At 41.4% G+C, this 72,089-nt stretch overlaps 5 protein-coding genes across 5 annotated transcripts; 4 read left to right on the forward strand and 1 right to left on the reverse strand.

Annotated features, from left to right (window-relative positions):
- Positions 1-1,086: 1,086 nt before the first annotated feature.
- Positions 1,087-8,176, forward strand: LOC308299715 (bile salt-activated lipase-like; the record flags this gene model as incomplete). The annotated part of the gene is made up of 11 exons (XM_080743505.1): positions 1,087-1,149; positions 1,671-1,818; positions 2,130-2,249; positions 2,493-2,690; positions 3,411-3,541; positions 4,432-4,539; positions 4,648-4,762; positions 5,069-5,255; positions 6,579-6,782; positions 7,517-7,726; positions 7,975-8,176. The coding sequence occupies 11 exons, from the start codon at positions 1,087-1,089 to the stop codon at positions 8,174-8,176; spliced, it is 1,686 nt and encodes a 561-aa protein (XP_080599631.1).
- A 3,371-nt stretch (positions 8,177-11,547) lies between these two features.
- LOC308299716 (bile salt-activated lipase-like) lies at positions 11,548-19,393 on the forward strand (the record flags this gene model as incomplete). The annotated part of the gene is made up of 11 exons (XM_080743506.1): positions 11,548-11,626; positions 12,402-12,518; positions 12,985-13,182; positions 13,534-13,664; positions 15,310-15,417; positions 15,600-15,717; positions 15,971-16,157; positions 16,618-16,821; positions 17,119-17,328; positions 17,933-18,078; positions 19,308-19,393. 11 exons carry the CDS (start codon positions 11,548-11,550, stop codon positions 19,391-19,393), a joined length of 1,584 nt encoding a protein of 527 aa, XP_080599632.1.
- Positions 19,390-28,345, forward strand: LOC308299717 (bile salt-activated lipase-like; the record flags this gene model as incomplete). The annotated part of the gene is made up of 12 exons (XM_080743507.1): positions 19,390-19,455; positions 20,187-20,334; positions 20,470-20,586; positions 21,057-21,254; positions 21,520-21,650; positions 23,448-23,555; positions 23,738-23,855; positions 24,237-24,420; positions 24,942-25,145; positions 25,738-25,947; positions 26,421-26,528; positions 28,312-28,345. The coding sequence occupies 12 exons, from the start codon at positions 19,390-19,392 to the stop codon at positions 28,343-28,345; spliced, it is 1,626 nt and encodes a 541-aa protein (XP_080599633.1).
- A 15-nt stretch (positions 28,346-28,360) lies between these two features.
- On the forward strand, positions 28,361-29,825 carry b3galt9 (beta-1,3-galactosyltransferase 9; the record flags this gene model as incomplete). Its single annotated transcript, XM_080743508.1, has 2 exons — positions 28,361-28,366; positions 28,722-29,825. The coding sequence occupies 2 exons, from the start codon at positions 28,361-28,363 to the stop codon at positions 29,823-29,825; spliced, it is 1,110 nt and encodes a 369-aa protein (XP_080599634.1).
- Positions 29,826-33,930: 4,105 nt separating this feature from the next.
- LOC308299719 (proteinase-activated receptor 3-like) lies at positions 33,931-34,911 on the reverse strand (the record flags this gene model as incomplete). The annotated part of the gene is made up of 1 exon (XM_080743509.1): positions 33,931-34,911. The coding sequence occupies one exon, from the start codon at positions 34,909-34,911 to the stop codon at positions 33,931-33,933; it is 981 nt and encodes a 326-aa protein (XP_080599635.1).
- Between the last annotated feature and the right edge of the window lie 37,178 nt (positions 34,912-72,089).

Here is a 72,089-nt window from a genome sequence, read left to right on the forward strand (position 1 = left end):
AGGATAATAATAATTCCTGGACTTGTAAACATACATCTTCTGTGAGAAGCTTTCAAAGTTGACTAAAACAAAGAAATGCAGCAATTTGCTTATTTTCACCTCGTTTTTGTGTAATTTATGCTAATTATGCTAATTAGGAAAGGTTGTATGACTTCACAATGGTAACAGATGAGTTTCTGGACCTCACAAACATGGACTTAGACTCTTAGATCACCTTTATAAGTTACCCAGAAGCAAAGTTATTGCCATTTACTGTTTTTGGCAATTAATTGGCTAATTATGCTAATTACACATGCTAAACACAAAAAGAAAAATTGAAGACATGTTTTTTTGGCATTGTGAGAACCCCAAGAATGAAGATATACATGTCTCCAAAAATTATCATTCCAAAATTACAAAAATTGATAGGCTCCTCTACTATAATTGAGGAAGGTTACTTGTTTATCCATCCACCCTACTACTACAGAGGAAGGCTTGAGACGGCCCCCAAATCGTCCAGTGCATGCAAGCCAAGGACACTAACTGTCTGGGACATCTTTGGAAAAGTTGATTAAGCAGTCTCCTCATAGAGGTTTGCAGTTCAAGGGGTAACTTTGAACATACAGTACATGTTTCCATCTTTCGGATTAACGTTGTCTTTCACCTGCATGCGACGTGACCTTGCAGTCAAAGTATAGCTGTTGTGAATCCGTGCTGGATTTTTTTCATCTTCAAATGCAGGTGCATTGTTGTTTATCTGTGGTAGGAGTAGGACAACTTGCCACCTTTACTCCATCTTGCTTGTATATCATTCCCTCTCGTCAGCTATGACTAAGAAGCTCATCCGAGCCCCGGGACCAGGTAAAACCCTGGTGACCCCGGGCAACTAAACATTTGTGTCGCACCAACTGATAAAGGTCCTTATTATCAGGTACAGTCTGTCCATTTACCATAGATAGACCTTATAGGGAGGGCTCTCTAACAACCAATCGCACATATGGTAGGAGGAGGAGGTCTATCGGTTACTGTATATAAGGCCTGTGATGAAACATATAGAGTGTACAGGTTAAACCGTATAGTCCGCACAGGTTGTCTGGACCAGCCAACATGGAGACATTGGGGCGTCTGATTGTTCTTGCCCTGTTTGTGGGCACAGCCTCTGCAACATCTGTGAGTCTACAGTAATATGTCCTACTACCTTTAATTAATACATGCCGCACACTACCTTTACCTTTACATTAATGAACACACATGCTCACACAGTGCTTTTGATAACAGTAGTGGGATGGAATTAGTCAAAAAATGTCATTAGTAAACTTTCATATTTATGTATTTAAAATAAAGGCATACCATTAAGATAATGGTATGCCTATAAAGACTCGTGTATATAATTCTCTTTTAATATGAAACACATGGAGTTAGCTTTGTATGAAATGAGCTAAAGTCAATAAAAATGGATGGATTTGACTGTGTGACAGTTGACAGCTGTGTAAGCGTGGAAGATGATGACTGTCCTCCTGAAGATACCACCTAGTATAAACATACATCAGTGAGAGTGGACAATTTACAAAGCAATGCTATTATAGACATAAATCTAAAACATAAAAATAAATAAATAACATAATTGAAGACATTTCACATAATTGAGTTGTAGAAAGGTTTTTATATTAACAAGTTAATTTAATGTGTAGCTAGGAGTGGTGCACACAGAATCAGGCCACGTGAAAGGAGACAACAAAATCCTTGGCATTGGTCGTCGTATGGACGTCTTCAAGGGAATTCCCTTCGCTGACGTCCCTGGGAGGTTTGAGAAGCCTAGGCCTCACCCTGGCTGGGACGGTGAGAAACTAACATGAATGTCATGTCATTCGTTTTGACGCCATTTAATATATGTCTGCACTTTTTATTTATTTGTTTTATTGATAATCTTTTGATGATATATAGCCTCCTATACTCTCAAAGGGAAATCTCATATAGAGGATCTGAAGTGTCAGAATTCACTTTTGAAAGATTGTATGATTTTGTATGATTCTGGCAGACTTAAAGATTGTATGATTCTGTGGCAGACTTAAAGATTGAGATAAAGTTTTTTGCTGTCAGAGTATTAGATTTACTTCAGCTGCTAAAACACTTTTATCTCCTGAACTCAGGCGTGCTGAGGGCCATGGACTACAGGCGGAGATGTACGCAGTTGAATATGCTGCAGAATGATGTCCGTGGCAGCGAAGATTGTCTTTACCTGAACATCTGGGTTCCTCATGGCCGTCAAGGTAGAATCTCTGTGGTTTTAATGAGATGAAAATAACAGTTAAAAAAAATGATTTTCAGTTCAACATCCGTTATTTTCAAAGTAAGTTCGGTTTTAACAGTGAACTTGTGAGTTCCCCTGCATAACTCCAACACACGTTCTCCTTCAGTTAGAACGTGTCCATTTGAATTGAATCAAATGTCACTCAATGTGGAAATAATGTATTCTGTCTCCATTTTATTGTTCAAATGCTTTATCTTCATAGTATCCACTAACCTGCCAGTCATGATCTGGATCTTTGGAGGAGGTTTTCTGGCTGGAGGCTCCATGGGGGCCAACTTCATGGACAACTATCTGTATGATGGACAGGAGATTGCAGACAGGGGAGATGTTATCGTTGTGACCCTGGGCTACCGTGTCGGAACCCTAGGTTTTCTCAGTACTGGAGATGAAAGCATGCCTGGCAAGTATTAATGACATTATTGTCTGTAAATGGTAAATGGACTGCATTTTTTATATAAATTAGAAAGCCCGTTTCTTGTCTTTCTGAACATTCAAAGCACTTTGCAATGTATTTCACATTAACCCTTTCACACACTTGCTGGAGGTAACCAAGCAAGGCAACATCCTGCTCATCCGGAGTCATTACTGGTTAAAGTGCCGTGTTTTTAATGTGCTCTGCGATTTTTACCTAAATTTTTACCATATGTACACCAGATGTAGGCCAAGCTTCACAGGAAGTGAAGCAACAATGTGACCCTGGACTGGAGGCCTGGACGTAAAACTAACTTTGAGCGCTGTGCAAAGATGATGGCCAGATGTAGACCAAGCTTCGTGTCCCGGACAAAGCCAGATGTAGGAGCTTAGTTTAGAGACCTCCTCCATATATGGGCATACAATGGACACAGGTACAGATGCCGGTAGATACAGAGATCTCCATATGGGCACGAAAGACACAAACAGTTGGGTACAATGGGTACTCTGACAAAGCCCCTATGACACTATATACACTTATACAGACATATCGCATATCGTCGGATCTGTAGTGTGACATAGTTGTGAGGACCACTTAGTCGCCTGAACTCTAGATGTTCTGTAGTCACTTTTACTTACACTACAGTGTAGTGTATGTAAACGTAATTGGAATGGTTATTGGTAATTAATTAGGTTGGTTTCTTGACAGGAAACTATGGTATGTGGGACCAGCAGGCTGCCATTGCCTGGGTACACAGGAACATCCGCAACTTTGGTGGAGACCCTGACAACATCACCCTTTTTGGAGAGTCTGCTGGTGGAGCGAGTGTGAACTTCCAGGTAAGTGGCTGGTGATGTTGGATTAACTACATGAACCCTAGCCAGTGGTGGAAAAGGACTCTACCCAGTACTTGAGTCACAGTAATATATACTCCTGGTCAAAAAAATAAAAGTCTCAGTCAGTGTGTGTGTGTGTGTGTGTGTGTGTGTGTGTGTGTGTGTGTGTGTGTGTGTGTGTGTGTGTGTGTGTGTCTGTGTGTCTGTGTGTCGTGTGTGTGCGCCGTTTGGCCCGGTCGTGGTCAAACTGCCCACACACTCACTGGATGCCAATTCAGAACCTCTGCCCCACATTTTTCACATGGCCTTGTTCTAGCGCCACCATGAGGCCGATGTTTGCAAAACACATTTTTGGACATATACATTTATACAACTTATACATTGTATCCACAAATCATGCAAATCTGTAGACAGTATCTCTACAGTCATGTCATCAACATCGATCCAGAATCCAAAAGTTCAATACAGTCCGTACAGTCCGTATTCTGGGAATTTGTCACAATAGGACAACAATCGGTGGAAAACGGTTGAACTTGGTTGAACGGTTGAACAGCTCACGTGTCCCACCGTGACACGCTGTGAGCTTGTACAGTATGTATCCCTTTTCCATTCAGCAAAAGGATTTGGTATAGATGAATAAAAGATTTGGTGTAGATGAATAAAAGGAGGAGCCCATCAGTGAAGTACAGTACTCCGGTTTAAGTGTAATTTGCTATTTAGGTGGTAGCTGATCTGTGTGTGTGTGTGTGTGTGTGTGTGTGTGTGTGTGTGTGTGTGTGTGTGTGTGTGTGTGTGTGTGTGTGTGTGTGTGTGTGTGTGTGTGTGTGTGTGTGTGTGTGTGTGTGTGTGTGTGTGTGTGTGTGTGTGCGTGTGTGCGTGCGTGTGTAAATCAGACTCTCACTCCCCACAACAAAGGTTTAATCAAGAGAGCCATCTCCCAGAGTGGAGTTGCTCTCTGCCCCTGGGCGGTCAACAGAAACCCTCGGAAAGTAGCAGAGGAGGTAACGTGTTCAAATGATGAAATTATATTAAAGAAATATATGACTATACAAGCTTTAAGTAGTTAAGAAAATGTCCACACTCCTTTTACCTTCAACTTCACTCTCCAGGTTGCTATGAAGGTCAACTGCCCCACTGATGATAAAATGGTAGAGTGTCTGAAACAGACAGACCCTGTGCTGCTTACAATGGCCGGTAACATAGAGATGACTGGATCTCCTCAGAGTGAGTACTCCATCAATAGCATCACATCTGACCACCACGGTGAAATTGTGCAGAAAGACAGTATCCTATGTGTTGGATTACTTGATCTGGTTCAGTGTGGAGAAACCAATGTTTCATGTTATCTTAGTTCATCCCAAGAACTAAAAAGTTAAGTTTACGCCAAACAACATTCAATGTAACGATATAACAAAGAGATGATAACATTGTGGGTCAAAAAGGACAATTGTTGAGGATAAGTTTGAGGATGAGGATGTAACATATTGTGTAACAAGACTGTGGATCATAGTTGTAGTTATACTCCTCCAGGACCCATGGTTCAGAATCTGAAATTCGCTCCTGTCATTGATGGGGACTTTCTTCCTGATGAGCCTGCAAACCTTTTCGCCAACGCTGCTGACATCGACTACATGGCTGGTGTCAATGACATGGACGGACACATCTTTACTAGCAATGACGTCCCCAACATTAACAATCCCTTGGATGAGGTCACAGTGTGAGTATCATTGGCCGTATCAAAGACAGTTGGACTTAAAGCTGCAATCCATACATTCATTTCCATAGCTGGAACTAAAACCATGGTCCTCCTTGCAAATGCCACCATTTCTAACACTGAGACAATTTCTGAGCCAGTCTGACCTTCAGGCAGTACCACTTGTTAACCAGCAGTGGTGCTACCTGACTACAATATCTAAATGTCTCAAAAGAATTGTGATCTAAAGGATGGATGGATGTCATTGCACATTTTGGGAAACAGGGATGAGAAATGTCTAGGCTGGTTGGAGTGGAGGTCAACTTGTCATTGAGAAGATATAGTAGCCAATGACAGTGTGCGGAATTGGGTCGGATCATATTCTGCAGAGCCAGAGCTGTGGAAGAATCACGCCTTGATCTCGCCGCTCTTTCTATCTCAATTCGATTGGAATATTGGAACATGGAACTATCGCATTGTGATAGAACGAGCATTTCCGCATCCCATTCTTACAATGGGAGATAGTGTTGTCACTCTCATACTCGATCACGCTGGGGTGTGCCATGGCCATTGAAGGACATTCAAGTAAGTGGATGCAAGCAGCAACCCATAGTCAACGAGCACAGGTCTCCACCAGGCCACACAAATCGGCCTGTTATAGCGCCACCATGAGGCTGATTTAAAAAATGTGGGGCAGAGGTTCTGAATTAGCATCCAGGGAGTGTGTGTGCTCAGTTTGGCAGCGATCGGGCCAACGGCGCCAGAGATTAGCTGGTAACAACCAGGCCACACAAATCGGCCTGTTATAGCGCCACCATGAGGCTGATTTGAAAAATGTGGGGCAGAGGTTCTAGATTGGCATCCAGGGAGTGTGTGTGCTCAGTTTGGCAGCGATCGGGCCAACGGTGACTGAGATTAGCTGCTCACAAACTGCGAGGACGCACGCACGCACGGACGGACGGACGCACGCACGCACGGACGGACGGACGGACGGACGGACGGACGGAGGGGAAAACATACTCTCCCTCAGCCTTCGGCTGGTGGAGACAATTATGTGAGCAAAGAAGTGGGCCATAACATGGCATTCTGGATCAGTTGATGGGGTATGATGAGAGCACATGCAGGCAGACCAGCAAGGGGGAGTTGCAGTTGTCAAACCTGGAGATAACTGTGGCCTGTATAAGAAGCTGAGCAGACTCCTCCTTGGCGGAGAAGAGACTGATCGTTCAGATTTTGTATGATGCAAACCTAAGATGGAGTTTATACTGTAGATGCCCTGTGTAGGACAACTTCTTTATCTTTTGAAATCTGTTTTCTTTCTTTCTTTCTTTTTTTGTCATATTGCAGGCAGGATATGAAAGATCTCCTTGGTGCTTATACCAAAGAAAAGGGTGTTGCGGCGCAAGAAGCAGCTTTTAATCTCTATTCTTCCTCCTGGGAACCAACTCCTACCAAGGATTCAATCAAGATGACTGTAGTGGCCATTGGAACTGACTACATCTTCCTGGTTCCTACCCAGGCTGCACTCTACCTGCATGCTGCGAACGCCACGTGAGAATTTTATTGTATAGCTCATGACTACACAGTAAAGTGTGTGTTCATTTAACTCAAATGTACAAATGCAAGGTATTTTTGATTGCATTTGTACACTCTTTAAGTTACAACTGGATGAATTAACACTGAGAAATGTACTGTGTAGTTAAGACGTATGTGTATGTCTAACTTTTTTGGTATATTGTGGATACTAAAATATTGGTTAATTACCATACCAAATACAAACATAATATGTCAGGTCCTCCAATATTATATTCTAACCTGAGGGTGCGCTGTACCGATTGAGCTGTAGGCCTACAGATATTATGATCTCATCTGTCAGGGAAGTCTTTTAAATCTCATAAACATGGAGCATTTCATTTTTACAGGCCTGGAAAAAGTAAGACATGAATAGAAATACATTACCGGTCATTTCAGAAATCTCATGGAAATCGGTAGTTTTTTCAAATGTCAAATAGAAAACATGGTGGCCCTTCCAATAAACAACTTAAATGTCTCATTACATTTTAGCAATCAATGAGAAAAGTGACACCTAGGGAACCAAAACATTTTAACAATAGGCTCTGTGCATAACTGTAGTACCAGGTTTGCAGAAGGTGGCATACGCATTTCCTGGTAGTATGAAGTGTAAACTATATCTTCCTCTAGAACTTGCCTAACCACATTTCTTTTTTTAGCATGTTTTGGTAAAGTGATAACTATATCCTTATTTCCTTCTTGTCCCATCAAAGAACCGGTCGTACCTACTCCTACCTGTTCAATGAGCCTAACCGCCTAGGTGGTGTGACAAAGCCCTACCCACGCTGGATGGGTGCTGACCATATGGATGACCTGCAGTATGTGTTTGGAAAGCCTTTCACTTCACCCCTGGGCTACTGGCCCAGCCACCGTGATGTTGCCAGATACATGATCGCCTACTGGACCAACTTCGCCAAGACTGGGTATATCTACAACTACAGACAATCACACTTATGATCATCATTATGAAAGACTTGGTAATGACAGATAAACTACAATGACATTAACATTTACCCCAGGGATCAATAAATGTTATTTAAACCAGGTATCATCATTAAGGTAAATTAGATAACACAATTAAGATAGATATTCTTAGATCATGATATGGCATGTAATGGCAATAAAAGAGAATGACAGTTATTCTCATGGGGGTATTTCTTCTCTGTTGTAGGGACCCCAACTATGGAGGGAGCCCAACTCCTGCCGACTGGCCGGCATTCACCAGCGTTGGCCCTCAGTATCTGGAAATGAATGCCAAAACGAACAGTAACTCAGTGCAACAGCAGCTGAGACTTCGTTATGTGCAATTCTGGACCAATGAATTCCCCAACATGGAGTCAGCCTCTGAAAAAGGAACTAATCTGGCTCATTAAGTTTCTACTATACTGAACTATGACGGTGTTGCTTACAAAAGAAGACGATTTCTTGTCAACAAAATTAAGATTGACAACAAATCCTTTTTTTTACTGGAGAGCATAAATAACTGTACTCTGAACTGTATCACTGAAACAATAAACCCGAACAAATAAGTCACCCGCCTGCTTTGTTATTATCTGATAGCCTTGTAGCTCTATGCTTAATGCAATACTCCATAATCTCATCACATCTATGTTCTGGTTCAGTACAAAGATCTGATTGAGGATACCCAGTTTGGAATGACATCATTTTTTGTCTTTAGCTGTGTCTCAATTTTGAAAATTGAGGCTTCACCACGTCGCCAAACTATAAATTAAAACAGTGGCAACACGGCAAAACAGTTATCTTCTGGGTATTTTTATTATTTAATGATTTACTATTATTATATGACATATTTGGACCTATTGGACCTTGCGATGCAAGGCGTTGTGTGCTTGTAGATCATTTATTTTCACTAGTTTAAATCATTTCTAAAATGATAAATGCAAACAAACAGTTTTGGACATACCCAAGGTTTCCACCCGACAACAACAATATACCAGTGATTCTCAAGCTTTTGAATATCAAGGACCCCCAGTTTGATATACATTAGGCCATGGACCTCCCCATCTCTGGGACCCCAATCTACACTGTACTATCTGTGTTAATTTTGAGTGGCTGTACACTCAGAGTAAGAGACCCGCAAGGGTCCATTGATGGTCCCCGGACCTGTCAATGCCAAGATGAACAATAACTCTGCAAAGCAGCAACTGAGGCTGCGCTATGTCCATTTCTGGGTTAAATAATTGTTAATAAACAAGGTTGTGGCATCTCTTGTAGTCAAACTGCACAACTACCAAACAACAAAATCATCATGTCAAATTGTGTAACAAAAATAAACTGATGAATATTGTTTTCTTGTTTTAATTTAATTTCAAATACAGAAATGAATAGAATTAAATGGATAGACAGTAATAAGTAATAAAGCACTCCCTTTCTACACAGTGTAAAGTCTTAATGCTTATTGACGGTATCAGCAGGGTGTGGGAGTCTATCCCCGTTTCACAATGTGCTAGACCTATACCTAAAAATACCTAATGAAAAATTATGTTTTTATTTGTTTCTGGGCCTTTATCTTATCTCTAACTTCATGTTTTCGTTAGTTCTTTTGAGAATCAGACCACCTGTTTCCAGGTGGACAGAGTCAAGGTCAGTGTGCTCTGAGTGTTGGAGTGACAAAACAGTGACATACCGTATATACATAGTATAGCTGCTCATACATAAAATCTGCAACTTTAGCCAAATCCTTTAGCCATAAGATCTCAAATGAGGAACTTTATAAAGACATGCAGCTTGCATATTACCGTTGTCGGATGAAAACCTTGTATGTCCAAAACAGTTTTATATCATTTTAAAAATTATTTAAACTAGTGAAAGTGTACTTGTAGATCGTCTATTTTCACTAACATTCAGTGTGATGAACCGGGGCTTTACTTTACGAAAAAACATATACATTTGAAACTTGGAGATGGAGGTACTTGGAGGTTTCTGCCTGACAGTGCCAATACCGGTATGTCCCTTGAGTTAAAGAAAAGGAGGCAAAGATGGACCCCGATTGGGAAAAGAAAGAGAAGCAGACCAAAGAACACCTGGCGAAGGACAGTGGTGACGGAGCTGAAGGAGATTCCGACAAAGCACGTGACAGGGTTCAGTGGCAGTGTGTGATTGTGGCCTTATGTCCCAACCGGGACGAAGATAAGTAAAGGAAGTAACTTACAGTAATTTACCTCCAAAGAGAGTAGGCTACAAACGTTAGTAAATGGACACTTTATCCAGTCACAGCTCTTGTTAATACTTTTCATTGGTTAAATATGTACTGTATACAGAACCATAGACAGACTCAACCACTTTCAATTGCTAATTTGGGAATGTCATAATAAGTGAGTTTCTTCTGTTTTTTATATAAAGAGTAGATAAATATTTGTTATTTAATTTATCAAAAATAGCATATCTATTCTATGTCACTTTTGTTTATGAAAAGGGAAAAAGGGTGAAATAGACACAAGCAGGCCTGGAATCTCGTCATTTTAGGTGCTGTCTATTTTTTAGGGCACAAAGGCCAAATGCCAGGGCAGGAAGGCCATCAAATAAAACAAGATTTTAGTCCATTGAAAGAAATTGATGAATTTAAGGGTTAGGGATGATAACCTAATCTGCAGTGAAATAGATAAATGATGGTATTTACAATCTGATCCATGCTCAGCCCTGCACCAATCAAAGTCAATGGATTGGTTTAAAGATGGGGACTCGGGAGAGTAAAAAAAAAAAAAAAACACTTGTCTACATGACAAGAAAGAGACACCAGTGTCTACTGTCTACATACTGACAAGAAAGAGACAGAGGAGAAAGTGGTACAGTCAGCTATGGCATTAAGGCCACTATGTGGTCTCAGGTCATGCCATATTGGTTTGAGGGGCACAAGGCCAAACTGAGGGGCAACGGTGGCCATGGCCTTCATGGCCTCCAAGAAATTACTTTCCTGGACACAAGGTTTCTGCCCAGCAGCAACAATACACATTCCATGATTAACCCCTGGGGGTCTCGAGACCTCACTTTGAGATAGACTGTGTCCACAGTGTTGTGGGACAGGTCACAGATATATAGAACGGACTTGGAAGAGTGGTAACAGATGTTTGTGCGGAGCCATCATGAGAACATTATGGATTTTGATCGTTATTGTCCTCTTTGTGGAGACAACCTCAGCTGCCTCTGTGAGTGTTTACATTATAGATTATTTATTTTACATTGGGACAATGAAGAGTATGTATATGTATAATATATATTGCTTTGTTAAACTTTTAAAATCTATGGCTGATTTATGTTGATCCGATTTTTTGTTTATATATCAAACAAATGTTTAGATATTGGTAATAGACCTACTCATTTATACCATTTTGAACAATTGGTATAAATAGGTAAAATTACGACTTAAAAATTGTCAGTTATTATTTCTACAATATTGAAGATTTGATCTATCAAAGTGTAAAGTTACTTTTTGTTTAAATTTATATTCATATTTCTATTCACATTTAATATTATTTATGTTATGGATACCTCACTTTGATATACGACTAATGACTTTTGTTTTTGCCCGCAGAGTAAAATCCTCAATGTTAATCTACCGATTTGTAACTCAGAGTATACAACTGTGCATTTGTTTACATGTATTATTTCTATACTGTCCGAGTTCCATTAACACTGATGGTTTGACTGTGTGTAGCTGGGGAGAGTGGAGACTGAGGGGGGATGGGTTCAGGGTCAGAGTATTGGCCTTGGACTCCTCCGTTCCATGGATGTCTTCAAGGGAATTCCCTTCGCTGCTCCACCCAAGAAATTTGAAAAACCCAAACGCCACTCTGGATGGAATGGTGAGTTCAAAAAGGTTTTCATTAATATCCTTGACAGTACTGACAAATTCGTAAAACTAATAAATCAGCTGTTTTCAAGACTGGTCAGCTTTTTTCAACTCCGCCTCCTCGCCTTTTATCTTCACCAGAGACCGCAATCCACACCTTCATTTAATCGAGACTTGACTACTGGAATTCCATATACCATATACCAGCATTAAACAGTTGTCATTTAGACTACTGTAATTGGCTCAAAATGCTGCTGCTATAGTGGCACAAAAAAAATATATACTAAACCCCCGTCTTGGCCTCACTTCACTGGCTCCCTGTTAATTTTAGGATAGATTTTAAGGTTGTCTTATTTTGTGAATATGTGTTTTTGTGTTGTTTTAAATGTGCTCTATAAATAAAGTTTGATTTGATAATACAGAACAGTTTGCCAAGATGTCATCTCATAAAAAATGTAGTTTCTATTTTACATTGTTGTATACCTGCAAGCAGTGCAATAAAAAAAATTATTTCAATAACTGTTTCACCCTTACATGCATCAAATTGAGCCCATACTTGCATGAAGTGTACAGTAATGGACAGAGAATAAGCAACAGTTGACATGGTTGCATGACTGTATTAACAACATTTAACAAGAAGAGTGTTAAGGTTTTCATCACTGCTCTCTGTTTTTGTATTTTAAGAGTCAAAATGCTATATATCCATTTAACACAAAAACGGCACGTGGAGTTTATTATTCAATCTCTAAAGCATGTTTCATTACATTTCATTTAAAATTTCTCCTTAGGCACTCTGAAAGCTACCAAGTTTGCAAAGAGGTGTCTCCAGAGTATAATTGGAAGTCCAGCCTTTGGTAGTGAGGACTGTCTTCACCTCAACATATGGGTGCCTCATGGCCTATATGGTACGTTTACACATTTATTATATAGTGTATATTTAATATACTGTATGGTCACTGTCGGGCAGAAACCTTGTATCTCCATATTTGATCATCTTTTTTTCCCCTCATAATAATGCACTATTTTATACTGATGTGATTAAACTCTCGGGCAGAAACCTAGTAGCTCCAAGTTTCAAATGTTTTTTTTTTCTTTTTTTCGTAAATTAAAGCCCTTACTTCTTATTGCAAAAGTGTTGCACTACTTTAACTCGTTTTTAAAATAATAATTATAAAAAGGAACGGTTTTGGACTTACAAGGTTTCCACCCGACAGCGACGATAGTCTAATTATGTTCACTGTCGGGCAAAAACCTTGTATCTCCATATTTGATATTTTTTCCTCATGAGATAATGCACTATTTTATACTGATGTGATTAATTGAAAGATATGATTAATTGAGAAATGACAATTCTTTCTTTTTCTCTTTGAGTGTCTACCAATCTCCCGGTCATGGTGTGGTTTTATGGAGGAGGTTTCCAAGCTGGTGGTTCCATGGGGCCCAACTTCCTGGACAACTACATGTACAGTGGACAGGAGATTGCAGACAGGGGAGATGTCATTGTGGTGACAGTGGGCTATCGTGTGGGAACCCTTGGTTTCCTCAGTACTGGAGATTCTAGTTTACCTGGTAGGTTTAAAACTACAACCGATTAAAAACACGGCAGGCTAGTAAGCAACGCAGCTCCAGTTAATCAACTTAATTATGGATGTGCTAGATTTAGGAACGCTCAGAGTCATGGGTGTACCATGAGGCAACAATATTGCATATGCAGATTATGCACGTTGCCACACCTAAATCGAACTGATTTTCTGCTGTTTCCGGAGAGTGACATATCACTTCCATGCTATAGTGGTTGAATTTTGAATGGGAGAAAACATTTGCTTCGTCATTGTTTCTTGTTTTATCTGATATTATCCAGTCACAATGGAATATAGTAAAATAATGTTTGTGACTCCCCATGGTCTTTATTTATGACAGGAAACTATGGTCTGTGGGACCAGCATGCTGCCATCGCCTGGGTACACAGGAACATCCGCAACTTTGGTGGAGACCCTGAAAACATTACTCTCTTTGGCGAGTCTGCTGGTGGAGCAAGTGTGAGCTACCAGGTGAGGTGCTGTAATACTTATATGTAATATACAGATCTACAGATCAGTGTGAACGCCAACAACAACAACAACTAAGTGTTAACATAGAATAATCTTTCAGTTCTTCACCTATACTAGATTACAAGCAGCTACTGGTGACACAATTTATTTATCAGCAAGTGCAGTGGAATGTATGTTCTTTCATGTCACCCAGATCTTTTTCTCTTGCCATCATCACAATCGAGGTCCACGGGTCACAGAGCCAGATGAGATGTTATCTTTCGGCGCTATTAAAACATGTTGTAGTAGGAATAAACATAGAAGCACCCGGGAGGAAGCAGACTGAAAGGGGGAGGAGACAAATCCAAGTTCTGGTTCGAAAATGGAGGTTGTGCTCCAGGAGGCAAAAGCAATTAGTTTTTTTTACTGAATGGTTTCCTATATTGCTTGCATGATGTACTGTAGTCCAGCCATATGGAACGACCACAGGCAATAATTGAACCGTAATGCAAATGAACACACTCTAAACTAGAAGCAGTGCTCTTCCGAGCACAGGTCTCCACCAGACCGTGCGTCCTGGTGAACTGATCGGTGGAGTTATAGGTAAAACCACAAATCAGCCTGTTATAGCGCCACCATGAGGCTGATTTAAAAAAAAAATACGTGGCATTTCTTCCTCGGCCTAGTGGGAACGTGTGTGCGCGATTTCATGATAATTGCACTTTGCGTTTGTGATTTGAGGCATTTTGTTCAAAACGGCTCAATCCTACAAACTTTGGAAGCCAATCTTAGCCAATCAGGATGGAATATGCCAAATCGGACAGATCTGTGTCGATCACATGACTGTCGAGATACTGCCTACCGATTTGTAGGATTTTTGGACAAAATCTGTAAGAATAGTGCACAGAAATGTGTTTTGCAAACATCGGCCACTAGGTGGCGCTAGAAAAGGCCCATTTGAAAGATTTAGGGCAGAGGTTCTAGATTGGCATCCAGGGAATGTGTGTGCTCACTTTGGCAGCGACCGGGCCAACGGCGACTGAGATTAGCTGCTCACAAACTGCGAGGACGCACGCAATCCTACAAACTTTGGAAGCCAATCTTAGCCAATCAGGATGGAATATGCAAAATCGGTTAGATCCGTGTCGATCACATGACTGTCGAGATACTGCCTACCGATTTGTAGGATTTTTGGACAACATCTGTAAGAATAGTGCACAGAAATGTGTTTTGCAAACATCGGCCACTAGGTGGCGCTAGAAAAGGCCCATTTGAAAAATTTTGGGCAGAGGTTCTAGATTGGCATCCAGGGAATGTGTGTGCTCACTTTGGCAGCGACCGGGCCAACGGCGACTGAGATTAGCTGCTCACAAACTGCGAGGACGCACAGAGGCGAAACATCGGCCACTAGGTGGCGCTAGAAAAGGCCCATTTGAAAAACTTAGGGCAGAGGTTCTAGATTGGCATCCAGGGAATGTGTGTGCTCACTTTGGCAGCGACCGGGCCAACGGCGACTGAGATTTGGCGCTCACAAACTGCGAGGACGCACGGACGCACGGACGGACGCACGGACGGACACACGGACGGAGGGGAAAACATACTCTCCCTCAGCCTTCGGCTGGTGGAGAGACTGGAGACAACTATGACATATTATACTTCTCCACAGACTCTGACTCCCTACAACAAGGGACTGGTGAAGAGAGCGATATCCCAGAGCGGGGTTGCTTTCTGTCCCTGGGCTTTCAACAAGAACCCCCGTCAGCTGGCAGAGAAGGTACAGTATTGCATGCTTTACTGTACTGTGTAAACTTGGATTCAACCATTTACATGACCACATCCTTATGAAACATTTTTGAAAATGTATGCAATTTTTAAAATGTTTAAGTAGAATTAACTAACCATAAATGCGCACATCTCTGAGTCTGTGTGTCATAACTGTCCTTTGCGTATCCTCAGGTTGCCCAGAAGGTTGGTTGCCCGACCGATGACAAGATGGCAGACTGTTTGAAATCAACTAATGCTAAGACACTGGCCAGGGCTGCTCCTCTCTTCTCTGGCAACAACTCAGCAGAAAGTGAGTATATGCTTTTGTCTACTAATAAAAAAAAACACATGTACACGTGTGTGTGTGTGTGTGTGTGTGTGTGTGTGTGTGTGTGTGTGTGTGTGTGTGTGTGTGTGTGTGTGTGTGTGTGTGTGTGTGTGTGTGCGCGCGTGCGTGCGTGCAGTGTTATTATAATAACATTCATGTCAAGTCATTGCAGCTCTTTGGTACATGTATAACACACTTCTGAATGATAACACTTCATTATAACTCATGTTTACAGACCCTTCCATGTTGATTGACCCATTTATGGCTCCTGTCCTTGATGGAGACTTCCTTCCAGATGAACCTCAAAAGCTGTTCCATAACGCTGCTGATATTGACTATGTTGCTGGCATCAATAACATGGATGGTCACTTGTTCACTATTTCAGACATCCCTTCCATTGACAGCAGTGAGGAGACCCCAGTGTAAAGCTACTTTTTTTTACAGTGTTGCCACAAAGTTAAAAATTGTTAAATAGCTATATTCATAGTAATCATTGCTTTAAGAGTGTTTATTCAGTAACAGGGGTCACCCCAACTCCCCAACTCTTTAGTAAGCAGAATATATATTTTCAGGTCGGTAGGACTCATGCTAACAGGATATGGACTAAACAAGTTAAATTGCGAGTGGTGAAAGAAATCAGTTAACAGAGAAAATTGGAACACATGCTGATGTATTTTCTGTTTACTAAAGAGTTAGATAGATGTGGAAACCACTGTTACTGTACAAGTGCTCTCTATAACAATGTTTATTATTGGAATATAGAGCTTACATTTTTTAACAACAAACATTTTGTTGAAACAAATACATGTCACATATACACCACATTTCCTTGACCTTCTGTGTCATTTGTCACACATTGAAGATATTTGACTGTCATTCCAGAGAAGATGTGAAGAGCTTAATACGAGCTTACACAAAGGAGAAGGGCCAGGCTGCTTTTGATGTTGCATTTGCTGAGTACTCATCGAATTGGGGGCCAACACCCAGTCAGAATGCCATTAAGCATACTCTGGTGGACATCGGAACAGATTACCTTTTCCTGGTTGCTAACCAGGTTGCCCTCTACCTACATGCTGCCCATGCCAAGTGAGACATACAACTCTCAGTACACTGTAAAACCCATAGTGTCAAAATGTAGTTTGTGTGGGACAGACACTCGCGAATAAAGAAATATGTTTAATGTTGTTTAGAGAAGTTTATTTGAAATGGTTATTGTTAAAAAACATACCGTACCAGTGAAATATTATATCGAAAATAACCTTTGTTTAATTAAAGAAGTATGTATGAATTGAACTTTAAATGTTTAAACTTGAAATTGCTTTTATGGTACATGTACAACTCAGTTACTAAATGGCTCACAAATATGATGCTCTTCTTCCTAAGGTCTGGTCGTACCTATTCCTACCTGTTCACTGAGCCCAGCTTCATGGCCGGTCCAGGCAGACCTTACCCCCAATGGGTAGGAGCTGACCATGCAGATGAGATGCAGTATATGTTTGGCAAACCTTTCACTACACCTACGGCTTATGGGGACAGCCAGCGAGACCTGGCTGCATACATGATCGCCTACTGGACCAACTTTGCTAGGACTGGGTAAAAAAAAGAAAAGAAAAAGAAAACAGAGAACAGTTAAAGGTGTATTCATTGATAATGAAAGTGGCCGGGGGTCATCTTGTCCCTTACTGGCCTTACAGCGTGGAAATGTTTAGTTTTTTATAGATTTTTTACACCATTATATTGTTCTCGTTTTGATCATTGGACCCAATCACTGAATATCGGTAGGCCTACGTCTCCAGCTTCAGGATATCTATGATACTGATTTACGACAAGACTGTGGCATTTTATGAGTTCAGTAGTTTACAATCTAGGCATTTAGCAGACGTTCTTAATTCAGAGCGACTGTGGTTCTCAAAACTTGTATTTTGACCATCATAACTAAACATCATAACATAACTACGGCCTTACTCTACCCTGATTGGTCGAGGACTGGCTGGCCACCTCTGAAAACAGAATCTAGCTATGCTCGCAAAACACAGGCCATGGTGGAAGTCCTTATATAGTCAGCACACATTCTAGTGATGAGAATGAATGGAAAATGCACCAATTATATTTTTATTTGAATGAAATACAATCACTGAATATGCTTCTGATGTTACTGAAGCTACTGTAATGTGCATAAATGTATTTCCCCCCACAGAGATCCCAACAAAGGACCACATAGCGTTCCTACTACATGGCCTGACTTCACCAGCACTGGACACAGATTCCTGGAGATCAATGCCATGATGGATGAGACCTATGCCAGGCAGGGATTGAGGATGAGCTTTGTGCGTTTCTGGGCCAGTACTTTTCCTGGCCTCCAATTCCCTAGTGTTGACACGTCATCACAATGATGTTGAGAATAAATGAACAACTATAATAATCAGAAAATCTGACATTGTCTTGATCGCAATCCATTGTTCTGATATACAAATTGTTGAAAAGATTAATAAAATTATGTTTTGCATGTGTTTTATAGGCTGCCTTATCATTACTTTTTAAGTGAGAGGGTACATGGATGGAAACAAAGCTGACCCATGTAAAGTTTGTAATTACAGCCTGCTAGACGAAACAGAGAGTAGAAAAGAACACACATCAAGGAGACGGCTTCATTGTTCTGTTGTTGCTTGTTATAGAAATCCTCACAGCATTAATGTACATCATAACGTTACAATTTTTAGGTGACACAGTCCAGAATGTGAAATCGATCTTGTGCTGATTGAAGCATCCACTTTCACGTAGAGAGTATTTTCAGAGAATGTTAGAGAGACAGCGGCTGACATTTCTAAAAGGGCCTTTTGGTGAAAATATCACAACGTGTCGCAGACGAGCTTGGAGGTCAGCTATTTTTGGTGCTTGATGCCACACTGAACTATTAAAGCATAATTAAGTCAATACTGGAGGTGTGGTTTATGTCATGGATTTCTACACAGAGAGGGCAATTATTTCAACATAAGACACTGCATTCAAGTTCAGGAGAGTTTGGACAAGGCAATTCTCCTAAATGCTGCCTTCAGGTATGGCATGCTGCCATCATTCAGTTCTGGATCAGTTCACATTATAGGATCAAAGTTTAGCCAAAGGTTGGTCATTGCAGTGAACATGATCCTGGCTATTGTTTTTTTTTTTTTTTTTTTTGCATAAACAATGATGTCTTCGAGGTAGATGGCCAGGCCTGGAATGCCAACAAAGAAATTAGCTGATGGTTGAGCTGAGCCCAAAAGCCATGCAGTGGAACATGCCTTTGTGGGTGAAGAACACAGTGCGTATACAGCTGTCTGGAGATAGCCCTGTCCCTGTCACACACTGGTGAAACCCTGTCACTATTCCTCACAGGCAGTTGAAGCTGTCCTATGTGCATTGTTTATTAAGTAGAAGTAAAATAAAATGGATACATAATCATAAAAATCCATGTAGATATTAAAACCTGTGCTACTTAGCAAAATAATAATAATAACAAGCAAAACATTTGTTTGTTCATTTGTTTCTGGGCCTTTATCTTATCTCCAACTTTTTGTTAATCCTTTTGATAGGTTGTGTCCACAGTGTTGTGGGACAGGTCACAGATATATTGAACGGACTTGGAAGAGTGATGACAGATGTTTGTGCGGAGCCATGATGAGAACATTATGGATTTTGATCGTTATTGTCCTTTTCGTAGAGACAACCTCAGCTGCCTCTGTGAGTGTTTACATTATAGATTATTTTACATTGGGACAATGAAAAGTATGTATAATATATATTGCTTTGTTAAACTTTTAAAATCTATGGCTGTATTTAGATATTGGTAATAGACCTACTCATTTATAACAATTTACAAATGTGTCAGTTATTATTTCTACAATATTGAAGATTTGATCTATCAAAGTGTAAAGTTACTTTTTGTTTAAATCACTTTGAAAGTATATTTTATATTCATATTTCTATTCATATTTTATATTATTTATGTTATGGATACCTCACTTTGATATACAACTAATGACTTTTGTTTTTGCCCACAGAGTAAATTCCTCAGTGTTAATCTACCGATTTGTATAAAAATTTGCATTTATTATTTATATATTGCCAGAGTTCTATTAAAGGAGTAGTTCACCCCCAAAATGATTTTTTTTCTATTGATTAGTCACACCATGGAGAGTAGAGTTCAATAATATTTTGTTTTTTTTTGTCAAATTCCTAAGACAAAAATTTGATTCGAGTAAATTTACCCCCATTGATTCCGGATGGGGACCCGTTTCCCATCCGGAACGAATGGGGGTAAATTTATTGTTATCACATTTTTGTCTTAGGAATGCGACAAAAAACGAAAAATATTATTGAACTCTACTCTCTATGGCGTGACTAATCAATAGAAAAAAAGTCATTTTGGGGGTGAACTACTCCTTTAACACTGATGGTTTGACTGTGTGTAGCTGGGGAGAGTGGAGACTGAGGGGGGATGGGTTCAGGGTCAGAGTATTCGCCTTGGACTCCTCCGTTCCATGGATGTCTTCAAGGGAATTCCCTTCGCTGCTCCACCCAGGAAATTTGAAAAACCCAGACGCCACCCTGGATGGAATGGTGAGTTCAAAAAGGTTTTCATTAATATCCTGAAAAATTACAGAACATTTTGCCTCTCATAAAAAATAAACGTGGAGTTTATTATTCAATCTCTAAAGCATGTTTCATTACATTTCATTTAAAATGTCTCCTTAGGCACTCTGAAAGCTACCAAGTTTGCAAAGAGGTGTCTCCAGAGTAATATTGGAAGTCCAGCCTTTGGTAGTGAGGACTGTCTTCACCTCAACATATGGGTGCCTCATGGCCTATATGGTACGTTTACACATTTATTATATAGTGTATTATGTAATATACTGTATATGGTCACTGTCGGGCAGAAACCTTGTATCTCCATATTTGATCATCTTTTTTTCCCTCATAATATAATGCACTATTTTATACTGATGTGATTAAACTCTCGGGCAGAAACCTCATATCTCCAAGTTTCAAATGTTTTTTGTTTTTTTCCGTAAATTAAAGCCCTTCTTATTGCAAAAGTGTCACACTACTTTAACTCGTTTTTAAAATAATAATTATAAAAAGGAATGGTTTTGGACTTACAAGGTTTCCACCCGACAGCGACGATAGTCTAATTATGTTCACTGTCGGGCAGAAACCTTGTATCTCCATATTTGATCTTCTTCTTTTTTTCCTCATGAGATAATGCACTATTTTATACTGATGTGATTAATTGAAAGATATGATTGATTGAAAAATGACAATTCTTTCTTTTTCTCTTTGAGTGTCTACCAATCTCCCGGTCATGGTGTGGTTTTATGGAGGAGGTTTCCAAGTTGGAGGTTCCATGGGGCCCAACTTCCTGGACAACTACATGTACAGTGGACAGGAGATTGCAGACAGGGGAGATGTCATTGTGGTGACAGTGGGCTATCGTGTGGGAACCCTTGGTTTCCTCAGTACTGGAGATTCTAGTTTACCCGGTAGGTTTAAAACTACAGCAGATTAAAAACACGGCAGGCTAGTAAGAAACGCAGCTCCAGTTAATCAACTTAATTATGGATGTGCTAGATTTAGGAACGCTCAGAGTCATGGGTGTACCATGAGGCAACAATATTGCATATGCACGTTGCCACACCTAAATCGAACTGATTTTCTGCTGTTTCTTGTTTTATCTGATATTATCCAGTCACAATGGAATATAGTAAAATAATGTTTGTGACTCCCCATGGTCTTTATTTATGACAGGAAACTATGGTCTGTGGGACCAGCATGCTGCCATCGCCTGGGTACACAGGAACATCCGCAACTTTGGTGGAGACCCTGAAAACATCACTCTCTTTGGCGAGTCTGCTGGTGGAGCAAGTGTGAGCTACCAGGTGAGGTGCTGTAATACTTAGTAATATGTAATATACAGATCTACAGATCAGTGTGAACACCAACAACAACAACAACTAAGTGTTACCATAGAATAATCTTTCAGTTCTTCACCTATACTATAGACCAGTAAGACTCCCTAATCGGGAGATAAGCGACCGTTGGTCGCTTATCTCCACAAATAGGCCAAAAGTTTGTTTTACCAATTATCAAGACATACGGGCAGTTGACAGTTTGCCATGGTTACTCATTGAAGTTGAATATCCATATATGGAGATAACCTACGCATCACACTAAGTCTGACCTCACCAGCCCATATTTGGGCATGAGCAACTTATGTCTCCATATGGAGATATGCAATACACAAACGAGCCCTACAGTATAAAGGGGCAATTCTTGCCAGGAAAGAAGCATTTCTTCGACTCAGACCTTATCGCCAGGGTTGGCTTATAGCAGCTGTCGGTAGGACCATATATGGATTCTGTTAGTGTGGATCTCCTAACAGGGCATCATCTGGGATACAATCCCTTTTATGCCCATATATGGAGATCCCTAACAGAATCCCTTTCATGCCCATATATGGAGATCCCTAACAGAATCCCTTTTATGCCCATATATGGAGATCCCTAACAGCATCCCTTTTATGCTCATATATGGAGATCACTAACAGCTAACAGAATCCCTTTTATGCCCATATATGGAGATCCCTAACAGAATCCCTTTTATGCCCATATATGGAGATCCCTAACAGAATCCCTTTTATGCCCATATATGGAGATCCCTAACATAATCCCTTTTATGCCCATATATGGAGATCCCTAACAGAATCCCCTTTATGCCCATATATGGAGATCCCTAACAGAATCCCTTGTATGCCCATATATGGAGATCCCTAACAGAATCCCTTTTATGCCCATATATGGAGATCCCTAACAGAATCCCTTTTATGCCCATATATTATGGAGAAATCCCTGCTCTGAGTATCTGACATCAGTGTGATGTCACCTGTTTATGCCCATATATGGAGATCCCTGCTCTGCGTATCTGGTTGCTATGGTAAACAGTTGGTTGCTAGGGTAAAAAAACATGGTTGCTATGGTAAACAGTTGGTTGCTAGGGTAAACAGTTGGTTGCTAGGGTAAAACCATGGTTGCTAAGGTGGTTGCTAACGTACACTAACAGACCAGCAACAACAGACTGTTGCCACAGCAACGTACACAAAGGTTTGTGTACACATGTGGTGTGATGTCATACTGATGCGGAGATATGAGCAGGGCAAAGGTGTGACGTGTGACGTGTGACGGACGGACGGACGGACGGACGGACGGACGGACGGACGGACGGACGGTGGAGGTTTTCATAGTAAACTGCTCCCTGACGGTCGCAATTACAAGCAGCTACTGGTGACACAATTTATTTATCAGCAAGTGCAGTGGAATGTATGTTCTTTCATGTCACCCAGATCTTTTTCTCTTGCCATATCACAATCGAGGTCCACGGGTCACAGAGCCAGATGAGATGTTATCTTTCGGCGCTATTAAAACATGTTGTAGTAGGAATAAACCTAGAAGCACCCGGGAAGAAGCAGACTGAAAGGGGGAGGAGACAAATCCAAGTTCTGGTTCGAAAAAGGAGGTTGTGCTCCAGGAGGCAAAAGCAATTAGTTTTTTTTACTGAATGGGTTAACATATTGCTTGCATGATGTACTGTAGTCCAGCCATATGGAACAACCACAGGCAATAATTGAACCGTAATGCAAATGAACACTCTAAACTATAACATATTATACTTCTCCACAGACTCTGACTCCCTACAACAAGGGACTGGTGAAGAGAGCAATCTCCCAGAGTGGAGTTGCTTTCTGTAACTGGGCTTTCAACAAGAACCCCCGTCTGCTGGCAGAGAAGGTACAGTATTGCATGCTTTACTGTACTGTGTAAACTTGGATTCAACCATTTACATGACCACATCCTTCTGAAACATTTTTGAAAATGTATGCAATTTTTAAAATGTTTAAGTAGAATTAACTAACCATAAATGCGCACATCTCTGAGTCTGTGTGTCATAACTGTCCTTTGCGTATCCTCAGGTTGCCCAGAAGGTTGGTTGCCCGACCGATGACAAGATGGCAGACTGTTTGAAATCAACTAATGCTAAGACACTGGCCAGGGCTGCTCCTGTCTTCTCTGGCAACAGCTCAGCAGAAAGTGAGTGTATGCTTTTGTCTACTAATCAAAAACCCCACATGTACACGTGTGTGTGTGTGTGTGTGTGTGTGTGTGTGTGTGTGTGTGTGTGTGTGTGTGTGTGTGTGTGTGCGTGTGCGTGTGCGCGTGCGTGCGTGCGTGCGTGCGTGCGTGCGTGCGTGCGTGCGTGCGTGCGTGCGTGCGTGCGTGTGCGTGCGTGCGTGCAGTGTTCTCTATCGTATCGATAGAGAACCATCTCTCCCTGTGGAGAGATGGTCTCTTCACTGAGAGAACATAGTGTAACCACACTTTATTGTAATAACATTCATAAATTAATTGCAGCTCTTCTGTACATGTATAACACACTACTAAATGACACTTTATTATAACTCATGTTTACAGACCCTTCTATGTTGATCCCATTTCTGGCTCCTGTCCTTGATGGAGACTTCCTTCCAGATGAACCTCATAAGCTGTTCCATAACGCTGCTGATATTGACTATGTTGCTGGCATCAATAACATGGATGGTCACATGTTCACTGTTACAGACATCCCTTCCATTGACAGCAGTGAGGAGACCCCAGTGTAAAGCTACTTTTTTTTTACAGTGTTGCCACAAAGTTAAAAAGTGTTAAATAGCTATATTCATAGTAATCATTGCTTTAAGAGTGTTTATTCAGTAACAGGGGTCACCCCAACTCCCCAGCTCTTTACTAAGCAGAATATATATTTTCAGGTCGGTAGGACTCATGCTAACAGGATATGGACTAAACAAGTTAAATTGCGAGTGGTGAAAGAAATCAGTTAACAGAGAAAATTGGAACACAAGCTGATGTATTTTCTGTTTACTAAAGAGTTGGATAGATGTGGAAACCACTGTTACTGTACAAGCGCTCTCCATAACAATGTTTATTATTGGAATATAGAGCTTACTTTTTTTAACAACAAACATTTTGGTGAAACAAATACATGTCACATACACCACATTTCAATAATCGTATATCACTATGGTTTTAGAGTTGACAGGGGATTATTATTGCATTATTAGATACATTGACCTTCTGTGTCATTTGTCACACATTGAAGATATTTGACTGTCATTCCAGAGAAGATGTGAAGAGCTTAATACGAGCTTACACAAAGGAGAAGGGCCAGGCTGCTTTTGATGTTGCTTTCGCTGAGTACTCATCGAATTGGGGGCCAACACCCAGTCAGAATGCCATTAAGCATACTCTGGTGGACATCGGAACAGATTACCATTTCCTGGTTGCTAACCAGGTTGCCCTCTACCTACATGCTGCCCATGCCAAGTGAGACATACAACTCTCAGTACACTGTAAAACACATAATGTCAAAATGTGGTTTGTGTGGGACAGACACTCGCGAATAAAGAAATATGTTTAATGTTGATTAGAGACAACATTTTATTTGAAATGGTTATTGTTAAAAAATATACCAGTGAAATATTATATCGAAAATAACCTTTGTTTAATTAAAGAAGTATGTATGAATTGAACTTTAAATGTTTAAACTTGAAATTGCTTTTACTGTACATGTACAACTCAGTTACCGTATTTTCCGGACTATAAGGCGCACCGGACTATAAGGCGCACTGTCAATGAATGGTCTATTTTCGAACTGTTTTCATATATAAGGCGCACCGGACTATAAGGCGCACATAATAGACGCTACCGTTGCGTTATGCATCCAACAGATGGAGCTGTGCTTAAGGGAATGTCAATGTCAATGAATGATCCATATATAAGGCGCACTGGACTATAAGGCGCACTGTAGTTTTTTGAGAAAATTAAAGGCTTTTAAGTGCGCCTTATAGTCCGGAAAATACGGTACTTAAATGGTTTGAACTCAGGGGCTCACAAATATGATGCTATTCTTCCTAAGGTCTGGTCATACCTATTCCTACCTGTTCACTGAGCCCAGCTTCATGGCCGGTCCAGGCAGACCTTACCCCCAGTGGGTAGGAGCTGACCATGCAGATGAGATGCAGTATATGTTTGGCAAACCTTTCACTACACCTACGGCTTATGGGGACAGCCAGCGAGACCTGGCTGCATACATGATCGCCTACTGGACCAACTTTGCTAGGACTGGGTTAGATAGATTTTTCACACCATTATATTGTTCTCGTTTTGATCATTAGACCCAATCACTGAATATCGGTAGGCCTACGTCTCCAGCTTCAGGATATCTATGATACTGATTTACTACGAGACTGTGGCATTTTATGAGTTCAGTAGTTTACAATCTAGGCATTTAGCAGACGTTCTTAATTCAGAGCGACTGTGGTTCTCAAAACTTTTATTTTGACCATCATAACTAAACATCATAACATAACTACAGCCATACTCTACCCTGATTGGTCGAGGACTGGCTGGCCACCTCTGAAAACAGAATCTAGCTATGCTCGCAACACAGGCCATGGTGGAAGTCCTTATATGGTCAGCAATGAATGGAAAATGTACCAAATATATTTTTATTTGAATGAAATACAATCACTGAATATGCTTCTGATGTTACTGAAGCTACTATACTGTAATGTGCATAAATGTATTTCCCCCCCACAGAGATCCCAACAAAGGACCAAATAGTGTTCCTACTACATGGCCTGACTTCACCAGCACTGGACACAGATTCCTGGAGATCAATGCCAAGATGGATGAGACCTATGCCAGGCAGGGATTGAGGATGAGCTTTGTGCGTTTCTGGGCCAGTACTTTTCCTGGCCTCCCATTCCCTAGTGGTGACACGTCATCACAATGATGTTGAGAATAAATGAACAACTATAATAATCCGAAAATCTGACATTGTCTTGATCGCAATCCATTTCTCTGATATACAAATTGTTGAAAAGATTAATAAAATGATGTTTTGCATGTGTATTATCGGCTGCCTTATCATTGCTTTTTAAGTGAGAGGGTACATGGATGGAAACAAGTTGACCCATGTTAAGTTTGTAATTACAGCCTGCTATACGAAACAGATAGAAGAAAAGAACACACATCAAGGAGACGGCTTCATTGTTCTGTTGTTGCTTGTTATAGAAATCCTCACAGCATTAATGTACATCATAACGTTACAATTTTTAGGTGACACAGTCCAGAATGTGAAATCGATCTTGTGCTGATTGAAGCATCCACTTTCACGTAGAGAGTATTTTCAGAGAATGTTAGAGAGACAGCGGCTGACATTTCTAAAAGGGCCTTTTGGTGAAAATATCACAACGCGTTCGCGTCGCAGACGAGCTTGGAGGTCAGCTATTTTTGGTGCTTGATGCCACACTGAACTAAGCATAATCAAGTCAATACTGGAGGTATGGTGTATGTCATGGATTTCTACACAGAGAGGGCAATTATTTCAACATAAGACACTGCATTCAAGTTCAGGAGAGTTTGGACAAGGCAATTCTCCTAAATGCTGCCTTCAGGTATGGCATGCTGCCATCATTCAGTTCACATTATAGGATCAAAGTTTAGCCAAAGGTTGGTCATTGCAGTGAACATGATCCTGGCTATTGTTTGTTTTTTTCTTTTCTGCATAAACAATGATGTCTTCGAGGTAGATGGCCAGGCCTGGAATGCCAACAAAGAAATTAGCTGATGGTTGAGCTGAGCCCAAAAGCCATGCAGTGGAAAATGCCTTTGTGGGTGAAGAACACAGTGCGTATACAGCTGTCTGGAGATAGCCCTGTCACACACTGGTGAAACCCTGTCACTATTCCTCACAGGCAGTTGAAGCTGTCCTATGTGCATTGTTTATTAAGTAGAAGTAAAATAAAATGAATACATATTCATAATAATCCATGTAGATATTAAAACCTGTGCATAATAAAAGCAAAACATTTGTTTGTTCATTTGTTTCTGGGCATTTATCTTATCTCTAACTTTTTGTTAATCCTTTTGAGAACCAGACCACCTGTTTCCAGGTGGACAGAGTGGAGAGAGGTCAGTGTGCTTTGATCTCTAAACTGACAGCCAGAGTGAGGCACACAGTGAAATCCAAGCGTTCATTTACCTCCAAAGAGAGATCTGCACAGCATAAAGAAGGAACTTAGATTCAACATTCAAATATGTTATTTGTCAGATGGTCATACATACATGCACAGTTAAATATTGTTGTGTCAGACTGTGACATGTGATATACTGTATTGTGATTCATTGATGAAAAAAACATAAAAAGATGAAATTTGGAAATGCAAGGTTGAAATAAAAGATAATAGATGATAGAATAAATAAATAAATGTTTGCCTATACAGTAGCCCAATAACACACCTAAAAGCCATGCCAGTCAGTGGCTAATGTGGTTAATATAAACACAATGTTTTTGTAATCATCATGCATGGGGCATGTCATTAATGTTGTATGAATGATGGAGGCTTTGGTTAAGGTGATGGTGTAGTGTTACGTGCTGCTAGAGTTACTTGTCAGTGGAAACCTTGTGTTTACTGTGTGGCTGCAGACCCACTGATGCTCGCTGTGAACTCCAGCAGTAGGAATATACAGGTATCATGGAGGTAAAGTGTTAATTCTTTGATGCTAATGTCTAATTGATTGTGGTTGGCTTTGGTTTTCAGTGCTTTTTTATTGTTGATTAATTTGATCGTGAAACAAACAGCTGTTGGCTGCTGGCCAAGAAGTAGTTGACTTGTGTGCTTGTAAATTGTTATTTATTATTTATTATATTATGCTACTTTTGCCAAATATTCGACTATTTTTGTGGAATTTTAACCTAATACCGTATGACAACGCCCAGAATAGGGACGCTAGCGCTCATGTGTTTACAGATATTGGTTACTTTTAATTTATTGCATCAGCCTACATGTAATTTCATATTATCCTCTTTTTTTGCCCCTCTATCTGGTTTTCCAGTTCTCCCTGTGCCGGTTGCGTACCCACCAATGGTGTTTTCTGCTTTTCAATGTTCTCCTTTTCCACGCCCTGTTGTTTGGGGCCGACTTTGTGGAGGAGTACCTGCTCCAGCCCACGCCAGGTGTGTACACGGACGGTTCGGTCCTAGACGTACGGGAGAGGGCCAGGAAGCTAGACCTGAGCCTTGAAAAGGAGAACGTGTCGCAGGCCTACCCCATCACCAACCCCGACGCCTGTCGGAACCCCGACCTGTTCCTCCTGACTCTAGTATTCAGCTCCCCGGCCAACATCACCCAGAGGGACGCGGTGAGGAGCTCCTGGGCCAATCAGACACATGTCCAGGGTTACCCAGCACAGACTCTGTTCTTCTTAGGGTCGCCCACGACCTCCACAGCGCAAGACGCCATTGACAGAGAGTCCCGTCAACATGGTGACATAGTCCAGGTTCACACTGCGGCGGACTCTTCCCTTCACGGGCGGATGTTAAAGACAGTGATGGCGCTTCGTTGGGTGATCACCTTCTGCCCTGTGGCCCGCTTCGTCATGCTGACGGAAGACTCTGTGTTTGTGAATCTGCCTGCCTTGGCAGGCTTCCTGCTGGACCTGCATAGGCACCCTGAGGATCTCTATCTGGGGAGGGTGATCCATAGCGATTCCCCTGACCGTGACCCCAACAGCCCTGGTTACCTTCCCTTAACCCTCTACCATAACAAGTACCTCCCTGACTACTGTGCGGGTGCAGCATACGTGCTCTCCCAGGATGTCGTCCGTAAGGTATACGTGGCCTCTGCGGTCGTCCGCGCCCCTGTGCCCGCCGATGTCTTTGTGGGGCTCTGTGCTCAGAGAGCTGGCGTGGTGCCCACGCACAGCGCCAGGTTCTCGGGGGAGAAGCACATCCGCTACAACGCCTGCTGCTACCGCTATCTGTTCAGTTCAGCAGGGATGGGGAGCCAGGAGCTGGCCACGGTGTGGGCAGACCTGGGGCAAGAGGATGACAAATGCTCACTCCTGCAGACTTATTATGGTCTGGTGAAATGCAAGGCCCTGACCTACCTGGATAAGCTGTCCTTTAGCTCCCAGGCTCAGGCTGACACCCAGGCATAATGGACATGGAGAGAGTTATGATGGAATTCGGCATGTGCGTGTGTGTGTGTGTGTGTGTGTGTGTTGTGCATGTTGGGGGTCTCAGTTTTGTCATATGTAAGAAGGGGGGGCTCCAAGGAATAGCTTTGGGGACCACTAGTGGTGTGTTATACAATATGACTAGTATGCAGTGGATGGAAATGGAAAGGTGGTCTCCCTACTCTTCCAACAAGTCATCTTTACCCTGGTGTCACCAACACTGTCACATGTCAACTGGTTGACATGTAGTACTGCCTGAAGAAGACCATAAGCCCACAGTATGTCCATGCACCCTGTACTTGTACCATACTATGTGTGGCCCCTCTGATTCTTCCTGTTGAGAATGAGATGTATATTTATTTTGTATATAAAATGCACTTTGTTTATTTAAGCAATGCATGCATGCACATGTGCCATGTTTAACTTTGTGATTAGGCGTGCATGTACAGTACATATGCCTGTCCAAAGGAGATATGTACATTTTATGAGACATGCACTCTGTATGCATTTTATGTCTGAATTTATTTTAATTTGTTTTGTGTTTTGGCTTTGGTTTTATTTTCAGTGGTGTGTCTCTAATACTGTTAAAGAGGCCTTAAAGGTAAGGCCTTGAGTACAATGGAATGAACTTTGAAGGGATCGTTTAGCTCTTATAAATGTCTATAAACTCTAGTTACAGTATATACTTTATTGTACGATGGAGCAATTAAATCCAGAAAATTGTGTGTGTATTGGTTTGTGTCTTATAGAGATGTTTATGACAACATGTTCACACATACCTCTCTGTGTCCTCTTTCTCCATCACTCTCTGTCAAGTCTGGCATGGTGTAAATATGTGTAGACATTTTACAAGGATGAGAGCGGCTTGGAAAGTAGAGTATTCTTCTCTTGTAATGATTATCTATATCAAAATAACTTGATGATTACTACACACCATCACGTGGGAAGCGATGGATGATGTGGGGGAGTCACCCAGCTCTGCCAGTTCACGTATCATAGGAGCCAACCAGTGCTTGAGCACCTGCCCAATAGAGCGTCGCAGCGGAAGTGGATTCCTGGGGTCACTTAATATTCCCCATTCATTTTCGCCATAGACTTTTACAAATATATTTATAACAATTATGTTAAGCCTGTTAAGGTGAATCATGACCATATAACCTTTGATCCTATGTGAAAACATATTTTAATATTACATTATTTGATATACTACATTTAATAACTACCCTTTGTTTAGCGATTTTCAAAATGTTCTTTTCATAGAAAAAAAGATTATATGATCATGATTCACCTCCATCCTGGATGGCTTGGTTCGAGGCTTAACATAATTGTTATAAATATTTTTGTAAAAGTCTATGGCGAAAATGAATGGGGAATATTAAGTGACCCCAGGAATCCACTTCCGCTGCGATGCTCTATTGCCTTAATAGGAGAAACTGAGATCTTGTTATGTCTAAATAAGGCCAGTTTGTTTTGTTTTCCCTTCCTGATAGCAACAGATTCTCATTGTTTCAGAGACGTTATGTGGGCTGAACTGCAGTGAGAAGGTTTAACAGTTTAGCAGTGAATGTGGTTTAACACTTCTATCTCATGCACGTCACGTCAAAACTGTGAACATGCTAAGTTCCTTCCTAATTTCCTTCCTTCTTACAGTAAGTTGTTTTTTAAACCAGTCAAATTTGCTGTCCTCCACTGTGCAGCAATTTAAGAAAGTACATTTTTTATGCAATTTATGTATATAGTACTGTATATATTTTATATATTTTATACAATAACAATTAGAAACTCATTGAAAGAAAATCATATTCGATATCACAACCCAGACCGAGGGGCCATGACCAATTGAGGAGTACACAAACAAACACTAACAATTAATTATTTACAGAAGTAACTAAATAAAGCATACAAAAGGTACAATATGAGGTGTGTACATTACATGTAAGTCAGTAAAATAAGTGATGTTAGCAACTCAATCAAAGGGAACTAGAGGGAAACAAACAAAAGGGTGCTGTCATCTGGAGAGGGAGACCATAGAATGGCTGTACTCTAATAACCCTTTTTCCAGAGCTGGGTGACTCCCCCATCAAATACATGCACACCAGGGGTGAGATGCCATGGGCTCGGCGAGCCCACACTTATTTTGCTGCACGCCTCATATGCACACATTAATTAACAATAAAACACTAATTAACAATAAAAACAGCGTGCGCGCATGACGTCATGAATTTAGAGGACCCACACTTCTAAAATCCATATCACACCACTGATGCACACATAGGAGCCAACCAGTGCTCGAGCAAGCACCTGCCCAATTGCCTTCATAGGAGAAACTGAACTCTTGTTATCTGAATAAGGCTGTTTTGTTTCCCCCTCCTGATACATAGCAACATATTCTCATTTTGTTTCAGAGATGTGATGTGGGCTGGTGTGAGAGACATAAGTCATGCGTGGCCAGACTGTTGACTCCCACAATTTGCAAATGCTCCTGTCATACAGTCTGGGTCAACGGAAGTCTGATGATGAGTGTGAGATACAGCGGATGTGACCCAACCGCTCCCTTGGTGCAGTAGCGATAACAAGTCTTACTGGAAGCGTTACTTCTTCTTTCAATAGGCCAATGGGACTACAGTTCCGTGCAGCAGTGACTTCCGATACTCGCCATTCGGGAGCTGTAGTTCCAGACTAGCATTCGGAGATTGTGAAATAGTTGTCTGGCTATGCAAGACTAGAGACATGGAGTACATTTTTAGTTCCTCTGAATTACCCTCTCGCTTAAAAACATGCTGCAGTGAGAATGTTTGATGTGGTTTAACACTTCATGCCCGTCACAGACATCACACTAAAGTTGCGACCGTAGGTCGCTACTTAGTATGAAAGCCTCCAGATCCTGTCTGTCACCCTATAAATCTATATTATCCTGTCACTGTTATGAGTCTGTCACTCTTCTGATCACAATGACATCACAATATAGCTGACCTGTTTTGACATCACCTCATCTCCCTCATCAGAAGGATATAGCTAACCTGTTATGACATCACATGATGTTGCAAATTAATTCCGTCCTTGTCCCTTTTACTGTATGCCCACATATGGAGATCCCTGAAGTCATCAAAACATCCCAGCTCAGCAGAAGGATATAGCCGACCTGTTCTGACATCACAATGTTGTTGCAAATTAATTCTGTCCTTGTCCCTTTTATGCCCATATATGGAGCACCCCGATGTCATCGATATTAAGCCCATGTGCGTCACAGTGCGTGACACCTGATCCCAGCTCATCCATATTAGGGAAAATATGGCCACATTTTAGCCACATTTTGTCCAACTTAACCAACTGCAAATGAATTCCATCCATGTCCATTTAAATATTTGTCTAATAAAATATTCAATCAATCAATCAATCAAAGACAAATTCTTGGGATAATGATGAGAGAGCTCTGTCCAGTTGCATGTGTGGTACACAAATACATATGGCTGAGATTTCAGTTACCTTTTCTCAGTTCTCTGTCTGCTGGATTCTTTTCGCCTAATGCGTAACTTAGAGAGTGTTATCTTGTACAGTAGCCTACTTACTGTATTTTTCCATACATCAGTAGAATTATGAATTAAAAAGAGTCGAATAATGTAAACTTTTATTATTGCTTTCACTGCTCAGTGTACAAGTTAATAAAACATGGGTTACAAACTTACAATACAGCTTGAATAGAGCTGTGGCAACATTGCAGTTAATCACATTATTGCACTTAGCTACTTAAACCCTATACTTTGTTGACCGGGTCCTCCAGGGCTCTATAATTGGTCCCCTTCTTTTTTGGTGTACAGTTAGGGCCCAAACTGTATATTCAGTGATAAGCAACTCAACTTTTAGGTTATAACCTTATCACCTCAACAATGAACATCTGTTATAGGTTGAACGGTGTACCACCAGAAATCATGTCTATACATACATATTGCTTGTACAGTAGCAAATAAATATTTACCTCCACGCCAATTCAGTTACGTTAATCTGGGTTAGGCGCCTTTCAGACGGGACGCGAGGTGGCCGATTAATTGTGCCGCGCAAAGCAAAAATGGCCGGTATCGCCCGGTGTTTACTCGTGGAGTGATTTTGTTTGTGTCTCCACATGAGAGATAGCGGTGCGATCCCCGTTTATCCAAGCAGGAACGTCCGCGTCAACCGTGCTCCGTTTGACAAGCGCTCTACTCTGGCAACACAGGCCAGAGCTCCACGTCTTCTCTCTGGACAGATAGAGCACAGGCTGGATGCTACTGCTTAAGTCCATCAAGCCAAATGCAATATAGTGAATATAGCAGTGGAACACATCAGGAGAAAAATATTGCTTGAAAGGGAATAGTGCCACAGGTGGAAAGTAGTTAAAGACTATGATAGCAAAAATGATTAGGACCATCTTGAAGGCTTTCTTTTTGACAGGGTGCATCTCATCCTGTCCGGGCCTCGACTGCCTGAGTGCCCAGAGGAGTGCAATGTTACAGAACATCATGAAGGCAAACACTGCAAGGATCAGGACAGTGAAGGCCATGTCAAATTTGACAATAGTGCCCACGCACTTGCAGACGGCGTAGGCCATCGTGATGAGCCATACCACCGCGACCAGGACAGCTCTGTGGTGGCGGTGCTTTATTTCAGTGAAGGTGATAGGGTGGAGCACGGCCATGTAGCGGTCCAGGCAGATGCAGGACAGAAAGAACGGCGAGGAGTCTTTAACGCCGTAGATGAAGCGCACTACGTACCAGGTGCTGCTACTTTTCAGGTAGACAAGTTGAGCGATCTCCAGAGGAATGGTGAGGCAGAAGAAGATGTCCAGCACTGCCAGGTGGAGTATAAAAATGTCCGAGGTGGAAGAGTCCCCCTTGTTCTTGTGAATGAGCCATAGCACCATTATGTTTGCTGGAATACCTAGCAACATGTTAATGAGCTGCACACTCAGGTACCAGATCAAGACGGCTGGCATGTGTACGCAACCCTCGTACACTGTCTTCTCTCCGTCACTGTAGTTGATGTGTCTTCGGGAAATTAACGGCAAAGAGGAGTTGATGTAAAATACCTCCATGATGGCTGGATTGGTGTGGTCTCACAGGAGGACAGCAGACGGACAGCCAATAGTGGTCCACCTGGTCAAAGAATAAAATGGTACGATCAGTATTTACAGTAGCTACATTCAGTTTTCGTTTTGTTTTGTTTATTTCTGTCCCATTTTAGACAAACAGTATAATACAATACATACAGTAGTCAGTAAGCACTTTATAGTCAGAAAAGGTATGGGCAGAAGCTGAAGCATATTGCCTACCCCATTTCAATAAAAAGATCAAATATCAAAACAGATCAATTACCATAGTTTCATATTTGAGCATGAGAGAGATAACTGAAGTCTGAAGGACTGTTTAATGTAATAATATCAGACTGTCTTCCTATCATACTTACCCTTTATCTTTTATTTTGCATTGTTTTTTGTTTACAACTTTTTTTCTGATGATAAATAATGCATAGTACTGTGTTCTATCTGTTTGTCATTCAATGTTATATGATTTTTCTCAATGGAAACATGGCTTACCTGAGCTTATCCGTTTAGTTGACCTTGTACCAGTGGCCAGCTAAAGGGGACAAACAAGTGACACCTCACACAAGCCTCTCTGCCAACCTCCCCCCAAATCAGACGTATACAGGAGTATTTATACCATATTGATTACATCCGACAAACCTAATATGGGATTAATTACGCCCCCAAACGTTGAAACAAACAAACAAAAATAGTAGTCATTGCTCATGAGGAAGTTGTGGTGGCCGATGGCAGCAGAGATAGTATCAGCAGCAGGCTGTTGATTTCCTTTCTTCTTCTTTAGTGTATCATCGTCCTTGATGATTGGTTGGCGACATTTTATTTCTTGTAACTTAGGGGAGGCTATGAGGTGGCTGACGTCTTCTCCCCCTTGCTGAGGTCGGCCTAGGCAGAGTTTGAACCACTCAACCTCCGCGTGAAGGGCATATGCACTAACCACTATAGGGTGTGCCAAATGTAGTTCTAAGAGCGGCCATTTCTTGGGACAACACAGCCTTACACAGGTGTTCTGATTAGACTATAGCGTTAGTTCTATGCAATCAAACAATTGAAACACCTGTGTTTTGTCCCAAGAAATGGCCGCTAAGGACTACAATGACGTAGCCGCTGGCACACACTATACGTCAATGTCGCGCCCCCATTTCCTTTCCAATGCCTGTGTTGTGGTCCACCACGCTTGTTTCTCTTCAGCAGAGCGTGTGTGTGTGTGTGTGTGTGTGTGTGTGTGTGTGTGTGTGTGTGTGTGTGTGTGTGTAGGACTGCAGCAGCAAATCGATCTCCTGCACAAATTCTCCCAGAAGTGGGCCCTCACAGTAAACCTATCCAAAACTAAAATCATGATATTCCAAAAGAGATCCAGCCGCCAAAAACAGATGAAAAACTCCCATACCTGCTGGGTGAAGTAAAACAATGTGCAAACACAGCAGCAAGATTCGTGAGCTGCTGTGATAGGAGAAGGATATCAAATGGAATCCAACCACCTTAAAAAAAAACATTGTATATATCCCTGCTCTGCCTGTACATATTTTGTTCCGATTGTATTGTATTGTATTGTATTGTGTACACTTCTGCTTTGGCAATGTAAACTATGTTTTCTCATGCCAATAAAGCCCTTTGAATTGAAAATTGTGTGTGTGTGTGTGTGTGTGTGTGTGTGTGTGTGTGTGTGTGTGTGTGTGTGTGTGTGTGTGTGTGTGTGTGTGTGTGTGTGGATAGATAGATAGATAGATAGATAGATAGATAGATAGATAGATAGACAGGCCTATATATAATTAAGCTATACATATGGGAATAGTTTAGGGAAGGGTTTAACTAGGCGTTGCTCGCTGCTGTGTAAAACATTTTGACACAGCAGTGCCAAGGCCTGCCAAGGAGAGTTTCGGAGGACATCTGGTGTTGAGCAACAGTTATAACACTGCAATGCTATGTGAATTTTTGTTCTGACCAGAGGGAGGAGCTAGAGGGACCACACTGAGTCTGTCTGTTCACCAATGTCTTTCAGGACATGAGAATGGATCAAGGGTCTTTTAGTTTTAACCTCTTTTAACCTGACATATTTTGAACCACATCCTTGTCATTACAACAGCAAATTAACATTTTAAAGGGAAACATAAGCTTTATATGTATATTATTAAAGAATAAAGGTCTTATAGGCCTACCACAAGGCACAACGTGGATATGTATTGGTAAACAATATTAAGTGGGCTATTGGTCCTTATTAGTAGTATGGTCCTTCAGATTGAACACATGAATTAATATTACATAATATAATTATAAATAGGTTAATGATGAGTGATTATTCATACGTGCACCTCCTTCCACAAGTGAAAGAGAAAACTGTAGATAGGCAGAGTTCCCACTAGTTACTGGAAGTCTGTTATGTCAGCCACCTACCAACAGAGGGGGCTAGAGACTGCAGCTCCTCCAGACGTTATGCTTAATTTGCACAGCCCTGTGCAATTAGTAGCCTATTCAAATAAATGTGCTACAGGGCAATTCCTATTTTGGCTGTCTTTCTACTGACAAGTGCAGCCCAAATAACCAGACATGGCCTGAAATATTTCCCACAAAATATTTCACAGGCATATTGCATTACAGCTTGGTACATGGACTTTCGCCGGAGCAAACTGTTCTTGGAGTCTTATTGTGTCTCTGTGTCTGTAACAGGATGCTGCAGGTGTCGTACCTGTCTGTTGTGGCCTGCGTCCTCTGAAATATGGATAGGCCATTATTAACAAAAGGGACAGTAACTGGCTGAACAAGCTAGTGAAAAGGGCTGGCAGAAACAGGACGGTGTGGAGGGGAGCCCAACGAGGAAGTCCTTTGTGCCTGCTGCCTTGAAGTTGTTCAATGATGCTAAAGCCCGACTCACAACCAGGCATCCGACCAGTCCGTGGTCGTGGTCAAATGAACAATGGCCTAACCCTAATCAATGACTGTAATGACAATGTGATGTGATTGCTGCCTTATAACGACTGATTGGAGGGGTGAGGGTCTGGTGACTGGTCTGGTCCCCACATTTGAGACATTTTGATTTTGGCCCTGGCGTCGGGTAAGTATTAGCTCCACGTGTAATATATCAAAGTGAAGTGGGAATGTTGTCTTAGCTCAGTAATAAATGAACACTGAGAGGATTTTATTGTGTGGGTCTGTAATGTATTCAGATCCTTGCATCCATGGCCAAGCTTCTGGCCTCTATGGCAATTTGTGTGTTGGTCCACTGTTATCCTATTGAATTGAGCAAGACAAAATGAGTTTGGTTCAAGCAAAGTCAGTCACAGCTGGTTTGAATCTAGCTCTGGTCCATAGTGTTAGGGAGAACTCCACTAACGCTATGGACCAGAGCTAGCTTGAATCTTGATCTTGGATCTTGATCTTGAAGTACCCTAACCCTGTATGATTGAAGACTGACTATACAGTCAAATGTTGTGTTAATTTAACTCTTGAGAGTACAAATGTAACCAAAATGGACCTGCAAGGGTCCAGTATAGATTTGTACTCTGTCTGTCTGACATTCATCTGTCTCAAAGTGGCCTGGCATCCATCCTGTAACCTAATGGGATTTATTGTACTCTTGACTATGAATACAAAAGCAAGGAAGCAATGCCAGTACAAAATATGATTAAATGACAGGGATTAGGGCCTCTCAGGTCACTGTTTTAAATATCAGCCACATACACCACACATCCCTCATCAATTCATCTGTCAAGATGAAAATGGCTGTCTGTCGGACTGTCTGATCCATGCCCTTTTCTCCTCGTGGCTGGAGCAATTGATCTGAATCGGACCATGACCATTAGCATATGAACAGACCTGACCTAACTGCGAAGCCCGTTTGTCACTATCACAAATTGTATGCTGTTGTATATTTAGCGTTTTGATGAGGCTCCCCAGGTATGTGAACTCCTCTGCAAAATCAAGTGGCACGCCATTGATGCTGGTGATAGGTGTAGGGTTGGTGGTGTTTATGCACATGACTTGTGTCTTTGTGGTGTTGGAATGGAATAACTTAAAGGCCCACTTCACCTCTGGGACAACCAGATCTTATTTTATGCATGCTGCATCATAAAATATCTCAAAACACAGATTGAACACAAAAAATAACTGAGGATTGTGTTGATCGTGTCCCAAACAACAATAAAATAAGATCCGGTTGTCCCAGAGGTGAAGTGGGCCTTTAAGTGGCAGCAATCACAGTTGCCAACCCCCTGCAACTCACCAAACGAACACCAAATGACCAATGTTGTATACAAATAGATATTAAGGCATATGTAGCCCCCATAGTTAGCACGGCCATGAACCAGTCCACAACAGCCCTGCCAATCGGGCTCAGCCGTATTGGCTTGACCGTTTGCGCGTTGGTCTGGTGAGTGGGAGCCCCGCTTCCGCGCATCACTACAATCTGGCGTTGTCGGCAGGGTGAGGAGCGTGATATCCTCGCATGAGGGACATGAGGGACGTCGTGTGCGACTGTGCGGCGGTCCGCAGCGTGAAGTGTGAAGCGCGAGAACGCGTTCCAAAGATCGGGGGGGTGATTGTAGCCCCATAATTAGTAAAGCCATGAACCAGCCCACAATCATGGGTTGCATTTGTAGTCCTAAACGGCCATGTTGAGGACCAACACAGGTGTTTCAATCATGTGTCTGATTGGCATAGAACTAAATCTCTATACCAATTCAAACACCTGTGTTGGTCCTCAACATGGCCGGTGTAGGACTACAAATGCAACCCATGAATAGGCACGGCAGTTTGTGCATTGGTCTGGCGAGTGTGAACCCTGGGTTTAATCCCCGCTTCCGCAGATCACTACACATACCATACGTAATCCCCATACTTCATTCTTAGTCAATTCACCTACTGTTGTTGGTAGTACAGTATGTTACTTTTATTTCAAAGTATGATGTACTGTTATTCCATGTTTACGGATGAACTTACTATATTCACAATTATAGCAAAGCAATTCTTCTGCACATTTATCAACACTGTCTGTCTCAATACATTGCGCTCCTCCATGGGTTACATTAATCTACAATTTCAGGTCTGCTCCTTACATTTTTGCTCCTATACAATTTCTCATAAGCACCAGTTAAAGTTACTGCCATCCCTCAAATGCTGTGTGCACACCCCATAACCCACACTCTGCACATAATTTCTGAGAACATGATATCTTCGAACGGGTAAGGGCTAGTTTCTCAAATTCTACTAGTCCTATGTGTGGACATCTGGCACTCGCAAGTATAGCAACACACGTCACGCACACACACACACACAGTGCCTGCTGGGATTGTTAATGTGAGGTGGAGGGGTTGGTCAGCTGCATGTGGGTGGCGCAGCGCTCTGATGAATGCCTCCACTCAGACTCAGAGAGCTGCATCTCTGCAGAGAACCACTCGTCAAACCAGAGAAACACAGTTTAATTTCTACAAGAATCGGGGGGTCCTCAGTTACACTGGAAACCAATGGCTAAGAACTGGTTGAACCACTTGAACCCCAGCATCCATATCCTGGGGAGAACATTCACCAAAAACCAAATCGCTTATTTGCCGATCTACAAGCTATTGTTGGCGAAGCGATTTGGCGTAGACAAAAAAGTACAGTTGTAACTCAAGTCCGTTTGTCTGGGGTTTAAGAACATTAACCTTGGTGTCCCTGTTTTGGGCTTGTCATTCCAGAATTGAGGGATTTTTATTAAATATTATTATTGTTGTTGATATTTTAAATGGCAGATCAACAGCCATTGAGCTTGTGGATTGGCTATTTTCAAATAGCCAATCCACAAAATTGCATGTGTGCGTGCATGCGTGGGCACGTGTGCGTGCGTACGTGATTTAGTTCACAGCACATTATTTTCATGGTCGCTTTCTCCCAGAGCATAGCCTCTGTATTCATGTGGCTCCTCCGGCCCACTTTGGCTGACGTAGGAGCAGCAACCTCAAGGATGAACCCCTCGTCTTCTTGACATGTGGTTTGCCTCCTTTCCCTTTTTGAAAACTTCATCTTTCACTTGAGGTTTGGGGAACCTCAGGAAGCCTGTTTCAAGGCAGTTCCCCCAGAACCCAACTACGTATTGCTGCTTTTGACTTTTCCCCTCTTTTTATTATTTCTCCACGTCTGTGCTCTCCTTGCAGTAATTGAAAAGTGAAAGCTGGAAGTAAACTGTAATACATCGGCATGAGTTTTTTCACAATGCAATACTCAGCATTGTGAGCTTGTAGATCAACTATTTTCATTTTTCACAGAATGTTTGCATATTATGAGATGCTAGGGTTCAATTGGTTAAACGAAAAAGCTATATTTCTAGAGCTAATAATCTTATGCTGAAAGTATGCAGTATTTGGTAGCTGGTATATGTTTGTGTGTGTTGGTATATTTGTGTTTGCGTTGGCTGTGCCATTGCAGATTTACTGTAGTACATTAAATAGAAACATCTTACAACTCATTCTCTGAGTGAGGGCTGGCCCCTTTACACGTGTTTGTTTATAGGGAGTCAATTTAAACATGACAGTCATGTGAGGACTCATCAGTCAGCGCTGTCACGAATGGTGATGGATGAGTGGAGACCTGCTCTGTAATGGAGAGGGTATCAGTTCACAGGTTATTAGAGGGTTACATTTGCTGATGGTTTGTGGTATTGGCAGGGCACTACCGGTACATATCGTCGTTGTCGGGTGAAAGCCTTGTATGTCCAAAACCGTTTATCATTTTAAAAACGATTTAAACTAGTGAAAACAGCCAATCTACAAGCACACAACGCCTCGCACTGCGAGGCGTTGTGTGCTTGTAGATCTGCTGTTTTCACTACTTTTGTGTGACGGCATTGTATGATGAAGCAGGGCTTTACTTTACCAAAGAAATATACAAATTTGAGACTTGGAGATACAAGGTTTCTGCCCGACAGTGACGATATGTATATAGGCCTAGTACACACACACACACACACACACACACACACACACACACACACACACACACACACACACACACACACACACACTGTATATACTGTAGTTGCTGACAGGTGAAAAACGTCAATGTCCAGGAAAAAATAACCTCTCCTTCAATGTGTCGAATGTAGTTATACTCTAGATACACGCTCATTTTAATACTTTTTATTGATTACCGATAAATAGTTGTTATGAAAGTGTTCAAGTCTGAACACTTTCAACCTGGTGTCCCTATTTTGGGCATTAAAAAAATAGTTCATAATCGTAATTCATAAAATAGCTCAATTAGCAGCAAGCGTAGAGATTGCTGATCAGCAATTATTTTGGGGTACTGTCAGTACCCCCAAATCTTTCAAATTCTCTACTGTATGTCTAAATGGAATATTAGGGCTCTAAATTGTATCATTCTTTTTATTGATAAATAATATACTAGCATCTACTGTTGGAATACTATGCATTTGACGACACTTGTAATTTAACTTTTTAGATTATGTTTGCTTTGTTTACCTGGTGTGGTATCTTAGTTTCTTTGAAGTATTATATTGTTATCTTTGCACTCAACGTACCGTATATGACTAGACCACTTGTCGTTAGTTGACTAGTGTTTAAGGGCGTATGCTAAATGCCTAAATTGTAATTGTAATTGCATTATGCAACAAAATACAACCAGCCACGCTTTGATACACCTACGTAGTTATGCAGATGTTCCTGAGAAAAGTATATTTCCCATAGAGTATCGAATTGTCATGACACAGTCACAGTCACTGCTGTCCTGTAATCACTCCAGGCAGACGGTTAGGGAAGGGTGTGGAGCTCTGAAGGGGCCCAAATTGGAATCTACTGGAGAGTGAGGAAAAGACCAGTAATACCAGAAATTACAAAGCTGGGTTTCCCAATAAAACAACCTCATCACGCAACACGTCTCATTAAAACGTCCTCCTAAGAGCTCCACAGGGCTCCAGGGAGAGTTTCTACGGAACCTTCGGCTATGTTCACAATGGCAGCCCAAATCAGACTTTTGGCCTATATCCAGATTGGAAACAGATTGTTTTTTACGTAATCAAGTCTGAAATGCAAGAACTGCATTAATGAATAAAATTTAAATGGAAACTGATTTGTGAACCACATACGGGTTTGAAATGTGATTCCAATCTGAATTCTAATTATATATTTCAATCTGGAGTCTGGACACTAAGACACTGAAGCCTAATTTATACGTTTTATTATTTTGTGATCCACATTTGTCAACAATCCTACTATCCTGTTTCTTACCATCCTACTATAAAAAGGAGAAAGCTGTAATTCTATCTGTCCTCATTGTCTCCTGAGTGGGTTGATCAATCGATCTGAAATTGATCATTGGTATGTGCAGGGAGTGAGAAAGCTGACATTTAATTTCCTTTTCCCAGATTTAAGCCAATAGCATTTTTGTCACTGGATATGGCATTACGGTTCGGACGGGCGGTTGGTGGAGATGGAGGGAGTGACTCACAGGAACAGTGCCAGGGTATATATGATCGGCAGGTGTTTCCATTTGTCTTAATGTGCTTTCCACTTTATAAGCTGGGAATGGGCTGGCACTGCGCTGAGCAGGGATGTGCAGAGAATGTTAGAGAGGCAGGGGATGAAATTTCTAAAGGGCCTTTTATGAAAATATTGAACACATTGTGCATGCGACGTGTTGTGAGCTTGGAGGTCGGTAATTTCGGTGCTTGATACCACACTGAACTAATAAGCATAATCAAGTGAATACTGGGGATGTACTGTAGCGTAACGGCAGGGGTTTCTACACAGAGAGGGCATTTATTTTAACATACTGTTAAGATGCTGCATTCAAGTTCAGGAGAGTTTGGACAAGGCAATTCTCTTGAATGCTATTTCAGGTATGGCATGGAAAGAGGGGCATTTGTATTTCTTTCACCATAGTAAAAACTGCTTTCATGGTCTGGAGAGGGCACTTTTTATAGACGGATAAAAGGGCAGGGGCTTAAGGCAAGCCCCCTTTGATGTCTATGTGTGCACATGCCTGGCGCTGAGGATGCCAGCAGCGAGAGAGAAAGTTGGCTGGAATGTAGAATGGCAAGCAACAGACCCAGCAAAGCTGGGCTATATAGAGCCAGTATAATCCTATGTTGTTGTTGATGATGTACGTGTGTGTAGTCAAAACGCAGAAGCTTTAATTACAAAATGCCTGGTCTCATGAATTGTGTCAGCAAGAAACCACATTTGCACTCTATGCTTCATGCACTATGATGGATCGATCTTAAATTGTACATGTGCTTTGCCGTTGGCATAAGGACTGATGAAGCTGAGCTGTTGTTGTTTATTACTATATTTTAACAGTGGCCACCAACTCCGTGGCCTTATGGTTGTAAGACTCAGGTCTTACAACCATAAGGCATAATGATAACATATGATAACCATAAGGCAATCCCCAGCAGAGTTATACACTCAGCATCAAGTCTTGGATTAGGGCAAAGTCACTGCAGCATAGTGTCCAAGGGGGGAACTTGTACATCATGGCTATGGGGCTGTTAAGTCTGACATCATTTTGTAGGCAGATGAGAACTTTTGGGGCCAAAAGGCCCCAGCGCCCGTGAATCTTTTTACTATTTTTACTATTTACAATTTTTTCTTCTCTTTGTTGTTGAAAGGAAAGTGGTAGAATTATTGCGACCGTAGGTCGCATTTACTATCAAACCCTGCACAAAGTGTAAGTCCGTCAGTCCGTCAGTCTGTCTGTCACACCTCACACGTCACACTCTTGCCCTGCTCATATCTCCGCAACCGTTGCCCCCATCCATGCCAAATTTTGCACACACACTCCTTACCTGCCAAACTACAACCTCCAAGGACCCCCGGAGCTCCAGGGACCCCCAGGTCCCTGGGGGACCCCCAGATGTAAAAAATGACCAAATGTGCTAAACTGACCAAATGACCACCCCAACGGGGCTGCTCACGGGGAATTCCCGGGGACCACCGACTCCTGGTGCTCCAGAACGGATGCAAAAGTGGTGGCGCCCCCAGTGGAGGACCCCCTACACTGCAGCTCACATAAAATGCCGTAACTCCGGCTAGGAGTGACCGGGACAGCCGGGGCCGGTACCTATTCGTCCGCCTTGCCGGCGCGGAGACCCCACCCCTCATTTCTCACATGGCCCTCTTCTAGCGCCACCATGAGGCCGATTCTTGCAAAACACATTTTTGGACACTGCTCCTACAATTTTTGCCCTAAAATCACGCAAATCGGTACACAGTATGTCTACACTCATCCCATCAACATGAATCTCTCCCATATAGCGCCACCTCCAGACCGATTTTTAAAAACACATTTTTGGACACTGCTCCTACAGATTTTGCCCTAAAATCACGAAAATCACTACACAGTATGTCTACACTCATGTCATCAACATGGATCAGGAAGATTTTGGCAAAACACATTTTTGCCCTATTTGTGGAGATAAGTGACCTACGGTCGCTTATCTCCAGATTAGGGAGCCTTACTGGTACTTAAGTCGTTATGTTTGTCTCGGATCTGTTGAAATAGCCAGGGACAGATATTGATAATAAATCTGCTTGGAGGTCTGACTACAAAATTATGTCACGGCTTAAAAGCCCCATAGGGGATGTACTGTAGGCCTACTTAAGCTGCATCACGCTACAGAAACAGGAGATAGGCTTCTGACCTATATGGGCAGAACATCCCAATGCTACAGTACCTGCATGAGACCATGGGATCTGTAGTTGTGGTTGTCACAATGCTGCATGCAGTTTGTGTACACACAGACTTGGGTATGAACTACTAGGTCTACTTTATTTTATCATACCCAGTTGGGCATATCCTTAAATAACCCAACAAAACTGGCAGTTTGATTAAAAGTTTATGATCCATTAAAGCTCTGCATGGACAGGCTCCCAGTACGTCCAGTACTCACCTTTATGTGATTATTTGTCTATGGCATCTCTCATTTTATAACTTGTTTGATTTAATGTTGTAGCCTACTTGCTTTGTTGTTTGCTGTTTCTTTTCTTTCTTTTTTATATATGTACGCTAAAGCACTTTGTAACTTTGATTGGAAAAGCGTTTAAGAAAGCAGTTGACATATAGGTCTTTACGGTATATAATTAGCAAAATAAGGCTGGTTTGTTTCACTTGGGATCCCATGTTCTGTCAAGCCTTACCAGCAGCTGTATGTCATTTGTGTTGCATCTTCCATTGTTAGAGATAGGACACTTGCAAACCTCAACCTTTTGTTTTGGGGAAGTCACAGGATGTGCTTTCAAGTTGCATGTCATAGTTGCTCCTGCTTTTGTTGTTCTTTCAAAAAAGAAAGAAAGAAGAAGAGCCGGTATTTGAGAGCCATTTACCGTATGTTCCGCAAAACCACGGAAATGGATTGCACACTTTTGAAATATTTTAACTTTTACCGCAGCTGTTTTTGGAATCATAACATTTTACCATTGTCTCTCATCGGAAATGATTCATGACATCCAATTAAAGTTTGCTGCCTTTCATACCACTCTAAATACCACTTTAAGGACCCATGTTCCACTTTCAACCTGGCGTCCTTATTTTGTGCATGTCATAAAACATTTTTGAGTGGTGGTCACACCGTCTCCATAGGGTGGCCGTGTGTGTATCCGTGTATGTATGTATGTATGTATGTATGTATGTATGTGTGTCTGTATGTAGCCTCTGGTGTAGCCTCAGTACCCTTGGGTGACCAGAGAGGTGCTGTTGAGTCTAGCCTGCCCTGAGCATCAACTGCAATAGCAGTGGTGGCCTGAGTGAGCAAGTATGGCTCACACTCTCACCCCCCCCCCCCCCCCCCCCAACACACACACACCTGGGTGAGCAGCACGCACGCACACAGGCACACACACACACCACCGCTCACTTCAAACTTGGGTTTGATTTTTTTTAAACATTAAAAAAGCAGATCTAAAGTTCACAACATGTATTGTTTTATATGTATAAGCCCTTATAATACACTTATTAACAGTTTATAGTATTATTGAGTATTGAGCCAGACCATTTTGAAGCCACCTTTTTGGCGAATTGAAATCTGCAATTTTTTGAACTTCCGGTCCTCGAAATGAAACCGGAAATAACTACTATTGGCTGCAAAAGCAGTGAAGGCGGGTCTTCACTCAGTAGAACCACCACAGAAACATACCCTACTTTATCATTAATTAAAAATACTAATAATGGGACCATAAATTACTTTAATTTACTTTAAACTAGCAAATGAAAACAAAGTATTTGTTAGAAAGATTTCTAAGGTAATAAAATCAAGTGTAAAGTATGCCCAAAAACCCATTCGCTTGAAGAGAGTTCAGCAGCTAGCAGGGGGAAAATCATGGGGGAAATATTGAAACTAGCAGCCATTGAACTGTCACTTCCTCAATATATTCCTTGCCCCATATATCAATCTGTTATAGCGCCACCAGGAGGCCAATTTGTTTAAACTCCTACAAATTTTGTTCAAACATCACGCAAATCGGTACACATTATCAGTATTGTCATGCGATCATGGCAGATCTGTCTGATTTTTCTTAAAACATCTCAAAATGTGCAGAAGGGCCCCGTTTTGAACAAAATGCCTGCCTGAACACAATCTGGCAAGCCATCGTCAAAGAAAGGGGGACGCCCACTCGGTCTGTCCCTCTTCCTTTGAGTCATTTCAGTGGTGTTAGCCATCATGACTCTGTCTCGAGAGAATGGCCTGAACATGAATGCAGCATTGCTATGAAACTTCCCACTGCAGGGGACAAATGCCACCCTTTGAACAAAGAACATTGAACAATGGCTTATAACAACAACCATAGAATAAGTTATCTTTTTAAAATAAAGTAAAATTAAATCTACACATTTACAGAGTGATAAGAGTGGTAACATGTGCTATAGAAGCTATGATTGCACAGATATGAATACAGGTGTGCTTTGAGATTTTAGCTTGCCCTTCGGTGTGTGTTGAGCACAAAAAGTTTAAAAAACACTCGCCTAGAGATGATACAGTACAGTCAATTGAGTTCTATTATAGAGAACTGTTGTATAATGTATAGGCTAACAGCTAAAATTTAACAAACGTTTAAAGAAGCTTCCAACTAGCTTTATAATTATTATGTGAGTGTTGTACCCAATGTTTTACCTGTGACAGATACGATCATTTGGATCAGTTATAATAAGTCCTCCCACTGTTATTACCATGTAGACTGATTATTAAAGTGCACTGTGATCTTGAACGAGGTAGCATTCTAACTAGAGCAGTTATCTAGCTACAGTACAGTGATTCAGATTTAACTTCATTGTCACATCACAAGATTAGAGATTTAAACGTATTGTTGAAATATGTTTTTGTACAAGCTCCCAGCATTTGGAGTTTCAAGGAAGAGTTAGAATGCGTGTGGGGCGGGATTGGGGGCCTAGCAATACAGAAGGCAGAAATACTTACAGTATTGTGCAGGTAGAGAAGTTCTTTAGAATCATCACCCATGTTGGTCTCTACAGCTCTCTGGTAAACAGAAAATACATTTTCAGTTCATTATCAGGATGCCGATAGAGTATACAGAATAAAATACTTTAAGTGGAATTGGAAGTGATAAAACAAATATATGTGCAGACTGCAGACAAAATTGTAACTGGAACACAAACTGATAAATGACCTTGATGATTTTTCTGTTTACTAAAGAGATGGAGAGACGGAGAGAGTATGGTCTCTTGTACAGGTATAATCTATACAACAAAACTTGAAACCTGAGAACTCTGTTTATATTTATTTTATAATGGGGGGCCAAATTCATATAATCACTTTTTTTAATGAACTTAGTGGATAGTCATTTTTTACATAAACAAGAAGTTGAAGTTAGGTCTGTTAATACCGTAAACACTTTACATTCTTTTTGATCATTTTTCAAAGCATCCATTTATTTATGTGTTTGTTTGTTTGCCTTTCTATTTATTTTTAAATGTTGGAAAAAATTGTCAATTTAACATTGAGGTGCCCACAACAAGACATGCATAGTCAACTAAGGTCAGTGAAAGAATTCTTCTCTGTTTCTGCTCACTCCAGATCAGTGTGTCCATTGTCCTTCCTTTAGAACGAGATCTTAATCTGTCCTGAATGGAGATTTGTTTCCCAGACTTCAGACACCATGGCCCTGTTCACACTGCAGGCACGTCTGATTTGATTTGTTTCTCAAATCTGATCTTTAGGCCTGACTGTCCACACTGTCTTTTCCAAATGATCAGATCAGATTGTGTATTCAGTATTCATCGCCAAAAATAGCAGATCTACAAGCTCCCATTTTATAACGTTTTATGATAATAAAATAATGCCAATAATGACCTGCCAGAAATAGCGATGCCAGTTTGAAAGTGGAGAATGTTTTCAGTAAGGGTGACAAACAGTAGCCTAAAACAACAGAAGAAAACAAACACAGAATAACATTAGCCAAGCAAAAGGCTATAATCGAGTCTAAAACTGACACAGACTGAAAATACAATGAAATGTAGCCTACTGAAGACGAGCTAGTCTATAATCATATGTTGTTGTGCTACAAAACCCTTTTCTCGTAACGCATTGTTCTGTCTGTTAGATCAGGTCGCCAGTGAATTGTTTTTGATTGTTTGACTGCCTTGTGTTATTTTGTACTTGTTTTGTCATTTCTGGAACATATTAGCTCAACTGTCGTTATTAACCACATAATTCTCGTGACCCTGACCCTATTTTTTTAAGAAATATCTTCAAACTCATAATGCATTGTGAGATTGTAGATCATCTATTTTATGTTATTTGTATTATTCTAAGATTTGTTTTGGGGCTTTAATGCCTTTATTTGATAGGACAGTAGACTGACATGCGTCAAAGGTCGTCCAGATCGGGAATCGAACCGATGCCGTCGCCAGGCATCCACGCCTATGTGGCGATGCCTAAGTGGTATCTGCCCGGACCAGTAGGCCAGCGAGCACCCCCATGGATCATCTGTTTTCAAAGTACTGTTTCAAAGTGGTTGTATTATCAGGTTGTAGGATTTTATTTATTCATTAGACTATTTATTTTTATTCAAGGCAAAACCACAGCAAATGGTAGAATCTTTTAGCCATCTTTGGCTCGACTGATGTATTTCATTTTCTACATAGGACCTAAAAAGCAATGTGTTTTTAGAAAGTCCCAGAACATTTACTGTATAATGTGGTAGAAATATTTATAGAGTAACAAGTATACAGTCTAAATCTAAAGTCTAAATCTCACAAGGCTACTCATTTAGCTGTACCTGCAGCTGTCAATCTAACAGCTGAATCCTCTCCCCCACCTATGCTTGCTCTCTCACTCTGTCAGCAAATCTGTACCCTGTATAACTATTTGTATGTTGTCTTTATGTTTAGAACATATCCTTATAAGACCATGTTAACATGTTAGAAGAGCATCTTGGACTATAAGAGCTGTATGGTAATGGTACTAGGGAGGCTTGTGCCCGGAGGGGCTGAGAGGAGAGGCCAGGAGGCCTTCTCCCCTGATCCTGTGAATGCTGACACTATGTTCAACTATTTGCCTCTTTGGAATAAATCTTTGTCAATTCTTCAAATCCTTCATCCTTGTGGAACATTAATATTTTCTATTATAATTGGCGTCCCTGGGTGGGCCAATATTTCATCTTTACCATAGATGGATACTTGGTCAAAAGAACTCTGGGGTGAAGGAACTTTTTTGAAAAGGAGATTTTTGAAAGCAGACCTAAAGCAGGTCCACCACCATGAAGGACAAAGAGGAGACTACTACAGAAGCAACTTGCAAGCTATATGCAAACTCAACAAGAACTGACTTTCAAGCAGATCTACAAGAATGGAACCTCGCGGATCGATTTTTCCTGTGAAGACAGCTCCAACATCATGGACAAAGGGAAGCTTTGCTAACAAGGAAAGCAAGCCTACCACCAAATCACACAGATTGACAGCGGAGGTGACGGAATCGACACCACGTCAAACACCAACAGACTTTTGCCACAGTAGGAGGGGACCAAGCCAAGGAGACGCATGCTGGCACGTCAGAGAGCCACTGAACTGGTCCCCACCAGCCCAGTGGAGATCGCTGAAGCAAAGACATTAACCGCCACATGCCATAAGCCCGATGAAGATGGGAGGAACGGAGAGAAGCCATGAAGACTACAACAACTATGTGTTTGATATTAAGCTGAGTAATGTAATTAGCTAAAAGTTGATATCTAAAATATGAGTCAACAAGGCATTTGCCACTAATGTGAGAATATTTGGTTTTATGGTCTAAACTCTGGTATTCCAACAATTGCAGAGTTGTCGGGCAGCTCCGGACTAGGATAAATATAGAATATTACCGTAACCAGACGAAAGATATTCTCTAGGACGGGAGTGCATGCGGGCACTTGATTTTGTAAAACAGAGTTTCAAAGTACAAACAAATATAGATTCACATTTACTAAAATTCTAATTTTCGCATATTTCAGTGCAAACAAGCAAGCCAGTTGGTAATGTTATATAAAACATAAGATACCAAGTACAAGTCAAGTTTGAACTGTGATTGACCATGCATGTAAAAGTCGTGAAGTGATTATTAACGTAGCCAGACGATTTTAATCCACGTAAAAGTCATGCATTGCAAGTATTAACTATTAACGTAGGTCGGGAATAGTGAATTAATTATTTAAATTGCTATATCAACATGTAATTGTCTGAAATGTCTATTGATTTGGCACTCTATAAATATCCTGTTGTATGTAAATGAATAGATTATTCATTCACAAAAAAAAGGATGGAATGTGGTAGAAATATTTATAGAGTAACAAGTATACAGTCTAAATCTAAAGTCTAAATCTCACAAGGCTACTCATTTAGCTGTACCTGCAGCTGTCAATCTAACAGCTGAATCCTCTCCCCCACCTATGCTTGCTCTCTCACTCTGTCAGCAAATCTGTACCCTGTATAACTATTTGTATGTTGTCTTTATGTTTAGAACATATCCTTATAAGACCATGTTAACATGTTAGAAGAGCATCTTGGACTATAAGAGCTGTATGGTAATGGTACTAGGGAGGCTTGTGCCCGGAGGGGCTGAGAGGAGAGGCCAGGAGGCCTTCTCCCCTGATCCTGTGAATGCTGACACTATGTTCAACTATTTGCCTCTTTGGAATAAATCTTTGTCAATTCTTCAAATCCTTCATCCTTGTGGAACATTAATATTTTCTATTATAATCCTAGCATCCCTATTCTGCGGTGAACATTCGGCAAAAATAGCCGATATACAATCTCAAAACGTGTGACAATTCTCGACACTTTGTGAGCTTGTACATCGGCTATTTTCAGCCAAGATATTTGTGTAGAGCGAAAAGAGGAAGGGATCTACAGTACTATAAAGCCCTTGGGGACTCTGGTCAAGTAAGTATATAGGGTTTAAGTGGTTAATACTACACTCATCCTATGTGTATCGCCACAGTGCATTTCATCCACTTGAGGGGCAGTTCATTTATTTCAGTGATGGTAGCTTTCCACCCTTTGGGGTTTCTATTCTAAAAAGCCCTAACCACTGAGTAATTCCAGAGGTGGACATACAATCCAGCTGGCATCTTCGGTACTGATTGGCACCCAGCAGGGCCCTTAAACAAGTATCTATATTCAGCAGGGAAATTATTTTACACCAGAGTTTATGAGAGCTGGAAACAGTGCTCATTCAGCTTGTGCTTGCACTAACCAGAGACCTATGGATTTAAGTACATAGATTAGAGGACATGGCACAACACAATGGAAGAGATGGAAAGACAACGCTTATGGCTTCTAAGATGCATGGAGGAACAAAATGTTGTAGAGTATAGAAAATATAATAGACGTGGAATGGATGTGACAGAGGCGAAGACTGAAAGAGTATCGAACAATTGCTTGTTTAAAGATGGGAGCCAGACAATTTTGTGTGTGTGTGTGTGTGTGTGTGTGTGTGTGTGTGTGTGTGTGTGTGTGTGTGTGTGTGTGTGTGTGTGCGTGTGCGTGTGCATTTGCGTGTCTGTCTGTCTGTCTGTCTGTCTGTCTGTCTGTCTGTCTGTCTGTTTCCAAGCAGCTGCTGAAGATGTGTCTATAAACAAAGTGGTTTCATCCACACACTGCAAACTCACCTCAGAGATACAGTATGTTATGGGAGTACAACAATGTACTAGTTCTTAGACACCCAGAAGTTCTTAGAACTTCTGTGTGAACAATGTCACACAGACAACACCATTTGTCCAGTTCCGTTTGTGGAGCCATTCTCGGCTGTTATCGCTCAACTGTGGAAATCCCACAGCATTGTTAAATATGACTGTTTCATTCAAATTGCTGGTGAGGCCTGAATAGCAGCGGTGAAAAATAAGTTCTTTACTCAAGTATTTTACTTCAATAATTTCTTCTCCCTATGCTTTTTGACAGCCGAGCTGTCAGTTTGTGTACATTGACCAATTTATGCCTGTGACGGATATTTTTTCATTTACTTTGGTGGAAGTGTCCTCTGGGCTTGCCTCTGCCTGAGCACAATCTGACATTTTTATGATTATTATAAAAAGGAATAAAAGGTATAAAATCTAGTTCCTCCCAGTCGAGCCATTTGTCTCTGCTGCAGATGATGGTCTTTCATCTCTCATGCAGGGTGAAGGAGAACCTTTGTTGTTACATGGATGCTTACCATGCTGATAACACTTTAGTTGGTTTTATTGTATTCAAAATGATTTATTCATTCCAGTTTACAAATGAAGTGACTACAACGGATACTACTTATTAATATTGAGCTAGACCCAAAACTCTTCTTATTAGGCCTTTACCCGATTGGCCATAAGATAAAAAATTGCAAGATAACATTTTTGGACCTTGGGTTCCTACAAGCCAAAAGGGTTATCGCCTTTTCATGGAAAAAGACAGGGAAACCTAGCATTGCTCAGTGGTTTAGGGAACTATCTTTGTGTCTTCCCTTAGAAAGAATCACTTACACTCTCAAAAATAAACAAGAGCTTTTTGAGAAAATATGGGGGAATTTTATTCAATATGTCAAGGGCAATGATCTCTCTCATTTATTGGAGGAACCAGGAGTAGGGTAGCTGCAGCCTCTCTACAGTCACTTGTCCGGCCTTATGGCACGGGACTCTGGGAGTTGTTGTTAAGGATATGTGCTCTTTTGTGTTATAATTATTTGATAATTTTGTGTGTCGTGTTAATGTCAGGTGTTTTGTTTTTTTGTTTTTTGTATGGTGTTGTATTCTCTTTTCTTTTCTTGTTGTGTCTGTAGGTAGTCTTTTTGTTGTGAAGTAAATGTTGTATTGTATGTCAAAAAAAAAATAAAGAAAAAATAAATAAATAAACATATTGTTTAAAAAAAAACAAATGAAGTGACTTCCAAGGAACTGCTGTGCTGTGTCTAGCCCTAGAATGTCTGTGATCTTCCATACATTACAGTATTCCAAATACAGCCATACAGTTTACCGTATTTGTCCTATAAAAGGACAGATATATTGCAGTTTAATTAACAAAATGTGACACAAGGTTACAGGTTACTTCTGCTTCAAAGCTTCCACATCTTGCTCAAAGGTGTTGCAGTTCACCAGCAAATGTCCGCAAAATTCGACACCAGGGCATTTTAGTTCTGTGGAAAGTTGTTTCGCCGATGTGGAGGCTTGCATTTTGACTTCGTGAGGTTTAAAAAAAGAAAACCGAATGAATCGCCTTTGCAAGTACGCCCCCAATGTGTAAGGACCTTAAGACTTGGAGTCAGATATTGTCCTGTAGTTTCATATCTACTGTATTTTGAATGTTCTGGCAGAAAACGTGTGTTTAGTAAAAATATCTCCCCTTTTCCACAAGCTTCACATGGACATACAGTAAGAAAACGTCCTTTGAGAACACACATGTGTTTGGGAAGATTGTATATGGGTGTGTGTCCAATAAGTGTCATTCGATTTACATCCATCTTTCTCAGGCAGGCACTGATTGGATTGACACCAACCACCTGGGCTGCTCTTCGGGTATGAAAGAAGGCTCTTGCAACTTCTCTGGAGGAGGATAGACCTACCTGAAGACAATTACAGTAAGGTAGCTCTGAAACGAATAGCAAAAATGTACGATCTACGTGCTGTAGGCTAAGCTTGCCATTTCGCAATGGGGTGGCAGCCAGAATCAGATGCTGTGGCTGTTTGGCATGAAAATGATTTGGAACCCCTGCCCTTGTAAACTGGTCCAGCTTACTAGTCTCAATGTGATTTCTCATTGCCTCCTCACTGGTCCATTTGGTTCAATTCGGAGTAGTACACTCCATTTGTACATCATGGGATTATGTAAAAGTCACTGTGGTATTGCCGTTATTCAGTGAATGTGAAGGTCCCTTGACACAGGCCAAGTCAGTGCTGGCTGTCAGAGTGTGAGTACTGTGTGTGCTGGTGTCCTCCATAGAAGAAAGTGTAATGTTTAGACTTTGGGGTGCGCTGTTTCTTTTGATCTTGATATATATGTTTGCGTGTACATACAGTGTGGACACGCCAGAGGCACACACATAAACATTCTTTCCAACCCTGTGGCAGCCTTGAATATAGTCTTTAACGCCAGGAAGAGCCCCACCCACCACCATTTAAGTAGAAAGATTTTATGAATATGCAGGATATGAATGTAGCCTACTCATTTAAATGGCAGAGCCTTAATTTCACTTCGCATGTGTCAACCCTCAAACACTTTGTTGAAGGCTGTGTTCAGGACAGAAAGAAAGATTGTCGAGCATCATTGGGTGGTGAAGCTGGTGAACGTGGCACTATTACTGACTGTTTTAGCCTACATGTCTTAACGTGGTCTGGTGATGTTCGAGGTCACGCCATTTTATTGTCTCCACCAGGCTGAAGGCGTGCACAAGACTATTTTGCGCTTTTTTCTGCCCGTCCTTGTGTGTGTGTGTCTAATTTCCGGCACTGTTCGACATGAAACTGTGCACAGACTGCACACACATTCCCTGGATACCAGAGCAGAACTATTATAGGGCCACTAGGAGGCTGATTTTTGAAAAACATATTTTTACTCCTACCGATTTTGTCCAAACATTAGGCAAATCGCTATACAGTATGTCTAAAGTCATCAATCAAGATGGATTTTCCATATTCCATCCTGATTTGTTAAGATTGGTATCTAAAGTTTGCATGAGTGGCTTTTGTTTTGAACAAAATGCCTCAAAACGCAGCAAATGGGCAATAAGGTCATCAAATGTAACATCTTACATTTGATGCCTTTATGAAATATTATTTAAACTTTATGATGAAAGGTACAATATATCAGTGATTGGAAAGTGGTATGTTTTAAAGCAGTGATTCCCACATTTTTTAGCCAGAGATTCAAAAGAGAAACGAGACATTTGCCCAGGACCGCGTAGAGGGAGGGCCAGGAAATGAAATAATAAGCCTGTTGGTAGTTGCAGGGAGGAGCTCAAACATAACGGCGATAAACTGTTCTGGAGTGCTGCCCCACAGAAAAGGCTTGTCAGAACAGAAGCATAAAGAACACAAATGAGTCTGGAACAGCGGTTCTCATATACCTTATTCATTTCACAGACACCCTCACCCTCGCAAGGTGCAGAATGGTGAATTTCCAAATCCTATCGCATACTACTTGCAGATGCAGATGAATGGACCATCTCTCTCATTGACAGTGAGATACTTGTTTGCACTAACTAGCATTGACTGCTATGGTCTCTTTTGCAAGACAGTTTACAGTTTACAGTTTAGGCATTTAGCAGACGCTTTTAATCCAAAGCGACTTACAATAAGCAGATACAACATCGCAATAATAAACAAGATAATAGGTCAGTACATTAACAGCAATATAACAATGTAAATGGATATCTATCTAGAGAAAAACACAATATAATCAAGTTCTAAAGAAACCTAACAAACAAATGTTAACTAGCTTCATGTATGGTCAAGACACTTTATGTATATATTCTTATATATTATTCGCCCCCTCTATTGATGCACCTTCTCCTTATTGGTACTGTACTGCTCTTGTCTTTGTTTTGTTTTAGTTTTTTTTCCACTCTTATCTATCTTTCTTACGTCTCTGTAACTTTGTAAATAACTGTATACTGCTGTGCTACTACTGGACAACTAAATTTCCCCCTTGGGATAATAAAGGTATCTATCTATCTATCTATCTATCTCTATCTCTATCTCTATCTCTATCTCTCTCTCTCTCTCTCTCTCTCTCTCTCTCTCTCTCTCTCTCTCTCTCTCTCTCTCTCTCTCTCTCTCTCTCTCTCTCTCTCTCAGTGTCTCCCTCCCTCCCATGAGAACGAATAGTGGGTAATACTCCACAGCGTTCTAATGCTTCATTTATGCTCCCTCGCACGGCGGTGTCGCGTGCCGAAGATAGCACTTGTGAGCTTGTAGCCTATTGGCTATTTGTGGTGTGCGACACAGCCATGCAGTGAGGTAGCCTACGAAATCGAGCTTAAAATGGTTTGCTCTCAGAGTCGTTGGGAATCTTTGGTTTGAACTGGGCTTAAAGTACTTTCAATGTTTGTGCGTTGAAACGCAAACAAGATGCAGGAGTCAACAGGCCAAGCTTAGGGAGAGGAAGGAGTTAAAAGACGCACCTTTCATCTCTAGTTAAATGAAGCCTTTTGATGGATGTTTTTCTGTGAAACGAGTCTCAGTGGTGCGTTAGTGAGTGCCCTTCATAAGGCTAAACCCTGGCGCTACACAGGCCTGCTGTTCTAACGGGAGGCAAACATGTGGAATTCTCAAAAGTCCATCTGTCTCTTTTTGACCTGTTTGGATTTCTGCAGGAAGTTCAGCGAGCGAATATAGGTGTGACTGTACTATGATATTAATGAGTTTTGTAGAAAGACCCCATTCAAAATAGGCCCTGAAGAGAGAGGAAAAAAACAGGGACCAACTTTCAGTTCAGGCTTTTTGCATCCTGTCTTGCCTCAGTGAGAAGGAATGGAGGCAGGTTTTATAAACGGCACACTTATCTTCTATTTCTGTTGTTGCACACACAAACTCTGGAATAGGACAAAGATACTGATGCCAATTTATTTTCTTTCTTTCTTGTTACTCCTTAAACCCCATTTGGGCATGTCAGTACATAAAGGTGAAAGGTTTACACACATTTTTTTTTATTTTCAAAAACATTTTAGTATTACTTTTTTTTATATAACATTATTTGACATAGTGTGAGATACCATAGTGACACGCAACCAAGGCAAATAGTAAGAAAAGAATAAAAGAAATAACAACATCAGCAACAACAACAAAAAGAGACAGGAAATGCCTGGACGGCTGGCGTAGCAGTCTGGGCACCTGGGCTGCTAATCCAGCCGGACAGCGTGTTGCGGGTTCGAGTCCCGATCTCGACGACCTTTGCTGCTTGTCGATCTCCAGATCTCTCTCTCCCCATTTCCTGCCAGTCTACTGTATAGCCTATGAAGGCAGAAAAATACCCCAAAAAATCTTTAAAAATAGACAGGAAAAATTAACAAAATAATAGAATACATACACTTAACAGAAAAGCCACGTGCAACAACACAAAAATGCACAACAGTAGTGCACAAAATGAGCATCCACCATACCCCCTCAGTCAGAACTGCCCCTGTATCCACCCCCACACCGCATACAGTCCATCCACGAATAAACCTGAACTCTCGTTATTCGCGGTGTCAACTTGTAGATCATCTATTTTTGCCCTGCAACACCGTCGAACGACGGAGCATAAAACAGGGCTTTAAAATGGTGCCATAACCGGAAAAAAAGTATGAATATAAAATAAAAAACGGAGATCAAAAAACTGTACGAATAGGAAATAGACACTAAACAAAGTGCCTGGAGGCTTTTTTGCTTTTTCTTTTACAGACTCTGGCTTTAAACAAGCCTGTCATTAAGGTTTGGTTTACTGGGACAAGTGTGGTTGTTTAAACTGGGAGGCTTCATATGTCTCTGAGACAAGGCAGCATCGGACTGAATCCATGTTGGGAAATGACAGTGGCCTCTGCCTGGTCGTTGGCACCAAAAATACACAGCTGGGGACGTCTAAGGATGGGGTTTGGGAACGTATATATAAACTTAATTATTGTATATGCTTAAAGAAAAATATAGTAGGCGTGCACGGCCGTGCAGCTAGCTACTAATTTTCTCTCTGTCTCTATGACTATTAGACTTTCAGTAACAAGCCCTTTCCATGTAGGAGTGGATTAAAGGATTTTATTTGTTTTGTCGGTGCGTGTTGTGGAAATATTAGGCGTTTATTTGTCCCCTTTGGTCATCTCAGGTCTGATGCATTACGATAAACGTGGCAATTGTATTTATTTATTTAATCTCCAGCCACTGCAGTAATAGTAAACAATGGTTTGTTTGCTGCATTCCAAATCCAGAGGCTTGACCAGTATGCACCACACAATGTCCCCTATTAGCATGGTTGGACTCAGTCACTATTAGTATGGTTGGACTCAGTCACCCCTCCAGTTGTACACCATGCAGTACCCACACACAACCACCAGAGGTAGTGTTGTTCCTCTGCAGATTTGACACTCATTAACACAAACCTGCTGATTAGAGCCTGTCTGTCCTATCCTAATTTTGGAGAGTGCTCGACCACCCATTACAGATGTTTTGTAAATAATAACGATAATAAATAAAAAACGTCAATACATATTTAAATGTATACAATGTACAAACAAACAAGTAAATATACACACTGAATGTCATTTTATTAAACCGATTAAGCCCTATATGCTGAGCCACATACTGCATGCAATGCATCACAGTGTGTCACAATGTGTTGTGAGCTTGTAGATCTTCTATTTTCTTTTTAAAATCAGGACACAAATCGGGACATAAAGCAAAATAATGTCCGGTATATCTGCTAAACCGATATACCGGTATATAGGTCTGGGCTGGCTCTACTCCTGTGTCCTAACAAGCATTTGAGAATGTCTTAAGAATGTGCTGCCTTGAGAAATCCATCCCATAACATAAATTCCCTTCCACATTTTTCCTCCGAGATGGTGTTGTAGTTTTCCTAAGTAATGCTTGCAGCCATATTTATATTTCTAAACTGCATTTTTGGAGGTTTTGTAGATGGAAGTGTCCAAGGTGGGTTTCTGCAGCGGTGAGGCTGTTGGTTTTGTCGGCCCAGAACAGACACGGCTTGGCCCTCTTTGGCCTCACTTCCTCCTCCCGGGGGTTTTTTGGGATAATGATGTGGGGAGCCAGTGGCCTCAGTCATCCAACTCTCTCAGAGCCTTCATTTACCTGTGTCCAGGAAAAAAGGGAGGAAAGAGGAGAGGGAGAAACGCGGGGTGTTAAATGCTAAAATGAGGGAGAAAGACACGCGAGGAACATCAGAGACAGCTAGGGGTGTCGCACCAAATTCTTGGCCCTGGGTAGAAGGATTCACTCACATTTTGTGCTTTAACTATTGACAAATAGCAGATATACAAGCTCACAGCGCGGCACCGAGTGCCGCGCTGCAAGCTTGTAGATCTGCTATTTTTGAAAAATCATGAAAATGTGTGCGGGGTCTGAATATTTCAAATCCTTCTAAGGTTTTTTTTGAAAACCTATGTTTCTATGTCAGTGGTGCTCAAATATTTTCTTTTGAAGGACCCCCAAAATGATATGTATTTTGCCACGGACCCCCATCTCAAAATATTTAGTTCCAGTGACCCCACAGAAGCAAAATTTGAGTTACAAATGTTTGCTTAAAAGGTACATATATTCAAAGATTTGCACACATTTTCACGACTTTTCAAAAATAGCAGATCACAGCGCTGCGAGCTTGTATATCTGCTATTTTTCAATAGCTAAAGTATAAAATAATTAAGGACCCTCCACCTTGGGCCCTAGTAACTCACTCCCACCTCCCCCCCCCCCCCCCCCCCCCCCCCCCTTGTGACGCCCCTGGAGACAAAGTTGGTATGAATGGAAGGCAACACAACGAGAAGGTGAAACCACAAGTGAAGAAAGACAAGACGTTCATTCACGAGGAAAGGAAGCGAGAGAGATTAGATGAAAAAAAAGAGAATGCATGTGTAAGAGATAGCCATACAGGACAGCCATATAGGATATCGTCACCGTCCAGCCAAAACCTTGTATCTCCAAGTTTCAAATTTGCACTTTCGTTTGTACATTAAAGTCCTGCACCATCATATAAGACTGTTGCACAGAACTATAGTGAAAATAGCCGATCTGCAAGCACACACAAGGCGTTGTGTGCTTGTAGATCGGCTATTTTCACTATTTTGAGTCATTTTTAAAACTATAAATACTAAACGAATGGACTTGGACATACAAGGTTTCCACCCGACAACGACGATATGGAGACACGTTGAGCACAAGAGAGGCAGTACTGTCCCCCTCTTTCCTCCTCCGCACCTTGGAGGAACTTACCATGAATCCAGCTTTTGTGATGTAACTAGGAATTGACCCTTGGAGGGGCCCCGGACCAAAAGAGTGTGTTTACCTGAACACGCGAGGCTCTCCGAGCGTTTCACAGGGTCCTGTGCTATGAGAGGGCCAGCATATGTTGGCTGCCATTGGAAATGGCACTACTGGACTGGGCCTGTCCCTCCTTGTCCCCCCTCCCTCAGAAATAACAAGTGGCAAATAGAGGTTGTATTGAATCGAGTCCACTTCTGTCAAGCCTGAAGGCTGAAGCCGGAAATAGCCGATCTACAAGCTCACGGCGCATGTAGATAGATGCGTTGCGAGCTTGTAGATCGACTATTTCTGGCGTATGACACCGGCGTGCAAATAATTATAGTTTAGTTTAGTTTACTTTATTGACACAATTGTATAAAACATTAGGTCCAAACAATAATCGAAAACCCATTAATAAAAAACTTTAAAAAGTACAAATTACAATACACTAGCCCTTACCCGTTCAAAGATATGAGCTCCAAAATGATGTGCAGTGTGTGGGTTATGGGATGTGCACTGTGCACACAGTATATGAGGGATGGAAAGTAACTTTAACTGGTGCTTGCATGATGTAGGAGCATCAATGTAAGAAACCCGTTTCGTTTAATGGCTACAGAGATACTGTCCCCCCCCCCCCCCCCCAGCCCGCCCGCCCACCCGCCTGCACACACACCCGCCTGCCTGCACACACACACACACACACACACACACACACAGAGCTGGTTAAACATTTTGCCTCAAGCTAGATGCAGAATAGATGTGCCTCATGCTAGATGCAGAATAGATAGTAGATACACCATAAAAATGCTAATATACAGCATACGATTTGTGAAAGTGACAAACGGGCTTCACAGTTATGTCAGGTGTGTTCATATGCTTATGGTGATGCGATTTCAGATCAATTGCTCCAGCCACTGAGGAGAAACGCTGTGACAGACACTCACTCACTCAGACAGACATTCGCAAAATTATAGTATAGATAGCCCTTACCCGCCCACCCGCCTGCGTACACACCCGCCTGCCTGCACACACACACACACACACACACACACAGAGAGAGAGCTGGTTAAACATGTTGCCTCATGCTAGATGCAGAATAGATGTGCCTCATGCTAGATGCAGAATAGATAGTACATACACCATAAAAATGCTAATATACAGTATATGATTTGTGAAAGTGACAAACGGGCTTCACAGTTATGTTAGGTGTGTTCATATGCTAATGGTGATGCGATTTCAGATCAATTGCTCCAGCCACTGAGGAGAAACGCTGTTTCAGACAGACAGACAGACAGACAGACATTCGCAAAATTATAGTATAGATTAAAAAACAACACAAAACACAAAATCCCTTGAATCAAACAACCAAAACTTTCTGTTGCTCCAAAAGTGACAGGCAGGCATACATCGGGCTTAACATAAGATTCAGGATTTATATTATTATTATCATATACTGTACCAGTACACAAGAGTGAACTTCTTTGATTTTGATTCCTCAACAGCTTATCAGCAATCAGCAATAACGTGTGCATGTGCGCCTGTGTACATTACCTGCCAATTTGCAATTTTGCGTGTGCGTGTGTGAGAGTGTAGTAGGCAACTAGAACAGGCCTATAGTGTCAATTCTTCATAACGAGATTGTCTGGGGGACTCGCTTTTCCGGAGCTTACTGCTCTTGGTCCTGGTCTTGACGTTCAAAAGCCTGATTGCTGTGTAGCTTACTGCCCTTGTCTTTTGGATGCAGAACCACTTGCCATGTGGTAACATCTCATCTGTAACAGTCTGTGGTTACATGGTTGCAGTGGCTTGGATCTTTGATAATTCTACATGCTTTTTGACACAACGGCCATCATATGGATCGAAGCTCACATCCACTGATGGGCTGGGCTCGCTGCATGATGCTTTCGACTTAGGCCAGGGCTGCACATTCACATACATTATACAATATAAAGTATGTTTATCACCATGCTGATGGTCATATTGGAAACTGATTTGATCAGTTCAATTCTTGCATTGTAGGTTTCAAGATGTGAAAAAGAGTCATAATAAATAATACATCTCTAATTTATATAGCGCTTTTCTAGGTACTCAAAGTTTTTTTTTCACCAAAGTCCCTATTTCAGCAAAGTTCAAAATCTCTGTCAAGTTAAGCAAGAGACTGTCACCAAACACCAAAAGGTAGTCTAACACCTTCCTACCCTACGAAGAGACTGAACTGAACCCCTACCCTACTCCTAATCTCAAAGTGACAGTGTTTTGGTCAATACTCAGGGTTGAGAGAAGTTATTGGATCTCATAAATCTACTCTATTATTATATACTAGACCTTACCCGTTCAAAGATATGTGCTCCAAGTTACTGTAACTGGTGCATGCGTGAGAATATGTGGGAGCATCATAATGTAAGGAGCAGCCCATGGAGGAGTGTATATTTATGATGGATACAAATAATTTAACAGCAAAATTAGGTGAATAGAAGTATGGGGATGTATGCACTTACTGTCTCCACATAGTTTTTTCCATACCCGTTGGAAGATGACCCGGTGCATGCATGACCCATGAATCAATTGCAGATCAATGCTCCAGCCACTGAGGAGAAATGCTGTTTCAGACAGACAGACAGACAGACAGACAGACAGACAGACAGACAGACAGACAGACAGACAGTCAGTCAGTCAGTCAGTCAGTCAGTCAGTCAGTCAGTCAGTCAGTCAGTCAGTCAGTCAGTCAGTCAGTCAGTCAGTCAGTCAGTCAGTCAGTCAGTCAGTCAGTCAGTCAGTCAGTCAGTCAGTCAGTCACTCACTCACTCACTCACTCACTCACTCACTCACTCACTCACTCACTCACTCACTCACTCACTCACTCACTCACTCACTCACTCACTCACTCACTCACTCACTCACTCACTCACTCACTCACTCAGACATTCGCAAAAGTATAGTATAGATTATTATTATATCATGTTATTCAGTGGAAAAAAGGAGGACATCCAGAATCATATTATGAAGACAATGTGTGTCAGGCCATTAGATATTTACTGTAAGGGCAGTGTAAGAGCCATATTGAGGATCAGCAGCCGTGAGCGACCGTGACTGACAAACTCTGCTGTTATTGCCTGGAGGTGATAGATTGCCACCCGGAGCTAGTGGTGTGCTTAGCGGGGCATCAGCACTCTTCAGCAGCAGCCAAGCCCAGCAGAGATTGGGATTCGGGATTGGACCGGACACGATGGACGGCTGCACATCTCTTCAACGTGTGCGGTTAGTGTTTGTTCAGAATCACCGGCGCACTGGGCGCTGTCTGCACCAACACAAACGATGGCCCAAATGTGTGCACTCTATTGTATGCATTATTGGTGAACTGGTAACAAAAGCCTTTAAAAGACATTGCGTGTTAAGGCATATTGTTTGTGTGCTGATTTCTGGCATGGAACATTGGAGAAGACTATTAATTTATCACGTCCTGTTTTCAAAGAATGACAATGAAGTTGGACTTGAGTTTGGTGGGGCAGTGGGAAAACTGTGAAGCTGATAAGTTGCTCAAGGAAGAAATTGTTGACATGGTAAATGATTATGAATATGCAAATGAGGTCCAAGGTACATTTAGCAAATTCATGGCTGTATGTAATGAAACCAAAAATACTCAACTAAACACCAGATACGGTTCAAAGAAAAAATGTTGAATTTTGATGGTTTTATTGCTGAAATGAATGGGTGGATTTATGGTCAAAGTTGCAATGTGCTTGATGTTCATTCAAACCATGCTAAATCCATAACTTCAAAGACAAACAGAAGGTCATCCATCCTCAGCATCTTGGCTGAAGAACCAGCTGGGTCAGCAGTGGAGGAGGAGCCCTGGCTGAGCAGACTGGACGAGCCACTCATGGTGGCAGAGCAGTATCCATCCTTCTCTCCGGCTCCAGCCAAGGCCAAAAAGATGGCAGCTGCTCCACGGCCTAAGACCACCAGCCCTGGCGTCGCTGCTCCACAGCCCAAGACCACTAGCCCCGGCGTCGCTGCTCCATCCATGGCCAAAGACCACCGCCTCCAGCATCGCTGAGCTTGCGGTTAAGGCCTCAGAGGAGCAGAGTGGCGTGTCCCTGGCTGCGGTCAAGAAGCCTGCAGCTGAAATGTCTGTCAAAGCAAAGAAGCCTGCTGCAATGAAGGTAGCAGCCAAAGGCTCAGGAAGGAGAAAGAAAGAGGAAGAGGAAGGGAAGATGGGAAAGCTCCAGAAAGAAGAGGATCAAAGCAGAAGACACCTGAGGAGTTTAAAGGTCTCTGACTCATCACCCCCCCCCCCCCCCCCCCCCCTCTCTCTCTGAAACCTTAAAACTTTGAGTTTGGTTTGTGCAATTATAAATATCGCCTGAGTTATTTATTGCCTAGCATTTTGATTTGATGTTTTATGGCTCTTTGTATTTTGTTTTTTGAATTGCATGTCTCCCGCCAGTAGCAATTGGGGACGGGTGTAAGAGCCATTCGAGCCATATTGATAATTAATGATGTCACTGAAGTTAAGGGCATGGTCACACCCGAATTGCTTATCTATTTAAGAGGCTCTGTAATCACAGACAGGTGTTGTTGGTGTGAGAGGCATACACTGTGCGGCAGGCTGGTGCTCTTTGCGTTTATGTTTATTATTTTATTAGTTGAAGTATAGGACTTTGCAATGGACACCTCTATGTCGAACACTAAAGGAAATGTTTGGACATCAGTTTTTGTACACATCACACGTCTGAACTCAGAACTTGAGCGTCGGCAACCAGTTGTGCCAAGTAGAGACTTTGGCCACTACAGGCAGTAAATACAGTTATGCTTTGGAACAAGTTTGCTAAAGAATCTGTTCAAGAAGACGAGCTATAGAGGCTGTGTGATCATTATTTCCAAAACGCGGGTCGGGGCTTTAAGACAACATTTGTTTGTTTTACTTATTGCTATGCTTCTATAAAAGAAGATACATTTATAATTTCATTCAGCGATCTTTCACGAGAAGGACATTATGCAGATTGAATGTTCCGCCCATGGACCCAGGGCCAGGCTTTCTCTCTTGTAATTTGGAACAAAAATGCAAGCATTCAGTTCAGCTTTTCTGTTGTTGATTTAATACATATTTTGCATACTGTATGTATGTGAACATATATTTGTATATCTGTCAAAGGATGAAACACAATAAAGCCTGAGAACTTATTTCCATTTTTGCCCATCAATATATTTAGGTTGTTTTTTCAATGGTCAGTTCTTTCTGTGAACCACCGTAAGGTCACTTATGTCCTGGGATCAAGTAGCTCTTACTTGATCCCTCAGTCGAGTCTGACACAGAAGGCGACTCACCTGGTTATCGGTTTATTTTAGTCTCCGCCAGGCCGAAAGGCATGGCCGAGACTATATTTTCACCCTGTCTGTCTGTGTGTCCATGTGTCCATCTGAACAGCTAATCTCTGACACCGTTGGCACGATGGCAGCAAAACTGTGCATGCAAACTCCCTGGGTGCCAGAGCAGAATTCTTTCACATGGGCCTGTTATAGCGCCACCAGGAGGCCGATCAGATTTTTCATATTCCATCCTGATTGGCTGAGATTCGCTTCCAAAGTTTGCAGTAGTGCTTCGTTTTGAACAAAATGCCACAAATCATGAACACAGTGTTCGATTTCTAGGAAATCTTGCACGCACATTCCCACTAGGCAGAGGAAGAATGCAACTTCATGGTGGCGCTATAACAGGTCGCTTCGTGTTACCTATAACTCCACCGATCAGCGTAATGCACACTCCCTAGAGGCCAAGGAAAAACATTTGCCCTGCATTTTTCACATCTACCTCTTATAGCGCCACCAGGAGGCTGACTAATGTAAAACACATTTTTTGATATCACTCCTTCAGATTTAATCCAAATTTCACGCAAATCGGTACACATGATCTCTATAGTCATATGATCAAGACAGATCTTTTTTCATATACCATCCTGATTGGCTAAGATTGACAAAAACTATTGCTGGAGTTGCCCGTTTTGAACAAAATGCCGCAAATCACAAACTCAGAGACCGATTGTGGTGAAACTGTACACACACATTCCCATTAGGTAGAGGAACAAATGCCACCCTTTTCACATTGGCCTGTTATAGCACCAGCATGTCGACTTTAGCAAAACACATTGTTGGAACAAAATTCCTCAAATCATGAATGAAGCATCCACAAACAGCGCATAACAAACCAGGGATGAATACGCAGAAGGAACGCAGGATGAACACAAACTTAGGTGACCTTAAATAACTCGCCCAATTGGTCTGTTGATTGCCACGTCAGCGTATGATGTATGGGTCTTACATAACACTGTACACCCACATAGAAATGCACATGTGTGAACCTTTGAAGTATACAGTATCTGCCTGAACTAACCTACGTATCATTTTTATTTTATTTGTATTGACTGCTTGCTTTTTTTGTTTTCATTCTACACTTTGTTTATAAAGAAAATGTATTTCTTACTTTGTGGGACTGATTTGCTGGGTTTTACGAAACACACCCAATGGTTCCTTTGTACTTCTCACAATAAACTGTTTGCATCCTAAAGACTGGATTCTACATTGTCATTATCATATGAGCACACAGAGACAGCCCACATTGCATTCCACTGAGAACATGAAAAGTTCTTCTTTTATAATAAATGTATGTTGAAAAGGCAAAGGGGAGTGGTGCCTTTACATTTTTTTTAAACACATCAGTTCTGAGAAGTAGGATGATAGGACATAAAAGGGTGATGTAAGTAGGGGTTATGTTGAGAATCCCATAGCATACTCTAAATCTTTGCATGTACTTATAGAAGAGAACAGTGGTGGAAGCATTACTCAGATTATTTCTTTGTTCTTTTACTTTAAGTAAAAATACCAATACCACAATGTAGAAATATTCTGTTATAGTAAAAGGCCTGCGCCTGCATGCAATATTTTACTTCAGCAATGTAATGTCATCAAAATGCTTACAGTACCAAAGTAAAAGTACAAAAGTCTTAATATGTCACATATTTTTTAAAGTATCGCTGCACGCATTGTGTGTGTGTGTGTGTGTGTGTGTGTGTGTGTGTGTGTGTGTGTGTGTGTGTGTGTGTGTGTGTGTGTGTGTGTGTGTGTGTGTGTGTGCGTGCGTGCGTGCGTGCGTGCGTGCGTGCGTGCGTGCGTGCGTGCGTGCGTGCGTGCGTGCGTGCGTGCGTGCGTGCGTGCACACGTGTGCGTCTGCGTTTGCGTGTGAGAGAGAGAGAGAGAGAGACTACCCAACGTGGAATCATTTCTATACAAATGCTCAAAACCTTTCACTCATGTTGTGACTAAAAATGTTAACAGCTATCATGATTGACTGGGATAGGGCCAGATAAAATGCTATTTTTGCCAAATATTCTCCCCAGAATAGGGATGCTAGAATTCAATTAATGTTGTTAATCCTGCTCTTGTTCCACAGACCACATGGAATGGTATTCAGCAGCAGAAACTGTCTTACATAACAAAATACACTCACAGTATAAACAGGAACCCCCATATCTTCTTAGTTTTCATATTTGTTTTATGGGAGGGAAATGATGATGATATGCTGGCTGTACTGGCCATCAATATATCACTGGCTCTCTAAGAAAAATACTGTAATGTAGAGAGAAGATTACTGTATGCTGAGAGACTGGGCAAGTCTAGCCACAGGAGTAGTTAATGGTGCATGAACTACTCCCATATCGTTAAATGTGATATTTCATTTCACTACTATGGCTTCATTGTTTATTGTTTTGAAGTCAGATTAAAAATGAACAACACATGAACCTTTGAGCAAATTGTTTCTGCTTGTAGGCCAAAGGCATGGCCAAGACTATGTTTGTCCGTCCGTCCGTCCGTCCGTCCGTCCGTCCGTCCGTCCGTCCGTCCGTCCGTCCGTCCGTCCGTCTGCGAGCAGTTAATCTCCGGCACTGTTAGGCCAGTCTGATCGGCATGTTATAGTGCCACCATGGGGCAGATTTTTGCAAAACACATATTCTTCATATTACTCCTACAGATTGTGTCCAAAAATCACACAGATCGTCTTCCAAAGTTTGGAGGATTGGTACATTGTCAACAAAATACCACACATCATGAATGCAGCGGGCAATTTCCATGAAATTTTGCATTCACATTATCACTATAGGCAGAGGAAATAATGGCACTTGAAAAATGTCAAATCAGCCTCATGGTCGTGCTATAACAGGCCAATTCGCGTTTAACTTAACCAAACTGTTACACCAATCTTTGCACACACACTCCCTAGAGTCCAAGGAAAAACCTCTGCCCCTGCAATCTACTTTTGATTTCGCCACCAGGAAGCTGACTTTTGTAAAAAAAAAAAAAAAAAAAAAAAAAATTACTCCTTCAGATTCTGTCCAAAAATCACACAAATCGGTATAAGTATCTTTATAGGCATGTGATCAAGACGGATCTGTTCGATATTTCATATTCCATCCTAATTGGCTAACATTGGCTAACAAAGTTTTTAGGATTGGTCCGTTTTGAATAAAATGCCTCAAATCATGAACGCAGGTTGCTATTTCCGTGCCATTTTGAATGCACATTCCCACTAGGCAGAGGAAGAAATGCAACCCTTTTCAGATTGATTCAGGGCCATGGCTAGCTGATTAGAACACTATTTTAAAGTGTCAAAATAACTCAGCATTTTCCCCAATAGTAGTCTCATTGTTGAAGAAAAACCCTTCCCTCAGCCATATAAGTTGGGTAAAAATGTTAATAGCCATCATCATTGGGTTGGGCCTGATAAAATGACCCACGCAGAAGTTAAGTGCAAATCATTTCAATTATGGCAACTACACATGCAAATGTTACTAACTTTGGGCCCAATTTCCCCAAGAAAATATTTCTTTCTTTCAGCCTTTATATTGTTACTCAGTGATATGCTTCAATAAATTACTGTATGTCTGGTGATGAGTCAGACAGAACCTGGCATTATGTCTAATAATCTGTATTTTGGCCACAGAGAAACCTACGTTCTATTTGTGTTCTGAATCTGATGCACATCAGTTTTTTTCTTAATCGTTACCACATGTGCCTGAGAAGATGTTTTTCCAGCTTGTGAAAGAGTTTGAAGGTGAAACATACAGTAGTACTTTAATACACTTTGTGTGATTGTGCAGATGAGGTGTATCTGAGTGCACTTCCACACATTCGCTCCTCCCACATAAGGCAAATCCTCAAAATACCACACATTAGGGCATTAACGACTTGTGAATTTTGCAAGTCGACTCGACTCAGTAAAAAGTTGAGTTGAAGTCGACTTTATCGTTTGGCGTCATCACATCACACACAACCCTCCAATCATTTTGGGGGGTCCCCAGATGATTAACTTAATGTGCAACATTGTTTTCTTACTCAACTGTAAACAAACCAACATAAAGTTGTATAGAGGGTATCTGCACATTTCTAAAGTGTCAATTTAAGGACTTTTTAATACCTCTAAAATGAAAAAATTAAACATTGTCCAAATTGTCAAATATATAGAGGCAGAAATTATGAAAATAGCAGATCTACATGCTCACAACGCCTCGCATCGCGAGGCGTTGTGAGCATGTAGATCAGCTATTTTCAAAATAGAACCGTGTTATACCAAATGTAACCCCAGTTAAAATATGATTATTCTGGGGGTCGCAGCCTAAAAAGGTTGAGAAACACTGTAATATTAAATAAAATACAAAGGATTTTTTTCCCCAACTTCGACTTTCTCTGGTGGGAGTCGACTTGTGTAATGAAGTCGACTGAGTCGACTTGTCGACTTTTTCGTTAATCCCTACCACACATGGGCCTATACAGGAATGTTCGCCAGAGTTGGAAAAAAGGCAAAGTAGGCATTGTTCAGCGTTTCTTCTTATCCTCTACTTGTCATTTTTTTACCCTATCATCCCTATTTTGGGTATGTCATTTTAAGAGAACATTCCCCCCAAATGTCCCAAATTTTCAGAGAATTTGCATAACATGTCCAGAAGATATCAATAAAAAAAATCGACATGTCGCAATGCAACTTTTTGTTAGCTTGTAGAACATCAATTACCACTGTTCGCCTTACAGCAAAATATACATGACTGTATGTCCCTTTTCTGATTGAACAATATAATGATGAGCACATATCTATATCATCATACATCATCATACTGTACTTAACGTACCACTCGAACAGTATTTTCGAGTGTGGGGTGTGATTTATTTTAAAATACATTTACACATTTTGTATAATGAGCACTTTAAGTTTATTTGAATGCCAATATTGTACAATACACTGACAGTTGGGCTCTTATAGACAGATAGCCTCTACAGAACCACACCATAAACACTTTTATTAACCAGACGCCATGATGGCAAGGGGCGACCGCCAGGGGATCTCGACCCGCAGGTTGACTGCTGCTCGCATTTTGCTCATGCAACCCTGAAGCGCTTAGCCTCATCCTCTCCACAGACAAAAGGCTGATGTGCGCTGTGCGACCCGCTGTTTGTTTTTATCATCACAATGCATCACCCACAATGTGCAACCTCCTCAGATCTCTGTGGATGGCTGTCTGCACCCAAATATACACATACCGGTATGTTGATGAGCGATGTCTTATCGATGACATTGTGGACCCTTGAATGCAGTCCTGCACAGGTTAAGTGATAAAATGTACATTAGTGAACCCCCTCTACATGTAAGATCTGTGAGTTAAAATATCACTGTGAACAACCAAATGATATATTTTTGAGCGATGCTAACCGCCCCTATTGTACATCTGGCATTATGTTATTTCT

The sequence above is a fragment of the Nannobrachium achirus genome, assembly GCF_963921795.1.
Source record: "Nannobrachium achirus genome assembly, chromosome: 15".
Taxonomy (NCBI): Eukaryota; Metazoa; Chordata; class Actinopteri; order Myctophiformes; family Myctophidae; genus Nannobrachium; species Nannobrachium achirus.